General features: G+C 42.8%; 2 protein-coding genes and 1 long non-coding RNA gene across 4 annotated transcripts in view; 2 read left to right on the top strand and 1 right to left on the bottom strand.

The window, feature by feature from the left end:
- The first annotated feature begins 27,942 nt into the window (after window positions 1–27,942).
- Window positions 27,943–28,793, top strand: LOC139028147 (uncharacterized). The gene is made up of 2 exons (XR_011480339.1): window positions 27,943–28,031; window positions 28,410–28,793. It is a non-coding gene; the product is annotated as an uncharacterized lncRNA (long non-coding RNA).
- Window positions 28,794–30,148: 1,355 nt separating this feature from the next.
- LOC111960592 (3-oxo-5-alpha-steroid 4-dehydrogenase 2-like) lies at window positions 30,149–38,064 on the bottom strand. Its single transcript, XM_023982666.2, has 5 exons — window positions 37,686–38,064; window positions 32,423–32,586; window positions 31,687–31,788; window positions 30,468–30,618; window positions 30,149–30,269 (listed from the first exon to the last, which is right to left on the bottom strand). The coding sequence occupies exons 1-5, from the start codon at window positions 37,961–37,963 to the stop codon at window positions 30,203–30,205; spliced, it is 762 nt and encodes a 253-aa protein (XP_023838434.1). The 5' UTR covers window positions 37,964–38,064; the 3' UTR covers window positions 30,149–30,202.
- Window positions 38,065–52,178: 14,114 nt separating this feature from the next.
- LOC111960581 (presenilin-2) overlaps window positions 52,179–60,682 on the top strand; it is a 14,495-nt gene continuing 5,991 nt past the window's right edge. Inside the window, exons 1-8 of one of the 2 annotated variants that reach the window (XM_023982647.2) lie at window positions 52,179–52,269; window positions 52,619–52,785; window positions 53,208–53,428; window positions 54,265–54,406; window positions 54,625–54,692; window positions 59,050–59,270; window positions 59,875–59,973; window positions 60,606–60,674. In XM_023982647.2, the coding sequence (XP_023838415.1) occupies window positions 52,657–52,785; window positions 53,208–53,428; window positions 54,265–54,406; window positions 54,625–54,692; window positions 59,050–59,270; window positions 59,875–59,973; window positions 60,606–60,674 (949 nt within the window). In that variant the 5' untranslated portion in view covers window positions 52,179–52,269; window positions 52,619–52,656. Of the gene's footprint in view, window positions 52,270–52,608; window positions 52,786–53,207; window positions 53,429–54,264; window positions 54,407–54,624; window positions 54,693–59,049; window positions 59,271–59,874; window positions 59,974–60,605; window positions 60,675–60,682 lie in introns of both variants that reach the window. The other variant, XM_023982655.2, reaches the window with a different exon arrangement.

Genomic DNA, 60,682 nt, shown 5'->3' with positions numbered 1-60,682 from the left:
GGTGGTATAAAGTCTGATACACCACGACTGTCAGCCAATCAGCATTCAGGGCTCGAACCACCAAGTTTATAATTACAATTATACAAATGACACAAACTTTGTCATTGGGAGGAGAGGGATAGCCTACTTCTCATACAAAATGGAGTCTGACACTAGTGAGTCTTCAKGATTTTGAGATTATTTGGGGTATAAGCAGAGAATGTGGATGTTTATTCTTTTCGGGATTGCGGCCTCYCCTGTTTTTATTATTTTGGGATGCAAATCTTCAGAGTTCATCGTTCCCAACTCTCAAACTATGTCCCAAATGGCACGCTATTCCTTATATAGTGCACTGAAGTTTGTATTGCCTCTGTCTACTTAAGTAGTGCACTTTATAGGGAACAGGGTGCCGTTTGGGATGCACCCTCTCCACCACTCTGGTCTCTCAGCTGACACCCAGCCAACGAATGCAAATTCCTCTCTTCCTGGTTTCTCAGCCAGTGGGAGACTCAGCAAAATGTGCTTTTATTGCCCCTGTCTCACTTTAAAGGGGGTGAGATTTGTGGGTGGTTGGGTGTGTATGTGTGTCTTTGTTTATGCATATTTGTTTGTGTGTCTATTTATGCTGCTGGTGTATGTATGTATGAACGGAAGCTCTATCAAAACATTCATGACACACCCTACTACCCTGTCTTGTCCTCGGTCCCTATAGTCCTGTATAAAACCCGAGACAACCCAATTGATCCCATGTCTGATATTGACATTGGAAAACCCGTTTCATGGCTACTAGGTCATGAAATCAAAACCGCTCGGCTATAACCATTTCAAAGCCCCTTAAGAAAATCAAGCTAACATAGTTATGATCTGTAACATAGCACTCTGTGAACTTTCAACAAGGTATGTAGAAAGCGGATGTTTCCGGTTTTCAAAGACACAGATTTTCAACCTATGTGGGGACTCTGCTCAGGTGTCGTTTTATGCTTGCTACATTAGGTTACACCAGGTTTTTTTTGTTTTTTTTAACTGTGTAGAAATGATAATGGACCTACAGTTTCTTGTCTATGTCCAGCTCGCTAATAATCACCCAAATGAAAGCTAGACAGTCAGGTAGCATTGAAAATAAAAATTTATATGGATAGATTTTGACGAGGAAATATAACCAATTCTCAATGCGGCCCTCTGGACCTCACTGAAGACTGAATGCGTCCCCCAGGGCAAAATGAGACACCCCTGCATTTACCGAGGTAAAGTAGGTTTTATATCAGACATTCAACAGACATTCGCCRTTACCCTATTTAAACCAAATCAAATCATTTTATTTGTCACATGCGCCGAATACGAAAGGTGTAGACCTTACCGTGAAATGCTTACTTACAAGCCCTTAACCAACAATGCAGTTTTAAGAAAAATAAGAGTTAAGAAAATGTTTTTACTAAATAAACTTCAGTAAAAAATCAAAGAGCAACAATAAAATAACAATAACGAGGCTATATACAGGCGGTACCAGTACCGAGTCAATGTGCGGGGGTACAGGTTAGTCGAGAGAATTGGGGTAATATGTACATGTAGGTAGRGGTAAAGTGACTATGCATAGATAATAGATAATAAACTGCGAGTAGCAGCAGCTTAAAAAAAGTGGAGGTGGGGGGGCGTCAATGCAAATAGTCCGGGTAGCCATTTGATTAGCTGTTCAGCAGTCTTATGGCTTGGGGGTAGAAGCTGTTAAGAAGCCTTTTGGACCTAGACTTGGCGCTCCGGTACCGCTTGCCGTGCGGTACTAGAGAGAACAGTATATGACTAGAGTGGCTGGAGTCTTTGATCATTTTTAGGGCCTTCCTCCGACACTGCCTGGTATAGAGGTCCTGGATGGCAGGAAGCTTGGCCCCAGTGATGTACTGGGCCGTACGCRTTACCCTCTGTAGCGCCTTGCGTCGGAGGCCGAGCAGTTGCCATACCATGCGGTGATGCAACCAGTCAGGATACTCTCGATGGTGCAGCTTTATAACATTTTGAGGATCTGAGGACCCATGCCAAATCTTTTCAGTCTCCTGATGGGGAATAAGCATTGTCGTGCCCTCTTCACGACTGTCTTGGTGTGTTTGGACCATGATAATTTGCTGGTGATGTGGATACCAAGAAATTTGAAGCTCTCAAGCTGCTCTACCACAGCCCCGTCGATGAGAATGGGGGCGTGCTTGGCCCTCCTTTTCCTGTAGTCCACGATCATCTCCTTTGTCTTGATCACATTGAGGGAGAGGTTGTTTTCCTGGCACCACACTTATAGGCTGTCTCATCGTTGTCGGTGAACAGGCCTACCACCGTTGTGTCGTCAGCAAACTTAATGATGGTGTTAGAGTAGCGCTTGGCCACGCAGTCATGGGTGAGAGAGTACAGAGAGTACATGGGTGAGAGAGTACAGAGAGTACAGGAGGGGACTAAGCACACACCCCTGAGGGGCCCCCGTGTTGATGATCAGCAAGGCAGATGTGTTATTGCCTACTCTTTCCACCTGGGGGCGGCCCGTCAAAAAGTCCAGGATCCAGTTGCAGAGGGAGGTGTTTAGTCCCAGGGTCCTTAGCTTAGTGATGGACTTTGAAGGCAGTATGGTGTTGAACGCTGAGCTTTAGTCAATGAACAACATACTCACGTAGGTGTTCCTTTTGTCCAGGTAGGAAAGGGCATTGTTGAGTGCAATAGAGATTGTGTCATCTATGGCTCTGTAAAGGCAGTATGCAAATTGGAGGGGCTCTAGGGTTTCTGGGATGATGGTGCTACTGTGAGCCATGACCAGCCTTTCAAAGCACTTCATGGCTACAGACGTGAGTGCTACGAGTTGGTAGTCATTTAGGCAGGTTACCTTGGTGTTCTTGGGCACAGAGACTATGGTGGTCTGTTTGAAACATGTAGGTATTACAGACTCGGCCAGGGACAGGTTGAAAATGTCAGTGGAGACACTTACCAGTTGGTCAGCGCATGCTCAGAGTACAAGTCCTGGTAATCTGTCTGGCCCTGCGGCCTTGTGAATATTGACCTGTTTAAAGGTCTTACATTGGCTACGGCGAGCGTGATCACACAGTCGTCCTGAACAGCTGGTGCTCTCATGCATGCTTCAGTGTTGCTTGCCTCGAAACGTGCATAGAAGTCATTTAGCTTGTCTGGTAGGCTTGTGTCACTGGGCAGCACGTAGATGGGCTTCCCTTTGTAGTCCGTAGTAGTTTGCAAACCCTGCCACATCCGACGAGCATCAGAGCCGGTGTAGTAGGATTCAATCTTAGTCCTGTATTTACGCTTTGCCTGTTTGATGGTTCGTCAGAGGGCATAGCGGGCTTTCTTATAAGCATCTGGGTTAGAGTCCCGCTCCTTGAAAGTGGCAGCTCTAACCTTTAGCTTAGTGCGGATGTTGCCTGTAATCCATGGCTTCTGGTTGGGGTATGTACGTACGGTCACTGTGGGGACCACGTCATCGATGCACTTATTGATGAAGCCGGCAACTGATGTGGTATACTCCTCAATGTCATCGGATGAGTCCCGGAACATATTCCAGTCTGTGCTAGCAAAACAGTTATTTAGCTTAGCATCTGCATCATCTGACCACTTCCGTATTGAGCAAGTCACTGGTACTTCCTGCTTAAATTGTTGCTTGTAAGCAGGAATCAGGAGGATAGAATTATGGTCAGATTTGCCAAATGGAGGGCGAGGGAGAGCTTTGTACCCATCTCTGTGTGTGGAGTAAAGGTGGTCTAGAGTTTTTCCCCCCTCTTGTTGCACATGTAACATGCTGGTAGAAATGAGGTAAAATGTATTTACGTTTTGTGCCCCGCCTCCGGATAAGCATTTTCTTGTTTGCTTATGGCTTTATTCTGCTCATTGAGTGCGGTCTAAGTGCCAGCATCAGTTTGTGGTGGTAAATAGACAGCTACGAAAAATATAGATGAAAACTCTGTTGGTAAATAGTGTGGTCTCCAGTTTATCGTGAGATGAATGTCTCAGTAGGTAGGTTTCCATTAAATTGGCAACACATTTTCATGCAAACATTCTAAAATCTGCATAAAGAAAATTTGCAAATTTTGTGTTTCCACCAAACGGACTAGTTGCATATAAAAATCAGTGCGTGATCACGTAGTGCACACAAAATGTACTTTATCGCTTAGGYTTTCATGTACCAAATAAAAATCTAAAGTTCAATGTGTTTCCATCGCATTTTCAACTCTACGGATATTTTTGTAACGAAAACTGTTGCGTTAAATAGCAAATGTGCCTACTCTGGGCTTGGTACGTGCGCTCTAGGCAACAGTTTACAGATACAGGTAGTCTACATGATAAGATTATTATGGATTAGAGCGATACTTTTTTGGGGGGTCAAAAGTTGGTCAAGCATCGATCATCAAGTCAAGAGAAATGAGCATCAAGATCACCATGCACTTTCACTTTTGTAGCCTAGAAAAACTGCATGGTTTCCCGAGTCATAGTGGGAGGACCACACAACATATCATTGTGTGACTCCAACTTTACTTCTATATGATGGTTATTATGTCAATATTTGCTCATAAAGGTGTTTCCAGACACAAAAAGATTCCACCATGTCGAGCGAAGGAATTATCTGTCGGCATTTATAAAATTGTACCGAAACTTCTTGTTTCCATCACAGCTGTTAGATTTTTTTTTTAAATGGTATGTATAAAAACTGTGGATGGAAATGTGGTTAGTGATGTGGTTAATATATATATTTTTTTTTATTAATCTTTTAACTGCAATAACTTTCTTATTGATTGTTACAAAAACCTCAAATAAAATTTCAATGATAAGCAAAAAGCCTGGCCTACTTTTACAACCTACTCGCATAAAAACTGTGGATGGAAATGTGGTTAGTGATGTGGTTAATTATTTTTTAGTTTTTATTAATCTTTTAACTGCAATAACTTTCTTATTGATTGTTACAAAAACCTCAAATAAAATGTCAATGATAAGAAAAGCCGGGCCTACTTTTACAACCTTTGATTTGCATAAACAGTTAAGTGTTGATTTGATAGAAATAATGAAATCATATCAAATACATTTAGTGCAAATTTTGTAGAAATGGCCGGCCTACTTTTACAACCTTTGATTTGCATAAAAGTTTCATTTTTATTTGAGAAATGCATTTAAATCTCTTGTTTGCAAAAAAAAAGCATAAATTGTCATAGAAACATCAAAACAAGTGATTTGATGGAAATAATCAMATCATATAAAATTGCATTCAAATCTCTAATCTGCAATAACTTTTTCATGGATTGTCATAGAAACATCAAAGTAAATCCAAATTATTCAAACCCTCAATGGAACTGACGCACGTAATCATCCGCCTCAAAGGCCCTTATAGCAATTGCACTTTCACGCCAGTGAACTAAAACATTGGCTTGTGAAAGATCCATTGTAGTAATCAGAGGAATGGAAATTGTTGTCAACGTTTAAATAGGCTAATGGTGAAAGTCAGCTGAATGTCTGGTCTGTTTTACCTCGGTGGGTTACCGTTTGTGCGAAGCAAAATGCTGTTGTGGCTGTATTACCAACCTGGTCTCAGAGCATTTCGTATTATTCTGTATGTAAATCCGAGACCCTCCATTTAGTATGATAGTTTACATTTTGTATTTTATGTAATCATTTGTGGATGTCCATCACCCATTTCATATGATATGTAACAAATTTGTATTATATGTTACGAAATTGCAAAACGTACAATATGTCACGAATTTTCAAACATACTATATGTAATGATTTTGCAAAACGTATGATGTATTACGAATTCTAGCTAGGTGGCTAGATGGATAACGTTAGCTAGATGGCTAAGGTTAGCTAGGTAAAAGGGTTAMGGTTCGGGTAAGGGTTAGCTAAAAGGGTTAAGGTTAGGGGAAGGGTTAGCTAAAAGGGTTAAGGTTAGGAGAAGGGTTAGCTGAAAGGGTTAAGGATAAGGATGGTTAGCTAACATGTTCATTGGAAAAAAGTAGTAAGTAGTTGAAAAGTTGCTAATTAGCTGAAATGCTAAAGTTGTCCTTGATGAGATTTGAACTCACAACCTTTGAGTTATATGCTTAACCCTCAACCCCGACCAATCTCCCTACTTTAGTTTTTTGTCTTATGTAACTGTAACGGATGTGAAATGGCTAGCTAGTTAGCGGGTACGCGCTAATAGCGTTTCAATCAGTTACGTCACTTGCTCTGAAACCTAGAAGTAGTGTTTCCCCTTGCTCTGCAAGGCTTTTGTGGAGCGATGGGTAACGATGCTTCGTGGGCGACCGTTGTTGATGTGTGCAGAGGGTCCCTGGTTCGCGCCCGGGTCGGGGCGAGGGGACGGTCTAAAGTTATACTGTTACATAACCATCTGTCTTATGTAACCATACCTTACTAATTTAAGAGTTCCGGATTTGCTTTTACTATGTTATGTATAGTCTATGAGACCAGGCTGATATTACAATACTTTAATTGTCACAGAAACCTGATTCTGGTATACTCAGTTACAAGAGCAAAGATGTTAAGATGCTCGACATGGCTGGCTTGATGATAAATGAGCTCCTTACATTTTGATAAGGACATCAAACTAAGTCACTTCTTCTTAGCAATGCTTTGGCTGAGAAAAGAGTGGGTTTGAAGTTGTTGAAGGAAAATGCCTACTCAGAAAGATACACACACACACACAAACCGCGCCCCTCATAGAGCAGTCTGTGTTATGAAAACACAGTTGTGTGCATCGATTCATGTACCCAAGTATGTGTGCGCGCTTGTGCGTGTGTGGCAGTACACACTGTATGACTCAATCTGGGACAGATTGTGTGGGAACTGCAGGAGTCGGATAGAGGAGAGACTCATGATGTCAACTCTCCCTCAGGCTGGAACTCACCCARAAAGAGAGGGAAGGAGAAAGAGAGGAGAGAGAAAGAGAGGGAGGGAGTCATAAACAGCCGACAATGACCATCCTCGGTGCCAACAACTGTTTTCAAAGCTTCTGTCTTCCACTTAGCATTTTAAACCGTGATTTCACATGGTTTCACAAACACGCCCCATATATTTTTGTAAGCGAGCATCTCTTTTCTTTGTTGGATGAATGAAGCTTGGATGTTGTGGTGTTATGTTATGGTTTTGTTATGGTAAAATGTAATGTTATGATGGCTTGACTGACCTACATTTCGAAGTGTGGTATTACTGGACTGTATCTCACAGTGAGGTATAAATATTTCTGAAATTGATTACTGAAATGTAATTAAAGCTCACTAAACAAATCAGTAGTAACAATTTCAAACCTGCAAAGGTATCCAAAACAATATCAAAACAAAGGGCATGTCTGCAAAACACCACTTGAATATTGCCCCACAGTGTTGTTGAATGGTAATAAGTATTGTAATTAAGATAAATACTTAATTATAAACTGAGTGGTTCGAGCCCTGAATGCTGATTGGCTGACAGCTGTGGAATATCAGACCATATATCACGGGTATGAAAAAACATTTATTTTTAATGATCTAATTACATTGGTAACCAGTTTATAATAGCAATAAGTCACATCAGGGGTTTGTGATATATGGCCAATATACCACGGCTAAGGGCTGTGTCCTGGCACTCCATGTCGCGTCGTGTCGTGCACAAGAAAAGCCATTAGACGTGGTATATTGGCCATATACCACACCACCTCGGGCCTTATTGCTTAAATATACTTATTTTCATGTAGTGAATTAGACCATTTTAATATGATTCAGTTGTATGATTCAGATTATAAAACCTGTTCTAAAAGTTTCATTTTCTACTGGATGTGAAATCAAAGGACATTTAGAAAAACTATAAAAAAATATATGTCATCACCGTAGAAAGTATTACAGCTAAATCAACAGAAAGAAAGGGAAAATACATCAGGCAGTCATGGCTCATAAGGTCTCTTTCAGGTGAAAATGAGAGCTTTGGTTACGGAGATGAGAACCTACACGCAACATCAAAGCTATAGACTTCTGAGAAAATCTTCAATATTTGTTTTTAACGTAGGGGGCCAGTGAATCTAGAGGGCCAGTGAATCTACAGTATACAGACTCAGATTAAGTTCAGTCCTGGACTTTCAGAGGAGAATCTCCACTGCTTTTAAGACCAGTATTTGTCTTAATCTGTGTCCATGAAACCAGCAGATATTGCAATGAGCAAGATGCAAGACTTCGCTCCCACACAGTCACACACAGTATCTGCACATGTGCACAGGTTCTCTTCTCGCTTTTAAAACATGGTAGCCACACGGGCAGTGGTGGGGGAAAAAATCCCGAAATTAAAGATAACTTAATAGAAAATGACTGAAGTAAAATATAAATAAATAAAATAGTGAAGTACAGATACCCCAAAAAATCTAGTTAAAGATGCACTCCGCAACTTTTGTGTAATTTCAGCCAGTAGTTTTGAAAGCGGTGTTCACGAACCAAAACGGGTCCCCATTTTTCGTGAACTATGTCATCCAATTGTGTACTACATCATCCATTTCGTGTGATATGTTACGAATTTTGCAATTTGTATGATATAATATGAATTTTCCAATAAGTGTGATATAGCATACGAATTTTGCAATTAGTGTGATATGTTACAAATCCAATTTGTGTGAATTTGTTGTGCTTAAGATCCCGGATTGCATCTTTAAGTAGTACTTTAAAGTATTTTTACTGAATTACTTTACACCACGGGACCAAAACAGCAGAGTAGTTGAGCCTCGCGCTTTAACGCTCCTAGTTGTTGCGGAAATTGACCCACTATGCTGTTACCTTCTGCATTTACGTCATATCGCTGACTCTACCTTTAAATGTGCTTGACATTTAAATGTGCTTGACACTCTGCATCATTCAACTAGCCTGTACCCCCGCACACTGACTCGGTACCCGCGCCCCCTGTATATAGCCTCGTTATTGTTATTCTTACTGTGTTACTTTTTTATTTTAGTCTACTTGGTACATTTTTTATTCTTCTTGAACTGCACTGTTGGTTAAGGGCTTGTAAGTAAACATTTCACAGTAAAGTCTACACTTGTTGTATTCGTCTCGTGTGACAAATAAAGTTTGATTTGATTTGTTTAGGAGAAAATTCTCTGTCGTCAGTTATATGGAATAGTGATACTATTGTATTGTAATTTAGTATGATCATATTTATTTTACAGTTATAAGGTGAAATCTTATAGTAAATTGTTTATCATTTTATTGTTGCTATATTTAGTGTCATGCCCTGACCATAGAGAGCTTTTTATTCTCTATGTTGGTTAGTTCGGGGTGTGACTAGGGTGGGTCATCTAGGTGATTGTATTTCTATGTTGGCCTGGTATGTTTCCCAATCAGAGGCAGCTGTTTATCGTTGTCTCTGATTGGGGATCATATTTAGGCAGCCATTTCCCCTTTGTGCTTTGTGGGATCTGTTTTTGTGTAGTGCCTGTGAGCAAGCCATTTATTCACGTTTCGTTTGTTTCTTTATTGTTTTCTGGGAGTTTCATTTTAATAAACATGTGGGAACTCTACGCACGCTGCGCCTTGGTCCAATCATTCTAACGATCGTGACAGAAGATCCCACCACAACTGGACCAAGCAGCGTGCCCGGGAGGAGATGCATCCTGGTCTTTGGAGGAGGTTGAAGAGAGAAATCCTGGACTTGGGAGGAAGTTTTGAAGAGATACGAAGGCCTGCCGTGGAAGCAGATGGAAGCAGCGAAGGAGCAACAAAAACGAAACCAGGGTTCGCGGCCACGACGGAAGCCCGAGAGGCAGCCCAAAAAAAAATGGGGGGGGGGGGGAGTGGTTGGCAGAGCCAGGTTGTGAACCAGAGCCAACTCCCCGTGTGACCGGTCAGGCACCATGTTTTGCGGTGATACGCACTGTGTCTCTAGTGCGTATCCACAGCCCGGTGCGTTCTGTGCCAAGCTCCTTGCACTTGTCGTGCTAAAGTGGGTATCTGTCCAGGACTGGTTGTGCCGGCTCAGCGCTCCTGGTCTCAAGTACGCCTCCAGGGTCCAGTGCGTCCTGTGCCAGTCTTCGCACTTGCCGTGCAAAGGTGGTCATTTGTCCAGGACGCGTTGTGCCAGCTCTACGCTCCAGACCTCCAGTGCGCCTCCACAGTCCAGTACATCCTGTGCCTCCTCCCCCCACTCGTCCTGAGGTGCGTGTCACCAGCCCGGTGCACCTGTACCGGCCCCACACATCAGGCCTCCAGTGCGCCTCCACAGTCCAGTACGTCCTGTGCCTCCTCTCGCACTCGCCCTGAGGTGCGTGTCACCAGCCCGGTGCCACCTGTACCGGCCCCACGCATCAGGCCTCCAGTGTGCCTCCCCAGTCCAGAGCTTCCAGCGACAGTTCCCAGTCCAGAGCTTCCGGCGACAGTTCCCAGTCCAGAGCTTCCGGCGACGTTTCACAGTCCGGAACCTCTGGCGACGGTCCACAGTCCGGAACCTCCAACGACGGTCCACAGTCCGGAACCTCCTGTGACGGTCCACAGTCCGGAACCTCCTGAGATGTCCACTCCGGAACCTCCTGAGACGGTCCACGGTCCGCGAACCTCCTGAGACGGTCCACGGTCCGGAACCTCCTGAGACGGTCCACGGTCCGGAACCTCCTGAGACGGTCCACGGTCCGGAACCTCCTGAGACAGTCRGCAGTCCTGAGCCTCCAGCGACGGTCTGCGGTCCAGAGCCTCCAGCAACAGTCTGCGGTCCAGAGCCTCCAGCAGCAGTCTGCGGTCCAGAGCCTCCAGCRGGGGTTTTCCAGTCCAGAGCCTCCTGCGAGGTTTCCCAGTCCGGACCCTCCGGCGACGATCCACGGTCCGGTTCCTCCGGCGATGATCTTTTGTTGAATATAATTGTTTTTATTTTTTATTTTAATATATATATATAGTATGATTATTCATAATTTTTTAAATATTTCTACCATGTCCTCAAAAATGAGTACACCTCAGCAATGTATAACTATTTTTACCAGAAAGGTGAGTTCCTGACCTTTCTAAATCTATGTAACATTACCAGTTATTGTTTATGGCCATCTTATGAAAAAGTATTACATTTGAGTATGTCTATTCAAGTGGATATCTACATTTTGCCCTATCATTCAAGAGGTAACCTCTGACCTGCATGATGTCAATCCACTCCTTCTTTCACAGTCTCAATTCATCTTTTGGCAAGTCCTTGCATCTTATCTCCTCACCTCCTTCTCAACCATATTGGAGGAGAAGGTCCAAGGTCCCTCCCCTTGAACCTTCTCCTCCAATATGTTTTGAGAAGGAGTTGAGGACAGAGGATGTGACGCATTGAGGAAAGATTCATTGAGAGGAGACCTTACATTCAGTGCATTCAGAAAGTATTTATACCCCTTGACGTATTCCGCATTGTGTTGTTACAGCCTGAATTCAAAATTGATTWWAAAAAAAGTTCAAAAAGTACACACGATACCCCTTAATGACAAAGTGAAAACATGTTTTTAGAAATGTTTGCAAATGTATCAAAAATGAAATACAGAAGTATTCACACTCCTGAGTCAATACTTTGTAAAAGCACCTTTGGCAGCAATAACAGCTGTGAGTCTTTCTGGGTAAATCACTAAGAGCTTTCCACACCTGGATTGTGCAACACTTGCCCATTATTATTTTMAAAATTCTTCACGCTCTCTCAAATTGGTTGTTGATCATTGCTAGACAACCATTTTCAGGTCTTTACCATAGATTTTCAAGTAGATTTAAGTCAAAACTGTAACTCAGCCACAAGATTTGGTATTTTAGGTTATTGTCCTGCTGAAAGGTGAATCTCCCAGTGTCTGGTGGAAAGCAGACTGAACCAGGTTTTCCTCTCGGATTTTGCCTGTGCTTAGCTTGTGAAAGCTATGAGTATTTATAACGTCTTAAAACCGTGTTTATAAACCCGTCGACATTCCTGTAACACTTAACTTGAAAGGATAGTTGAACTAAAAACGCATCATCACAGTTTTTGCTCTGCAGTAAACATGCTCTATCTTGAAAACTTGACTGATGACATGCACACGTTGGAATAATGAACAAAATACTAAAATATTGTTTTTGAGTGAACTACCCTTTTAAAGCCTGTAGGTGAAATGTATTATGATGCGTTATAATGTAGAGTTATAATTGCCATGAAGATGTATGACCCCCTTATAAGGTCTGACAACCATCTCATAATTAAACTTCTTATTGTGTAAACATCCTGACACGGAACTTGGTGATGGAACACTTTTTCTCAAAACCCCTATCTAATGAAGGCTAACCACACAGGTTGCTAAGCCACAGGAAATCCTGGTACATACGTAGATTTTGAGACCGCACCCTATTCAAGGTTATAATTGACTGTACGTGCATGCAGGGTCATGCAGGAGGAAGACTCTAAGGAACGTTAGAGGAGTGTGTTAGCAACGTTAGCAATGCGTTGAATGAATGTAACCCCATAATGGGTGGAGGTATTTCAAATTAATCTAGGAGTAAGAAGACTACAACAGAAAGCAGGAATTATTCTGGGAATGGATTCTACAAGGTTTGGCGTTTAAACGTTGCCAATTGGTATCAAGGGACCTAACGTGTGCCAGGAAAACATTCCCCACACCATTACACCACCGCCACCAGCCTGTACCGTTGACACCAGGCAGGATGGGCCCAAGTCCTGACTCTGCCATCATCATGACGCAATAGGAACCGTGATTCGGACCAGGCAATGTTTTTCCACTCCTCAATTGTCTAGTGTTGGTATWCACGTGCCCAATGGAGCCGCTACTTCTTGTTTTTAGCTGATAGGAGTGGAACCCGGTGTGGTCGTCTGCTGCAATAGCCCATCCGTGACAAGGACTGATGTGTTGTGCGTTCCAAGATGCCGTTCTGCACACCACTGTTGCACTGCACCGTTGTTTGCCTGTTATCTTGCACGATTCTTGCCATTCTMCTTCGACCTCTCATCAAAGCGCTGTTCTCGCCCACAGGACTGCCTCTGACTGGATTTTTTTTTGTCGCAACATTCTCGGTAAACCCTAGACACTGTTGTGCATGAAAAGCCATGGAGGCTGGCCGTTTCTGAGATACTGGATCGGGCACGCCTGGCACCGACGATCATACCACGCTCAAAATCAGTTAGGTCACTCGTTTTGCCCATTCTAACGTTCAATCAAACAATAACTGAATGCCACGATGCCTGTCTGCCTGTTTTACAGTACATAGCAAGCCATGGCCACGTGACTCAGAGTCTGTGGGAGCGAACCATTTTCGTGAACGAGGTGGTGTACCTAATAACTGGCCACTGAGTCTATATTTTTTATTGTCAAATAAATCGAATCAAAAGCCTCTGAGAATCCTAAATAATGAATCATTCCCAAGTCATTCCGAGTCATTTTTTTCCGAGAACACTGCCCGTCAGGTGTGGCAGGATTCGGGATGTCATCATCTGCATCTATTACTTCCATTTAAGGAGCTACTGGGGCTTCACTGGAAGAAGATCACACACACACACTGACACACACTGACACACCCAACCACGTCTGCAGCCTCAGACACCCACCTACACACACCTTAGTTGGACACACACACACACAGACACAGACAACTAGACAAACATGCAAGTGCACGCACACATTTCGAGACATACACACACACACACCATTTCCCATGTATCCGTCATGGCACAGCTGTTAGTATAATGCTTTACCTGCCAGTACAAGTATATGGGTGTAACCTGTGTGAGCAGACAAAAGACTGGGAACCCATCTGAGTAACATTTCTCTGTTTGGTTGCTAGAAATATAAGACGCACAGAATAATTTAATAATGTAAGATTCATTTACTGTATCTAACCCCAACAGGTATAATTCACAATGATACAATCATAATGCATTATAAGACTTGTCATAAGCATGTATGAACAACTTTACAGTGTCTATATGAGTAGCGGATAGTGTAGCATATAACACTATGGACTGGTTTCCCAGACACAGATTAAGCCAACCAGAGAACCTGAGGTGGGCCGAAACTGTGGACATTCGAAAAGAGATCTTAAAACACACCTTTGTGGCTTTGCATATCCTTAGCATGCTTTTTAGTCATTCAGTTTTTATTCTTATTCTTTTMTTTTTTCTCTCTTTTGTTTGTTGTGTAGTAAATACTTCAGTGTTTATTTGCATTGCTTTTATTCGTTTTTTCCYGTGAAGCACATTGCGTTGCATTCCATGTCTGAAATGTGCTGTATAAAYAAAGCTTGATTTGATTTAGTCCCTGACTAAAAAAGGTGGCTCAATGGATAATCTCCAGTGAAAGTTGGGCTTGAACTGCAAATGTAAAGTCCCGACATTAACTGGAATCATGCATTGATGCCAGCAGGATATTTGCACGTACATTTAAGTAACAGTCCTTGTCTTTATCCCAACTTCCCAAGTCAAGATTCCACTCCTAACAACTACCATATGTCGCTCGCTGTACTCTGGTCCTGTCCAGTTGTGTGGTCCGTCACTCTAAAATGAAAGGACCAACCTTTTGCTAGCTGAGTCACCCAAACCAGGTTCATACAAGTTTGTGTGTGTGTGTGTGTGTGTGTGTGTGTGTGTGTGTGTGTGTGTGTGTGTGTGTGTGTGTGTGTGTGTGTGTGTGTGTGTGTGTGTGTGTGTGTGTGTGTGTGTGTGTGTGTGTGTGTGTGTGTGTGTGTGTGTGTGTGTGTGTGTGTGTGTGTGTGTGTGTGTTGTGGCTGTGCCAGCCTGCCTGCTAGGTGCTGCTGCTGAGTGAAACATCTCAAAACTATTGCTTTCTACTGCACTTTCTCTACTCTGGTAGAGTCTGGTTGTAGTAAACAGTATGGTGTGACACCAGCGGGCGCTTCTGTGGTTCGTCTGCCCAGGGCCTCAGGGCTAAACCTGGAGCTAAGTTCGCAGAATTCTGGGAAACGTAGTTGGCGTTGCACCAAGTCACTGCATGCATAATATAGCCCAGTCATCATACTATACTCATAAGCAGTGTTACGTTTAACTGCAATAAAAACATTGAAGCATGCTAAGAATTTGTGGTACTGAGTTTAGTCGTGGGAGGGATATGCTCAGTTTACATACTATAAGCTGCTTTTTGAGACTTGGATGCGTATGCTTTTCATTTTCTTTCGCAAAACAGCTGAAGGAGGGATTCTCCCAGGGAGCCATACAAGCTAGAACCACCACTGCATGGCATGGTATGACATGACATGGTTTGGTCTGAGGTATTGTGTGGTAAAGTATGGTCAGCTTTGCTGTCCTGAACACGATTGAAAAATAATTGAATAGGAGGTATACATTTCCCTTCTCTGACCACCCCAACAGCTATGCTAGATCCCCTTGCTACAGGGAATGATTACTTCTGGAAGTGGGGTGGAATGTGTGTGTCTGAGTGTGTGTGGGTTTTTGGGTAGGTGTGTGGTGTGTGTGTGTGTGTGTGGTGTGGTGTGTGTGTGTTGTGTGTGTGTGTGTGTGTGTGTGTGTGTGGTGTTTGTGTGTGTGTGGTGTTTGTGTGTGTGTGTGTGTGTGTGGTGTGTGGTGTGTGTGTGTGTGTGTGTGTGTGTGTGTGTGTGTTGTTGGTCCGGGTGGGTGGGTGCAAAGTAAACACTTGTGTGAGTGTGTTTCATTTTGTAACATGCTCTATCCAAAAGCTCCAGGTCGTGAGGCTGGGGCGAGCCCCAATGCTGGGCAGTGTGGAAATGAGTTAAATGACCTTGGGGACCATGGTAGAGGAGGGGGAGTAGGCTAAAGTGATTCAAAGCCAATACTTTTGACATTAGCAGCAGAAGCAGTATTGTCACGGTGAGTTGCTCTTTCCTCGATTTCCACGCTCCGCTCTCTCCCTCCCGCATTTTGAAATCTAAACCTCTGGCGGACCTGAAGAGCCTGTCGATATCGAATTATCCAAATTGGAAATGTGCTCGATTTTTACGGAACGTTAGTGTTCCAACTACGTGAGACTAATATCTTCATCTGATTTGAATTGAGAGAAAAAATTTGTTCGGTGTGTGTGTGTGTGGGGGGGGGGCGGGGGGTGCATACTTGAATGTCATTAGCTCGTTTTGTGTGTTTTGCTTTCTTTTCGACACAGAAATTAACCTCGCGTCAGTTCTGTTTTGTTGCACTGGGGATCAAGAGCTGTGTTTGCAATTGACATGCAGGGCTTTCGATATGAGCCTTATATAAAAAAAAAATGTAATGCAAATGTAAGAGGGCACTGAAATTCCTGGTACTTATGTACTTCTTAAGTTGTTTCATCACCTATTTCACGTTAGCTCTATAAACACTTACTCACTTTAATACTTTAACACTTGAACCCTTACATTCAACTCCGCAAACCTCTCTCTCTCTCTCTCTCTCTCTGTCTATTGTAAACCTATCGAGGACCGCTTGTTATTTTCCACCAGGGGTTACAGCCAAGGGAATGGCTTAAGCCTTCACAAGACTGCCAAGCCGGGAGTCAGCAGTGCCGCACCGCGCTGTGCTGAATACTGGGGCAACTCTGAAGGAAAAGCCGTCTCCCACGGATATTAGTGACCATTCATCCAGGAGCCTGGGAAAGTGGCTGCGAGTTGTGCCTCTATCAGGGACCAGCCGAGGGCCCTGGCAGGTGTTCCACTCCCCAGTCCCAAGCAGTGATCCCCCACCCCCGCCCCTCCCCCCCATTGGCACCTGGTGACTAGTCCCAAGCCTTAGGCGCTGGTCAGTCAGATGATCAATCCCTGCAAAGGACGGTTAGGTCAGGTGTTGCTATCTGGTCTTGCTAAAAAAGTATTTATTTTGCAAGGTAGTTGGCCAAGTAGCTCACCAGGGTTGTRTTCATTAGTTTGCACGGTAGCAAAACAGTTTGCAGTAAAAAACGTAACAAGATTTTCTTATTGGACAAATGTAGGTAGGTCCCTCCCTGTTTCAGCCATTTGCTTCCTTGAGTTTTTATTTCCGCTTTTGTCCTTTCAAACATGACTCTTTTCAAGCCATTTTGCCCGGTGGCCGGTGCTATACGTCACGGTGGGTGTAGATTTTCAGCATGCATATGGGTGCGCACAGTGTTGAGAACAAGCCAAGCACACAACCGCTAAACCATAGAATACAGGTTGGCTAAACCTAACTACTGTAATGGATGTTACTGTTTCATCAGGGAGCCACAAAGATGAAGTAAACAAATGTAATCGTTGAATTTCCATTATGTTTGCTATTTCATGCAGTCACAGAATAGAAAGAATTAGAAATAGAAAGATTTTGTATTCGAATTTCACATTGTGTAGAGTTCAGAGATATTATTCACGCAAAGTATTGAAACTGGGTGTGTAAGTATGCCTCCAGRATAATATGGTAAAGCTGGCCTCATTTATAGGCCCTCGACCAAATAAATAGAACCAAGGATACCCAAAATCGATCAGATTAACAGTTTTTAATGAAGCCTGCAACGTAATTCATTAATCTCACTGATTGACAGTATATAGGTATTATTGCATGTTGACTAACCAATCACATTAAAATTAGATTAAATCTAGTCATGATCAGTTTCATATATTTTATTCAGTTAAATTTAGTYGATTGGCTTGACGTTGTTGGTTGGGGAAACTGGTCCAGACAGTTTTAAGTTCAAATAAAGCAAAATGATGAACTAATGTGAAAGTGCAATTGTAAACTATAAAGTATAAACCCACCACTCATTCATGAATGTGGTCTCAGGCGGAGGGTTCGCAGGAGAACGTGGCAGTCCTTGCACTTTGAAACCCACGCCCATCGTGACGTAAAGCACCGCCCTCCGGGCAAAGTGAGAAGAGTGTGTCCCTTCAAGTATGGTTCGTGATTGCCAGTAAAGGACTCAGTGGATCAGCCTATCAGGCAAGGGGTGGGCGTAGCTCTCTGGTCAGGGCTGAAGTCAAGCCCGGACTTTCTGCCCATTTAATCATCTACCCTTACCGTCTCTCACCCTCACCCTYCTCACACTTTCTTATCCTCTTTCTCACTCTTGAACAGGGTTGAGTGAGATCTATTTCAACCCATTTAATGCAAGACATTAATACACTAATTGAAAATTGCCCATAACTTTAAGAATAAGATTTATGCTTACCAATAAGATGTWTTCCTCACAATAATATTTTTTAACAATAAGGTTTTATTTCTCAGTTCAAATATATTGAATTTCAATTAATTTGCTGTGTTGACTCAGTTCAAATGGAATTGACCGCAACTGAGCTCTTCAGGCCCTGAATAGTTCTGCTTCCCATATAGATAAGTCGCGATACTAATTGATGTGAGTGGAAACGTATGCATGTACTGCTGGTGCACTAAGGTCATTGAGCTTCTGCTCGCTTTTCTAAATCCATGGGAACTCTAAGTTTACATACCAGAGGAAAACCTTTACACAGTCTCGGGGAGTTTTAGGGAGTCAGTGGGTCCATCAGCTTGGATTGGACAGACACATCTCTGGCTTTCTGGTCAGTACTTTTTCTTTTTGGCCCTTTAGGGTATCAAATTGATATCCATGATATCAACACAAAGTCAGTCACCTCTAGCCTGAATTATGCTTTATGTACAAAATGTGCATATTGTACGGCATCCATATTAGGTAGTTGTCAGACAAAACTCTGACGACTGACAACTTCCTAATATGGATGCTGTAGTATTGTGTTTTCACCTTTCTCTATGGCCTAGCAGGATTTTCTCTGCTGATAAAATATGAATTCAAAGTATTGGATCCAGAGTGACTTCCTTGTGCAAAACATGCCTTAAAAGCAATTAAAATGCAACTCTGCTAAAGGGGACCTTGATCATTAATAATGTTAATAATGGTCTAGACTGCTACAGACAACTACTAATTGCATCATAGCCACTAAAGACACCAAATCATTAAGCATTTTTGCACATCCACTTTTGCACGGATCCCGAGTCGTCAATCTACAGGGGGAGAAAAAGAGTCCCTTCTCAATTTGCCATGTCATGTCGAATTAGCTACACAAATAGACAAATGAGGCTTTGGAGATATATACCATGGCAGAGACCATGTAATGGAACCCAAATCCTTGGAAATAACACATCTGGAATGGTGTGTGTGTGAGAGAGAGAGAGAGAGACAGACAGAGAGAGAGAGAGAGAGAGAGAGAGAGAGAGAGAGAGAGAGAGAGAGAGAGAGTCTGTTGGTATGTGTGTGTGGTTCGTGCCTGTCTGTGAGTTTTTTGTGTGTGTGTGTATGTTGCATGTGCTCGTGCATGTGAGCTGCCCGCTATACTATAATCACCAGCAGCAACCACACAGAGCTCAGTCTCCCTCTATGGAATTCATTCACTCCCATCACAGCGTTTAAACAAACAGTGTACACTTGTGAAAAAGACCAGTCAAAACATTGGCCCATACATCCGTGTGAGCCCGCAGGGTTCCCCTACCCATGTTGTAGATTGAGCTTCGTATTATAAGATTTAGCAAATTGTTACGACGTTCATAATGCCCGTGATATATTCAGGGCGGTTGTACAAAATGTGACGGGAAATAGCTAATGTAGCCTACGCATCAATGCTACAACTCTGAGGGAGGGGATTTAAACTCTTAACTCAACACACTATTTACTAACTTTAAACACAAAATGGCAACTGTAGCCTTCGGTCAAATCACATTGACATAACATGCATGCCGATCAGAATACACATAATACATAGCGATCGGACTAGGACACTTGTCGATTGTTGGAGGCACAGATTAAACCTAGTCTTAAGAATAATGCTCAAAGGGGATTTTCCATTGAACATGCCTTTTAGTCCAGGACTAGGCTCAATCTGTGTCTGGGAACACAAGTCCTAAGTGTTTGACTGAGTCATATCTTTTGCTGTCTGCCACTGTTGTCCGGTCTCTCTCTGTGTAATGYTATTMATGCCAACAGTAGACAAGAACTCAACACCAGCAAGCTGCCCCCAGACCATCAATAAAATGCTTTCACCATGTTTCCCTCCCTCCCTCCAAACTTTCTTTCTCAATCATCTCTTTTTGTCTCCCTTTTACATGTGTGTGCTTGCCCTCACGCACGCACGCACGCACGCACGCAACGCCCACCATACACACACACACACCCACACACAATCACACCACACACACATCACAACCACCAAACACGCGCCCACCCCACACACACACCCACCCCCACATTTCACACACACACACACACATCACACACAGTGTAATAGTTTCTTCAACCTCAGCTCTGCCCCTTGTTGATTTCATCACTGATAACAGGAAATGGGGCTTAAATGACAATCTCTGAAAAGGCACACACACACACACATTATAGCCTCAAGGCTGCTAAGTGGAACTGCCATGTGTCTCTACTGCGAGTCTGCAACAAAGTGGCTTTTTGATTGGATGGGAATTAAGTCTTGTGTCCTGTAATCTAAAAACAAAATGATGCTAATGACAATGGAACCTAGCTTCCTGTTCCTCTCTCTACTTATGAGTACTTATCACAATGGGGGTCRTGTTAAACGATGACCTAGACCTAGACTTACTAATGAGTCTCCAGCCAATYTTTTGGTCTGGTCTCCCGTTATCTCTTTCTTTGAATGGGTCGGTGCCAGACAGTGTTTCTCAACTCCAGACAGTCCTGGGGGCGTACAGACAGGACCGCGCAGTTTTTTCCCAGCTCTAATACAACTAGATGATTCAACTAGGTGATCATCCAGCCCTTGGCTAAATKATGTGTGTTAGTGYTGGACTGGAACAAAAATGATCCTGTCACCATGTGGATACCTGCACAGACATTACCTCTCTCTCGAAGCTGTCTATCGGTTGTCTGCTCTGTCTGAGCAAGCAACAGTTTTTGTGTATGCATGCTTTTTKGGGGGGATCAAATCCTGATAGTTAGGTCACCCAAATTCAGATTAATTCCAGAGTTAAAGTAAATTCCAGTTCAATTCCTGTCTGTGGATTTTGACATGGAATTTCTCCATAAGAATATGATGTACTTCAATTCACTGTATAACTGGAGTTATACAGTGACCCTGATTCAAACAATAGCCAGTCAATACTATTTRTTTGCTAAATAATGATAAAGGCAATGGAATTTATAAATGCAGAATGAACACACATATGAAACTCAACTTCAAAGTCTATCACATTCATAGATTTTCACTTTGGAGAAAATAGAAAACTTTCAAGCAGTTAGCGACTCTCCTCCCCCCATCCCGGTGATGGTATCTTCCTACCTAATTCCATTCAKATAACCAGCTGGTGTCTTTAGCCTATTCCCCTGGGGGTGGAACCTGAAGATGCTCCAGTTTACAGGGTTCCCACACTGTCAGACAATGAGGGGTGACCTGCCACGGGTTAGCGATGCGCACGACCCCCGCAGACAACAAAGACACACCACACAACACACCACACAGGGATAAGTGGCAAGGATAAGAGAGCGAGACGTAAATGATAGGAGCGRGATTATTTCCTACCGCTAAGCAGGCAGGGCTGTGATACTCTTCAATTACCACTTTGTATATAGTTTACGCACTCTTTCTCTGTCTCTATTCTCTCCTCTATTAATTTCACTTTTATCCTCTTTCTCTCCCTTTCTGTCTGTTTTGCTCTTTGAATCTCTCTGTTGCCTCCCCCCATGTCGCTCAATCCTCATCATCTTTATCGCACGACCTGTCCATCCATCTTCCATAGTTACACTATCTCTATGTCCCTCTCCTTTCCCAGTTACATATCTCAATATGATTTATTTTTTGGTAGCGTAAGCTAAAGCTAGTTGGCTGAACTGGCACCAGAACTCGTTTTTATTATGGCTCTTTCTTGTCTCTCTGCAGCAGGCATATAGGGAGAAATATGTTTGGAACACCAAGTCGCAAGAAAATCGCAGTATCGAATTTCAATACATAGAGAATCGTGAGAATTGCAATACATATCATATCAGCACCTAAGTATCGTGCGAATATTGTATCGTGATGTTCCTGGCAATTCCCAGCCCTACAAGAAACCCCTCCTCAAAACCAACAATTACGCTATTAAAAAGGCAAAAAGAAAGAAATTAAGAAAGGAGATGGGATCGGGTGATTTGTCTTCTCTTTCAAGGATGAATAGTTGCTGCCCACTCTCTGCAGACTTCTCACTGCAAAATATAATATTTCTGGGAAACTTTGCTTCACGAGTCTAGTAAAATGATAATAGCTGATTTTCTGATGATTCACCGATGGCAATGGCTTTCTTAGGTTTTTGTCTTTTCGAGAATAGGTGTAGCTGTGGCAAAATAACCTATTAGATTTAAGATTGATCTACTCTAAATTATGAGGGCATTTACATTGGAGGAAGACTTTCTTGGTGCGGCCAAGCCTTGTAGTTAACCCCTTGACATTTGGCTGGYTAGTGTGAATGATGATTGTATTTTAGACTGGAATCCACCGTGGGAACAAATGTGAGAGTAGACAGATTTTCCCAGAAAGACACTTGTCAAGACACTTTTACCAGGCTAAAGGCACAGATAAGACCACAGGAGGTTGGTGGCAACTTAACTGGGAAGGACGGGCTTGTGGTAATGGCTGGAGCGGAATTTGTGGAATGGTATCAAATACATACCATTCCATTTGCTCCATTCCAGACAWTTTTATGAGCCGTCCTCCGCTCAGCAGCCTCCACTGGTTAATACTAATCAAATGAATGAAATGTGCTTCCAAGTCTTCAAAACAACGAAAAGCCTAAATTCTACAATTTAGGGGAAGTTTGCACCAAGTTTGGCTAATTTGCCAACCTCCTGTAAACAAAGATGCAAAGAGAGCCCCTGAACAGTCTTGTCACATACCAATGAAAGGAACAGCGCCATCTTGTGGAGACCAAGTCACTCCTGTAAGACCATGCACACCCACACAGACCACTGTCTCGTCTTGAAACTTCTTACACACATTCGTTTTCATTAAGACAAGCCAGAACAAGGTCAAGCCCCTCTCCGAAAAGCCCCCAGATGCAATGTTGAGTAAGTGGTTTTATAAAAAATATTCCACTGGAATTGCATTTAAAAAATGAACTGTCTATGTAATACGATACGTAGCGAACCTTGTTAGACACAGAATTTCATGGGTGGGTCATGGATATAAGAGCTATTTGGCCATACGGCTGGGAGGTAAATCAACAAATTGATGCAGGGAAAATATTTTTATATGCCTCTCTTCTCTTGCTCGTTGGAATGAATGATGGTACAGTTAGTTCTATAGAACAGAGATACTTTTATTTTTATTTCTGGCCAATGACTGAACTTTTCAAGTATTTTCTCCAGACTTGTTCATATTGACATATATTAGCCTATATTCAGTGAAGATTCAGGAATAGTAGCTGTGGTTTCAGAATGTAGTTACAGCACATTACAAATGTATGTTACATTTCAAACCATGAATAGCCTAAGCAATTAATATATTAATTCTAATAAACAACTAATGACACTAATAGTATTTTCTCCATCTCCAATCACCATGCCCTGCGTTCTTGAAATGAATACTAATATTAGAACTGGAACGCAACGGGAATGTTGCTGAAATGCCTCCCTCCATTACTATGTGTAATGGGTGTGGGAGCGAAATAAGTGGCGAGTTTAAGAACCCGCATTGCTTCGCCTTTGGCCGGGATCCAGGTTGCGGGCCATGCTTGGAATATCTCCCTTTTATCGAATTACTCTCGGCAAGATTGCGGAGAGACCCATTTGCAAGCTAACCATAAACATCAGCACTGACTGACTGACTCCACGCTTCGCGCACAAACATTGCCATGCAATGGGTTGTTTTGTCATTTCTTGATATTGCACTGACATCCAAAACTGGTCCCAGATCTGTTTGTGCTGTCACACAACTCTGCATGTGACATTGACCATGGGAGTTGGCAAGACACAAACAGATCTGGGACCAGGCTAGGATCATCATGGGTCATGCACCTAACACTTTGATGGGGCTTGGATGGTTCAGTTTGAAACACCTAAAAACATTTTTGAACGATTAAAGGTGAGTGGTTAGTATTGGAGAACTCAGTGGCCCTTCAAACACCATTAGGCTTATAACGTCACATGGCCCTAAGTGAATGGTTATTTTCAGCCATCCCTCTTCCCTCTCTTTATATCCCTCAATCATACCAGGACATGATGAACCCAAGACATTCCTTGATTTCTGAGTCGGCTGTGTGTGTGTGTGTGTGTGTGTGTGTGTGTGTGTGTGTGTGTGTGTGTGTGTGTGTGTGTGTGTGTGTGGTGTGTGTGTGTTGTGTGTGAGAGAGAGAGAGAGAGAGAGAGAGAGAGAGAGAGAGAGAGAGAGAGAGAGAGAGAGAGAGAGAGAGAGAGAGGAGAGAGAGAGAGAGAGATGGGGGCTATTTGGGGAATTGGGGTGTGTCAAAGTGTGTACGTGTGTAGGGTGATAGTCGTCTCGTGACAAACGCATTGATGACCCAGAGGGGTGTAAGGCAGAGGAGGCTGGTGGGAGGAGCTATAGGAGGATGTGCTCATTGTAATGGCTGGAATGGAATTAATGGAACGGTAAACACATCAAAAATATGGAAACCACATGTTTGACTCCGTTCCATTGATTCCATTCCAGCCATTACAATGAGCACATCCTCCTATAGCTCCTCCCACCAGACTCCTCTGGTGTAAGGGCTGACATTGCACAGATGAAATTCCCCACTAAAGCCCCCCTTCTCTATCTCTTTCTTTCACTCACTCTCTCTCTCACACACACACTCACATGGATATTGGCCAGACTGATGTGACTGCTAGAGTCTGGCCAGTCCATAAAAGCCCCCCTTTTCCCTACACCCATAGGAACTCTTTGAGTAGCCACAGCTGCTTTGGGCAACATAGGTATTCCCTAAATGTCTGGGATTCGCTATATCAAGTTKAATCAGTCAGAACCTGGACGATCACAGCCTAGAACAAGACCAAACAGATGTAACTGGACCAAGACCCTGTACTTTCTACTATTTTATTTCTCTCTGCATTTTTGGGAAGGCCCTGTAAGTAAGCAGTTAGTCCACACCCGTTGTTTACGAAAATGTTTGATTTTATGCAGTTGTGGCTTTAAATGTTGTCATTGTTTGTTTAAACAAACAACATTCGTGCATGACAGTCCATTTATTGAGGCCAACTGAAGTGCATTGTCACAACTTTGATTTTCTTCACACCCTGAGGTTGCTTGCTATTCAGTAAAGTATATTTTCATGGCTTTAGAAAACTGTCGTCAGTTTGCCCCACAGGGCAGACAGATCTAGATAAGCTTCTTCATCAATAGAGAGAACACGTCAGTGTGTCCCACCCAAGACATCTGAAAAGGACCCGTTTGAAAGAAGCTCCCGTTTCTCACAGCCTTTAAAAAATGGGCCAACGTGGCTTTAGTTCCTGGTTCTCATAAGAAGTGATGTATACTGTGGTGCACAGGGAGTTGGGACTATTATGACTGATAGAGGCTCAGCTATCACTGGCCACTTAAAGCCAACTTCTTCATTGTACTGCTGCACCTTTTGTTCCCAACCACATTGTAACTAACCAGAATCCCACTTGATGCAGTGTCCCTAGGTGACATTTTTTCTGATTTATAAAAAACGTTTGCATTTAGCACATGTATGGGCAACTCCAGTCCTCAGGGGCCGGAGTGGTGTCACACTTTTTCCACAACCCTAATCAAAACAGCTGATGAAACTAATTGCATTCTAAACAAAAGATCATGATTTGTTGATTATTGGAGTCAGGTGTGTTAGCTGGAGCTGGAGTAAAAGTGTGACACCAATCAGGCCCCCAAGGACTGGAGTTGCCCATCTCCGATTTAGTACATACTTTGCTTTTTTCACATATTGTTAGCTTTAGTTCTAACTGAATAGGTTATTTGGTAACACTTAAAATAAGGCCAACAAATACTGTATAGGCTAACGCATTGTTATGAGATCATATATAATACTTTGAAGTCATAAGTTGTTGTGCTTGTACCCCCACGTTTCCAACTGTCCCAGTCAGAGAAATAATCAGAACAATTCTGTGAGTCTGCAATCTTGAAGCTGATCCAAAAAGAATGGGGGAGTCGTCAACTTCGAGTGACTCTTTCTCCTCTTCACTCATCCTCGACCAAGTTCAGGCCTCCTCATTCATTCCACACTAATCCTCTGTCAGTATCTGGTCTGCATCATCTGCGGTTCAAGCCACCACCAAACCTTATCTTTCTACCTCGTGTCACAAGAGTATTACTGTCCAACTGTTGTGCTGCACAGACAGGCCATGACGCTGCTCCTCATCACTTTCCAGGCCTTGAGCCTTCTACATTCCTGTTCAATGATGGCTGACCACAATGCAGCTCTATATACAGTATCTTCTGTATAGCTACACCTCTTTACACTACATTTTGTGTTCAGACTGGATAGTAGTAGACAGAAAAAAAATGGTTTTGGTTTCCATGCAGTGTGTGGTCTGTTGACATTGTTGAGTAGGCCAATTAACCATGTTAGCTTATTTTACATGCATGCCTCCACAAACAAATTTTTTCTTCCATGCCTCCACAAACAAATGTTTTCTTCTTCCTGGAATCTGGGTCGAGAGACAGAAAGAGACAGAAAGAGAAAGACAGAGACAGAGACAGAGACAGAGATCCAGGACAGAGAGAGAGACAGGACAGAGACCAGAGACAGAGACAGAGACAGAGAGAGAGAGAGAGAGAGAGAGAGAGAGAGAGAGAGAGAGAGAGAGAGAGAGAGAGAGAGAAATCCATCTGGTAAGAATTTAAGAATTACACAGTCAGACAGCTCCCTCTGCTGGTCCAAACCTCTAATACATTTTAGAGAGCTTCAGAGATAACTGTTTATTAATGTAACAACGATGAATTGTCAACATTTAACCAGCCAAATGAACATAGCTTTTGCTTACCACTTCAACATGACATTGTGAAAACGCATGAACACAGTTTCTCGTCCTGGCAAAGTCGCAAACAAATGTTGTTTACATTAAAATTGTAGTCATTTAGTAGACGCTCTTATCCAGAGCGACTTACAGGAGCAAATACGGTAAAGTGCCTTGCTCAAGGGCATTGCCATTAAGACTAACTCCATTTTGAAGTAGTCTATTTTCTTCTTCACGATTGGCTGATCCCTCCTGATGACCCAGGTGCACATGACTCCAACAAGGTCACCAGGAGGTATCAGCCAATGAAGTTGGAAGTCCCACACAGTTGACCTCATTAAAATGATGGCAGCCCTCAGTGTTATTGCCCATGCAAAAACGGTATTTTGGCCACTAGAGGCCTCTATCATTCTCTATGGGCCCAACGCTCTTAACTACTAGGTGGCTGAAATATTGCCTGCATAATTATTAGGTAGTTTTTAAAAACGTTTGTTTCAAATATTGAGTGGAAAATTCGTTTTCAGTGAAATATCTAATTTTCTAATATGTATATAAGAGAGGTTGATTCTCTTTGCTGATATTAACCACATTGCACAATTAGCTCATGTTCAGGCATCTTCATGTCGACAATATTGCGAGGACCCAGAAATGGTGGGCGTACGAGAAAGAGCTGATTCTGAAGGCGAGAACTAGCTATTTAGCTAACTAAACCAAGCCACTTGTTAACAAACTTTCAGTTAGCCTGCCAGCTTTTACATTTGGTGAAATACGACATTACTGAAGGTCACAACATGAAAAATGTGTGTCATTCTATGTATGAAGCATTATGAATTAAGGATATCTGAATGTATCATAAAGTCAGCTGTTTCACTAGCAAAAGCTGTACATAACTTAGCTAGCTAGCTAAGTTAGCTGTGCTCTGGCAGAGAATAGCCTTGTGCTTACATGACTCAAATGGCAAGTCTAACCCAAGCAAAACAGCTATTCGTGCTATATTGCAATTTGATGACTGACCGGTTGAACAATTGAGAAAATTGATCCATGGGACCTGACACCCTTTCAAAAAAAAAAAAGTCTACAGTTTGACTGAATAGCAGGTTATAATGCATTAACAAACCAATGCTTCTTGACATACATGTTTTCCTTAGTTGAGCCAAGTGCCTTTCAATCATGGGATTGCGGACTACCGGGAATAATTACAAAGTCTTGATTGTTATGGGCACGAGCCTTGGACTCATACACTGGGGTTGGTACAATGTCAAGTCGCACCCTGCGCTACACAAGAATAAACAGGACTATGTTTCCGAACCAGGCATTGTGGCATATGTTTCGCCACCTCAAGCCCCTGCCAAGGCAAAGTAGCTGGTGAAGGAGAGTGAGGAAAGCATGCTGGAGCTCTTTATTATTGTTATGTCATGAATCATGATTGTCCTCCTATCAATCTTGATGTAGTATGTGACAATTTCTCTCGGTACTCTAATCCAAGGCATGTCAAGGTCTTGTCGTCGCCTAAACGTATTTAAAGTGACACATCCTTCAGTTGTGTAGATCACCTTCTGTCTGAGTTGACATGGTAGGGAACCACGAGTATCTTGTATCTTCATTTTTCTCTCTTTTGTTCCAGTGACGTACACATCCTTCAGAAAGGGGAACACCTACTAGGCTATATAGTGGACTGAGACTATGAAGCCCCAGAGCTGGTTGAAGAAGAACTGGCTGTGGGTGGTTTCGGGGGGTCCTTTCTTGGCATCCATTTAACCACCTGGCTCATGCAGAGGGCTATGAGAAGGGTCGCTCGCTCTGAGATGGCACTGAAAGAGAAGGATTCCCAGGAGTGACTGGTGGTGAGGCGTTTTGCCAGTGGACTACTATCTATTTAACGACTCACGTGTGGAGTAAATGGAATTGAGTTCTGAACTCAAGATAATGATGTAATTTCCTGTGCTTGATTAGCTGTAAATGTTATTCCTCTGTTAGAGATCAAATTAAACAATGAATTTCACAATAAGTCAAACTGCAGAGTAACTTGCTAACAGGTGTGCGGAGTATGAACATATTTCACCTAGGGAAGACCAGGGCTGCGTTTCAAGACACTTTACAGACATCACATAATCGATTACATTTAAAATGTCAGTCATGAAAGCAAACATTTGATTCTTTCCATTGCAACAAAACTTGAGATTATATTAAATTAGACCAAGGAGTGGGCTTAAGTACCATCGCAATTGAGTGCAATATTTTTTATTTAACCTTTAACTAAGCAAGTCAATATTGGGACCTCCATTCTTAACATGTTCCATCTTAAACATCTCGAAAGCCTTTTTCACTTTATCATGCTGACCCAAACTGTACTGGTTCAGGGATTTTATTTTCACATGCTCCTTTCCAGCACGGTTCCAGAAACGATGGTGCATGCGTAACCAGGCCAGCGCAATACAGCTCGGCTGGCTCAGTAAGGTGGAAAGAGTTTCATCTTTCCATCATCAGCACTGCTCTTTCTCCAGATCAGTGCCAATGAAGGAAATTAGAAAGCCACCTTGGATTGAAATATTGATGTGACCAATGTCTGCTTTTAGTGGACTATCATGTTGCACTCTCTAAAACATGATACCCGCATGAAAAAGCTTATACTACCCTCTAGGGGTAGAATAGGAGGATTACAACTACAGTCATAACACGTACTGTTAAGCTTGTCTGTCAAGAACCTCAGTGATGCACTAGCTCAACTAGTTCCAGAGGGTGGCATCTCTCTGGAACTTGATTGATGAATGTCACTGCGTAGCCAGATATTCAAGTTACATGATTTCCAGTAAGCTGAGCCTTTGTCCCACGTAATGAAGGATGACATTGCCTTTGGACTTATCTAAACAACCAAGMAAGTATGAAATTAAAAAGTGTAATAACATATGCAGCAGTTATTAATCACATAATATTTGTGATTAATAAGCAGAGATTTAACGAGCCTTTCCAAAAGTGAAGTAGTTCATTTGTCCAAGAGATACATTTTTTTGCACAAAGAAGAATAGGCAGTCAGTCATCCCTTTCGACATAAAATGTTATTCTCTCAAGACCTGCCCACCCACTCACTCCCCGTTCTCTTCACCCTGAATTCTTTATCCTTCATTGAGCTTTGACCATGATGAATGCTGCCACATAATTCATTCCTCCAAGCATTTCGGAGTATGGCATTACAGATATGTTGCTGCAAGTGTGGAATATGATAGCTCTGAGTACAATGACATGATAGGTTCAATATGTCTAGCTAATGAAAGCTAAAGCCTGGTCAAATGGGCTCCACAGAAAAGAGCAATATAGGACAAGCATTTCATTTCAGAGTTCAGTAAATGCCAATATCATGACTAATAATTTTAGCTAGGTCAGTCCATTTATTAAGGCTTCTCTGGTTTGCTGTTCTTCTTATAATATGAAAGGTATCACAGCTTTCCTCGACCGAGGGTAGTCTTCAAACTTYTCTTGGTAGTACCTGAAAGAGAAGAGAGTGTCAGATTGAAGGAATCCTACTACCATGCTTTTCCATTGTAAAATGCCAACAAGACAGTACGTGCTTATTGCTTTGCTGAAAGATTTATAGTTGTATCAATACCAGTGAACATGAGTGTATCAGTGTGAGTGTGAGCATGAAGAGATTACAGAAGGCTCTTGAGGTTGGAACTGTTAGTACCTGTGGTGGTGGTAGGCCCGCGGTCCAATCGAGCACACAGTGAAAAGGGCAAAGGAGAACGTCGCCAGGGACCACGTTGCTAGGGCATACCCGCACCACTCCAGAATCTCTCCAAAGAAGTTTGCTCCGGAGACATACTCAAACATTCCCCCTGGAATATAAAGTGTCCGACAGTTAATTCAGTACAGTACTAATGAAGTAGTACACTCAGGTACACTCATACCTTAAAAGTAGTTCACAACATTTCAATCCCTGACCTTTCAGACCCTACTTCATATCTGCTACATTTCTTTTGATCCAGCACCCCATGTCAAGGGACCCATGTTTGAATATACTACTTGGATATTTAATTCAACCCGAAGGTGAATGAAAACAGATCTGCTGTGGTCTTCATTTCTGTTTCATTTTTCGCGTGGTTCTGATAATAGTTGCAAGATGTTCCTTTTGAACCTGTCCGTGAAGTAATGGCCCAGAAAGCTGGAATGTTTGCTTCCTGTGTCTGAAGTTTCTTGGCCAAACTTTGAATGCCTTGTGTACGTTGCTCACAATCTTCTACGACCCATTAGCAATTAAAGGCCCAATGCAGAAGTTCTTATATCAATATCAAATCATTTCTGGGTAACAATTAAGTACCTTACTGTAATAGATTTCTATTCAAATGGGCAAAAAACGCTTTTTAGCAACAACAAAAAATCTTTCTCAATCTAGAATTTTGCCAGGACTGTGAGTGGGGAGGGGGAAACTGAAAACTAGCTGTTATTGGCAGAGAGGTTTGGAACTCTTATTGGTCTAGTAACCAATTTACCACATTGTGATGTCATCATGGAAAGCCAAAACCAGCAATTATCAGGAAATAGTTTTTTTCACACTTTTACAGTGTTAGTGTCATTAGCTGTTGTACAGTATGATAAAAAAAAAACAGGAAAAATGCATTTTGACTGCACCGGGCCTTTAAAAACATTTTGATCAGCACAGGCATAGCCCTTACAAAGCAAAAGGAAGTAGAGATAAATGCAAAAGGTCACATTGACACCAGAATGTTCTGAATATGCTCTGCTTGTTCTGTTTATCATCACATGGTTGTGCGGACAGTGACTAAGTAAAGAGTACAGAACATGGTTATTTGCCTAGAGATCCACGTTTTTGCTATTGTTTCACAAGACTGGAACATATGCCGAAACACTGCTGGACATCTGTTATCCAGAATTCCATCTGGTACCTTTTGGAATCTTGTAAACAACCTCTCCGGGTTTTCTCAAATTTAGAAGAATGTGGTCGCTGTGAATGTTGATGGCCATTCCCAGGAAAAACATCAGCAAACCTGAAAAAAACAATACAGGTGCTTATTGCAAACCACATTCTAGTTCTATAGAAAAACGAAAATGTATGAGCTGTTAAAAGCCTTCATGCTGGCAGAAGCTTGTACAATGCGACCCCAAACTCAGACTTTGTCAACAAATCATTATTTCTTTTCTTGTGGAAGAATATTGTCAAAATAGTCGTCCCATATCCTGCTGGGACCAAAAGATGCATGTTTTGAAGAATCTAGCCTCATTAACTGACCAATAAACACAGAACATTGGCAAGGATGAAGCAAATGCCAACTTGTTTCGTCACAGTTCCAGGCTGAAAGCCTGAAAGTTCTGACCAGATTAGAGTCTCCCAGACTGCACGGCTGGTTTTCCTGTTGTGTGTTTTCCTAACCAATTACATTTTTTWAAATGATCTCAGACTTAATCTACAGTAGCTCTAGCAGTTATCAAATGTTACCCTTTAAAAAGGTTGAAATTACATTACTTTGTAAATAAATTTATAGCATTTATTTCGGGCTTCGACATAGGATACCAAATGACTGCCAAATGTCTGTGAACATCATCCAGGCACTGTAATATTCCGAATAATGGCTGAGAAAAGACTGCTAAACCATTTCCGCTTGGATCTCAGATCTCACTTACCGGTGCCTAGACGAATGTCGGTCTGCCACGCGTCATCGTACGTGGCACAGTGGAGCATGTAGTGGCCTTGGAGAAAACCGTTGACGGAACAGAAGACTACCGCAGAGAAGACAATGTAGAGAGGGGAAGGGCGGCCTTTGGTCAGCAAGGAGTAGATGAACGTTCTTGAAAAAATAGAAAAATATTGATTAAAGAAATCAAGTCAAAGATGGGTCAATATAGCACTGCTGTGTACAAACTGTGAGTACCTGGAAGCCATGCAGGGCCGTGTTTCTTAATGTAGATAGAAATAGATTATGTAGAACAAACATTCCCCTGTAACAAGTAGAATAAGGGATCACGTCATCACAACCGGCCTGTTGTCCGGGCCTCTGGCAGTCTCTATGGGGATGCCACAGGGTTCAATTCTTGGGCCGACTCTCTTCTCTGTATACATCAATGATGTCGCTCTTGCTGCTGGTGAGTCTCTGATCCACCTCTACGCAGACGACACCATTCTGYATACTTCTGGCCCTTCTTTGGACACTGTTAACAACCCTCCAGACAAGCTTCAATGCCATACAACTCTCCTTCCGTGGCCTCCAACTGCTCTTAAATACAAGTAAAACGAAATGCATGCTCTTCAACCGATCGCTGCCTGCACCTGCCCGCCCGTCCAGCATCACTACTCTGGACGGTTCTGAGTTAGAATACGTGGACAACTACAAATACCTAGGTGTCTGGTTAGACTGTAAACTCTCCTTCCAGACTCGCATCAAACATCTCCAATCCAAAGTTAAATCTAGAATTGGCTTCTTATTTCGCAATAAAGCATCCTTCACTCATGCTGCCAAACATACCCTCGTAAAACTGACCATCCTACCGATCCTCGACTTCGGTGATGTCATTTACAAAATAGCCTCCAATACCTTACTCAATAAATTGTATGCAGTCTATCACAGTGCAATCCGTTTTGTCACCAAAGCGCCATATACTACCCACCACTGCGACCTGTACGCTCTCGTTGGCTGGCCCTCGCTTCATACTCGTCGCCAAAGCCACTGGCTCCAGGTCATCTACAAGAGCCTGCTAGGTAAAGTCCCCCCTTATCTCAGCTTGCTGGTCACCATAGCAGCACCCACCTGTAGCACGCGCTCCAGCAGGTATATCTCTCTGGTCATCCCCAAACCCAATTCCTCCTTTGGCCGCCTCTCCTTCCAGTTATCTGCTGCCAATGACTAGAACGAACTACAAAAATCTCTGAAACTGGAAACACTTATCTCCCTCACTAACTTTAAGCACCAGCTGTCAGAGCAGCTCACAGATTACTGCACCTGTACATAGCCCATCTATAATTTAGCCCAAACAACTACCTCTTCCTATACTGTATTTATTTATTTATTTTGCTCCTTTGCACCCCATTATTTCTATTTCTACTTTACACATTCTTCCACTGCAAATCTACCATTCCAGTGTTTTACTTGCTATATTGTATATACTTTGCAACCATGGCCTTTTTTTGCCTTTTACCTCCCTTATCTCACCTCATTTGCTCACGTTCTCTGAAGACTTATTTTTCTACTGTATTATTGACTGTATGTTTGTTTTACTCCATGTGTAACTGTGTTGTTGTATGTGTTGAACTGCTTTGCTTTATCTTGGCCAGGTCGCAATTGTAAATGAGAACTTGTTCTCAACTTGCCTACCTGGTTAAAAAAAATAAGATTTTTTTACTTTTTTCTCTTCATTACATTTCTATCTGCAACGTTCGACAATCTGCAACAACAAAGTTGTGCCCCACTGATCGAGTGGGTACTGTTTAACAAAGCCCAGGGTCATGTTCAGTGGGGAACACAATATTGCAACATAACTAAAAAATATTGTTTCTTATTGGACAAGTTCAGGTATTACCTCCCCGTTTCGAAACATTTTTCCATACTGGACATGACCCTGTTGAGTAAAAGTTTGATATGGCAGAAGATATGGTGACGAGAAGAAATGCGGTGACTAACATACATTCATGGAAGTGTGCTGACCTGGTTTAAGGGCAGTTGTGAGTTTGACGCACGTTCAATTCCCTACCATGTAAATATGTTCACACCCGGGTCTCCTTTGAGAGTTCTCCACAGGTTTTGACTATGTAAGAGATGAGACAACAGTAGGATTGTCAAATGTTTGCCTGCCGACAGAGCTTAACACCTCTGATCAGTGTTGGCAGTCAATCTCTTTTGTGCTCATACAGCAAAGACCTTGAAGTTGTCAGCCACTCAGCCTTGTTAGAATACTGCAAACCAGAAGGTGGCAGGTGCAATGTTTGGCAAGGCATGTCCGTGTGTGTTGCTTTATGGTCGAGTCAATGTTAGCTAGCTGCGCTATTGTTGCTATTGTTGTGGAAAGCCCTTGCTGATACTAAATAGACGGCCACAGCTATGTAACTAACTAGCAAGATGACAAAGAAACCATTTGATTGACACTCCATAATCGCATACAGCCCTTAGATACATTTTAGCTAGCTGGAAGTACTCCTCAACGCCATCGGAAGAATCCCAGGAACATGTTCCAGTCTGTGATAGCAAAACAATCCTGTAGTTTAGCATCTGCTTCATCTGACCACTTTTTTATAGACCGAGTCACTGGTGCTTCCTGCTTTAATTTTTGCTTGTAAGCAGGAATCAGGAGGATAGAGTTGTGGTCAGATTTACCAAATGGAGGGCGAGGGAGAGCTTTGTACGCGTCTCTGTGTGCGGAGTACAGGTGATCTAGATCAACATTTAACATGTTGATGGAAATTTGGTAGAACTGATTTAAGTTTCCCTGCATTAAAGTCTGCTGCCACCCCTGTTCTTCACGGTTGGGATGGTGTTCTTCAGCTTGCAAGCCTCCTCCTTTTTCCTCCAAACATAACGATGGTCATTATGGCCAAAAAGTTATATTTTTGTTTCATCAGACCAGAGGACATTTCTCCAAAATGTACGATCTTTGTCCCCATGTGCAGTTCCAAACTGTAGTCTGGCTTTTTTATGGCAGTTTTGGAGCAGTGGCTTCTTCCTTGCTGAGCGGCCTTTCAGGTTATGTCGATATAGGACTCGTTTTACTGTGGATTTAGATACTTTTGTACCCGTTTCCTCCAGCATCTTCACAAGGTCCTTTGCTGTTGTTCTGGGATTGATTTGCACTTTTCTCTAGTAGACAGAATGCGTCTCCTTCCTGAGTGGAATGACAGCTGTGTGGTCCTATGGTGTTAATACTTACGTACTATTGTTTGTACAGATGAATGGGGTACCTTCAGACGTTTGGAAATTGCTCCCAGGGATGAACCAGACTTGTGGATGTCTACAATTTTTTTTCTGAGGTCTTGGCTGATTTCTTCAGATTTTCCCATGATGTCAAGCAAAGAGCCACTGAGATTGAAGGTAGGCATATACATCCACAGGTACACCTCCAATTGACTCAAATGATGTCAATTAGCATATCAGAAGCTTCTAAAGCCATGACATCATTTTCTGGAATTTTCCAAAATGTTTAAAGGCACAGTCAACTTAGTGTATGTAAACTTCTGACTAGAGGTCGGCCGATTATGATTTTTCAACGCCGATACCGATTATTGGAGGCCCAAAAAAAGCCGATACCGATTAATTGGCCGATTTTTTAAAATGTATTTGTAATAATGACAATTACAACAATACTGAATGAACACTTATTTTAACTTAATCAAATACATCAATAAAATCAATTTAGCCTCAAATAAATAATGAAACAGGTTCAATTTGGTTTAAATAATGCAAAAACAAAGTGTTGGAGAAGAAAGTAAAAGTGCAATATGTGCCATGTAAGAAAGCTAACGTTTAAGTTCCTTGCTCAGAACATGAGAACATATGAAAGCTGGTGGTTCCTTTTAACATGAGTCTTCAATATTCTATACCATTTGTATTTCATTAACCTTTGACTGTTGGATGTTCTTATAGGCACTTTAGTATTGCCAGTGTAACAGTATAGCTTCCGTCCCTCTCCTCGCTCCTCCCTGGGCTCGAACCAGGAACACATCGACAACAGCCACCCTCGAAGCAGCGTTACCCATGCAGAGCAAGGGAAACAACCACCTCAAGGCTCAGAGCGAGTGACGTTTGAAACGCTATTAGCGCRCGCTAACTAGCCAGCCATTTCACTTCGGTTACACCAGCCTCATCTCGGGAGTTGATAGACAGCGCAATGCTTGACGCACAACGAGGAGCTGCTGGCAAAACGCACGAAAGTGCTGTTTGAATGAATGTTTACGCGCCTGCTTCTGCCTACCACCGCTCAGTCAGATACTTGTATGCTTGTTTGCTCAGTCAAATTATACKCAACGCAGGACACGCTAGATAATATCTAGTAATATCATCAACCATGTGTAGTTAACTAGTGATTATGATTGATTGATTGTTTTTTATAAGATACGTTTAATGCTAGCGAGCAATTTACCTTGGCTTACTGCATTCGCGTAACAGGCAGTCTCCTTGTGGAGTGCAAGGAGAGGCAGGTCGTTATTGCGTTTGGACTAGTTAACTGTAAGGTTGCAAGATTGGATCCCCCGAGCTGAGTTAACCCACAGTTAACGGTGGGTTAACTGCCTCGCTCAGGGGCAGAACGACAGATTTTCACCTTGTCAGCTCGGGGGATCCAATCTTGCAACCTTACAGTTAACTAGGCCGTCATTGAAAATAAGAATGTGTTCTTAACTGACTTGTCTAGTTAAATAAAGATTAAATAAAGGTGTAAAAAAAAAAAATCTGCAAAATACCGATTTCCGATTGTTATGAAAACTTGAAATTGGCCCTAATTAATCGGCCATTCCAATTAATCGGCCGACCTCTACTTCTGACCCACTGGAATTGTAATACAGTGAACTATAAGTGAAATAGTCTGTCTGTAAACAATTGTTGGAAAAATTATTTGTGTCATGAACAAAGTAGATGTCCTAACCGACTTGCCAAAACTATAGTTTGTTAACAAGAAATTTGTGGAGTGGTTGAAAAATGAGTTTTAATGACACCAACCTAAGTGTATGTAAACTTCCAACTTCAACTGTATGTTCAACACCTTTTAAGTGAAATATATCTGCTGTTGCCCAAAAAAATKTGTCCATATGTTTCAGCTGATTTATGAGTTAAAAGATCCAAAACTCCATTGAAAGTTGGTATGTGGACATAGTCTGGTCCCACCATCACATATCTAATTCTGCTGTCTAGCCACGTGGCCTAGACAATACTTACAGATCGGGGACCAATCTAATGTGTACACATACCTTTGGAAGTAGTGCAGACAGAAGGTCCAGAGAAGCAGGTCTTTTCCCAGGCTGGGCTGTGTGTCGGTGGAGAGCAGAAGGAGCATGGGAACCAGGAAAGAAGGCAGTTCCTGGAGGAACCAGGCCAGCTTGGCAGGGCAGGTCCTCCCTGGGGTCCCATCCGAGGTCACGTAGCGTCCGTACGGGGTCTGGGTCCTGGTCTGCTGAAGGAGATACGCCACCGCACCGACGATGAACCCCCAGCTGAGGTAGTGGATCACATTCTCCTTGCACTCCATTATTATCCTTCTCTCCGTTCTTCTCCTTCTCTTCCTTCAGGTCCTTGTGTCCAGCAAAGCTTCCACGGTCCCCACTCTGTCAAGACCGAGTAGCCTCCATCTGTGTATGCTGGTCTGAGACGTGTGTGAATGGGAGAGGCACACATACTACTCCCAACTCCTCCCCTTTTAAAACAACCGGAGTCTCTCATGTTTCAGTCACTGTTGAAATCTGAGAAGGATCATGATCTTGCTGGTTAAGTAAGTGTGCTTTATGTAAGTAGTTTGTATGTAACTTCTCTGCACCACTATAATTTGAGTGTGAAACATCACCAAGATTTWTTWTWATTWTTTTTTTAAACCTAAGGAGTGTTTACATGATATACATATTTTTTTGTAATTGTTTTTTAAAGTAAAGGATAACTTACATGTACAATTGCAAAATGAATAGACCTAGACAAAATCATTAACAACATTGCCCTCCAGTCTTTGCCTACCACATATACCACTATACTGATGTTTTTCTAATCATGTGAAAATGATGAGTGATCAGAGTTGGCCCTTGGCCATTCAATCTCCTCAAGAATGTATAAAATTTTCCACGAGGCACTCTGTCTGGAAAGGGGTAAATTGTTTTCCAAAAGGAGCTCGGTAGTCTTCCAATGTCAGTGACATTGTACTGTGAGAGAAGAGCAGGTTTTGGTACTAACGCATAACAGGGATTACATAATCAGATTACAAAAATGAAGTAACTGTAATCGGACCAAATTACGTTAAATAAAATGTTTAATCGGATAACAGTTACATTCTTAAAAACAGCTGATTACATTTTAGATTATTACTTCATATAATATTGTTACGGATACAGGTATCCTGTGTGTGTGTATCCTGTATTTTTTTTCTCTCCTTCTCCCCTCACAGGTGAAAATCATCATTCCCCAATCAGTCACCAATCAGTCGCTAATCAGAAGACACCTCCTCCTGTTTCCATTACCCTATCACAACCCCTTTCCCTTGCTTTAAAAACCCTGTCAGTTGTTCTCTCTAGAGCTCAATCTATCTGTCAATGCCAGCTGTCTGTAGATCTCTTGTTTGGTTTTTGCAACTACATGTCACTTTGTCCCCAYCTGTGAGTGTTGGTTTTGTTATGGTGTTTGTTTGACGGTGGGAAAAGGGGGTAACCAGACAGGTCGCCCATGGGCATACACTGCCCGTAGGTAAACTTTGTCTAAATACACTATTTAGAACTGGGTGGACCACCCTCTGTATTTTTGGCTAGTTAGTTAGCTGTTGTTGAAGTAGGCTAGTCTAGCTTAGGGGTGTTTTGGGATATTTGTTTCTTTCCTTGGGTCCAGCTCAGCCCCTTTTCCTGCCCCCCCCCCCGCCCCCCTTACCGTGTTGTTTACAATAAACCCGTGAGAGTTTGACGGTGATTTAAGTTGTTCGTGGTTATTTGTTCTCACTGTTACATTTCACTACTATAATTTGCATGAGGTATGTTACGGGTCTCGTTACCACCCCCCCTAGACTGTTGGGCCAAAGGGATTCGTAACAAATATCAAGATGTAAGTGTTTGCCTCAAACACACTAAAATGGCAGGTTTTCTGAAAGCTGTGCTGAGCCACACAGCCTGGGAATTTGATGTTTTCTAATCTATTTGAATTCTCAAAAATGGCCAAATTTGCTTTCCACAGAAACTATTTTTAAACCAAAAACGTCAGATCCCCACTTATGGAGAACTGAATCGTCCCACCTTTCATCAGGATCTTTGTGTCAAATGGACAGTAGTCAACACAGCTCCATCCAGTTCACTTCTCATGCACTGGGATGACGCACGACAAATAAAATCAAATTGTATTTGTCACATGCGCAAAACACAACAGGTGTAGACCTTACCGTGAAATGCTTACTTACAAGCCCTTAACCAACAATGCAGTTCAAGAAAGAGTTAAGAAAATATTTACTAAATAAACTAAAGTAAAAAATAACAATAACGAGGCTATATACGGGGGGTACTGATACCGAGTCAGTGTGTGTTTAGACCATGGTAGTTCGTTGGTGATGTGGACACCAAGGACCTTGAAATTCGATTTAGCTTACTCAGCTAAATCTTTATTTTCCTTGAAAATGTGTACACTAAAATCTACGTGTCTGTTTTTGCAGAGAGATATACACTACCGTTCAAAAGTTTGGGGTCACTTAGAAATGTCCTTGTTTTTGAAAGAAAAGCACATTTTTTGTCCATTAAAATAACATCAAATTGATCAGAAATACAGTGTAGACATTGATGTTGTAAATGACTATTGTAGCTGGAAACGGCAGATTTTTTTAAATGGAATATCTACATAGGCGTACAGAGGCCCATTATCAGCAACCATCACTCCTGTGTTCCAATGGCACGTTGTGTTAGCTAATTGATCATTAGAAAAGTTTTTGCAATTATGTTAGCACAGCTGAAAACTGGCCTTCTTTAGACTAGTTGAGTATCTGGAGCATCAGCATTTGTGGGTTCAATTACAGGCTCAAAATGGCCAGAAACAAAACTTTCTTCTGAAACTCATCAGTCTATTCTTGTTCTGAGAAATGAAGGCTATTCCATGAAAGAAATTGCTAAGAAACTGAAGATCTTGTACAACGCTGTGTACTACTCCCTTCACAGAACAGCGCAAAATGGCTCTAACCAGAATAGAAAGAGGAGTGGGAGGCCTCGGTGCACAACTGAGCAAGAGGACAAGTACATTAGAGTGTCTAGTTTGAGAAACACACGCCTCACAATTCATCAACTGGCAGTTTCATTAAATAGTACCCGCAAAACACCAGTCTCAACGTCAAAAGTGAAGAGGCGACTGTGGGATGCTGGCCTTCTAGGCATAGTTGCAAAGAAAAAGCCATAGCTCAGACTGGCCATTAAATAAAAGATTAACATGGGCAAAAGGACAGACACTGGACAGAGGAAGATTGGAAGTTTGAGGTGTTCAGATCACAAAGAAGAACATTCGKGAGACGCAGAAAAGATGCTGGAGGTGTGCTTGACACCATCTGTCAAGCATGGTGGAGACAATGTGATGGTCTGGGGGTGCTTTTGTGGTGGTAAAGGGGGAGATTTGTACAGGGTAAAAGGGATCTTGAAGAAGGAAGGCTATCCCTCTATACCCTGTGGACGGTGCTTAATTGGAGCCAATTTCCTCCTACAACTGGACCCAAAGCACAGCTCTGGACCCAATGACCCAAAGCACAGCTCCAAACTATGCAATAACTATTTAGGGAAGAAGCAGTCAGCTGGTATTGTGTCTATAATGGAGTGGCCAGCACAGTCACCGGATCTCAACCCTGTTGAGCTGTTGTGGGTGCAGCTTGACAGTATGGTACCCATCAAGCCAATCCAACTTGTGGGAGGTGCTTCAGGACTCATGGGGTGAAATCTCTTCAGATTACCTCAACAAATTGACAACTAGAATGCCAAAGGTCTGCAAGGCTGTAATTGCTGCAAATKGAGGATTCTTTGACAAAAGCAAAGTTTGAAGGACACAATTATTATTTCAAYTAAAGATCATTATTTATAACCTTGTCAATCTCTTGACTATATTTCCTATTCATTTTGCAACTCATTTCATGTATGTTTTCATGGAAAACAAGGACATTTCTAAGTGACCCCAAACTTTTGAACGGTAGTGTATGTGTTTTTGCAATTGTATTGATCATCCAAATCATGAAATAATCTCTTGGATTCGTTTCATCTTTTGTTATTGAAGTCTTTATCATACCAGACAGTTATGTTAGGGTGAGTCAGACATTCAAATGACCATTTCCTCTTTTACTGGCCAGCTCGGTGTAGTAGGCCTATTATTGCACAATCAAATAATGAGGGTTGGTAATAGGGTTACACATTTTGGGGAAGATTCAGAGGTGGAAACATTCTGTGGGAATTAACGGTAATATATGGGAAATAATGGAAATATTTGCAAATTGATATTAATACCATTTAAATGTAGATGTTTTTTGCATTGGATATATTTACCATATCATATGGAGACAGAAACAATCCTTTTACCTTATCATAAGTAGACATAATTGGGAATTTAAAAAAATATATATTTAGTTACGAATTGAACTTTAATGAAATTATTTCACTGAACAACAAAAGAAAGGGAATATTGAATGATCCCCAATGATCCATCGCATCTCCCAAAAACGTTTTCAACATACATCTGTAAAATGATAGTCTAGAAACTAAAGCTTTGGTTGTCTTCCTCTCAGGCTTCCATGTCTTCTCCCTGGACCTCCTCAATGTCCACCTCTTGAACATCAGACTCCGAGGCTTCATCTTCACTGTCACTTTCCAACCTTGTTGAGGATGGCTCGTTGTCAGGCTCAAAAAGCCTCAAATTTGCCCGGTTGGCCACCAATTTCTTAACCCTTGTATTGGTCAGCCTGTTGCGTGCTTTGGTGTGTGTGTTCCCAAACAAGGACCAGTTGCCCTCTCAGGCAGCTGATGTTGGTGGGATTTGGAGGATGATAGAGGCAACAGGGGAAAGAGCCTCGGATGCAGAAAGTCCCTTCCACCAGGTGGCTGATGAGATATGTTGGCACGACTGCCATATTGCATCTCCATYCCAAAGCCTTTGCTTGGAAGTGTACTTCCCCAGACTGCCAAGAACCTTGCCCTCATCCAGGCCAAGGTGACGAAACACAGTAGTGATGACACCATAGACCTTGTTGATCTCTGCACCAGACAGGATACTCCTGCCAGCATACTTGGGGTCTACTCATCTGCATCCAGAAAATGAGTAGATAAAACGTGTCTGGTTGGAGGGGTGTATGCTGGGTGAAGAACATTCAGAAATATCTTCCAATACACATTGCCTGTGAGCATCAGAGGTGAACCAGTTGCATACACAGCTCGAGCAAGACAATCATCAGAATTTCTCTGACTTTGTTCCTCCATTGAGTAAAAGAAAACTTCTGATTCCAGGATGACCATGAGCTGTTGCTATCGATAAGGTGTCCGATTCATCATTTCCCCGTCGAATAGAAGTAAAGGTACTTTTGTCGGAGGTTGCTTGTTGTGAGCGCTGAGGGAACTTTATGCACTTGGCCAGATGATTCTGCATCTTTGTTGCATTCTTCACATATGATTTGGCACAGTATTTGCAAATGTACACAGCTTTTCTTTCTACATTAGCTGCAGTGAAATGTCTCCACACATCAGATAGTGCCCGTGGCATTTTCCTGTAAAGATTAGAAGAAAAAAAATTGTACTAAAAAAAATATATACAATTCCATGTACAGATAAATAGTTAAGCGGTTAGATTAAACAACTCCTTTGTAAGATACTTTTTTWWAAATTAAACATGTATGGAAACAGGTGAATTAACAYTCCTCAGTTAGCAGGCTCAAGCAAGCAAAAACAAGTTAGAAATGATTTAAACACACTTTGCTGTATGCTATTATAAACTATTATAAATAATGTATGTCATATAAAATATATTCACCCCACCCAGTATTGTAATCAAAATTTACCAGAAAGCATGTAGTCCTTGGCTCAGACAGTGTAATAGTGTGGGCTCAATAGCATCTCATTAGTGTGTAAGATCTTGAGAATCAGCTGTGCATGTGATGGAAGAATGCACTGTGCATGCAGAGGGTTGCAATTCCATTAAATTGGGGAATTGCCTTGTGTATTCCACAAAAAAAGGTTTACTGTTATAAGCTAACATTTTTGATGAATGTAAGCAAAATTCTCCAAATTCCCAGTCTTAACTTCCCATGGAAGATTTCTGACCCTTTGCAACCCTAGTTGGGAATGCTTTCCCTGGAACTTGACAGTGAAGCTGACCTTTTAGCCATAATGCTATTTAATCAAGAAGATGCAACAGACAGTTAAGCCAGCACTTGCCCGAAGATGCTGTGGAGTTGGGAGAGCAGTTAGAGAGGAAACTGATCGGTCTGCAGCATAAACTGAGGAGGCAGGTGCTGTCTAACCTGTGAAGTAATCCACGTAATCCACTAAATTGTTCCACATTTCTTAACTGTTTTGAATGATTTAATGTTTCAAAGACATACAGTGCCTAAAGAAAGTCTCTTGAACTTTCACATTTTGTGTCAGTGCCCCAGAGTTTCATTCATCCCCCCCACACTTATCTACACACCATACTCCACACTTTTAAGGAKAATTTGTTTTTATTATGAAAAAAATACAAAACTGAAATATCATAATTGGATAAGTCTCCACCCCCCTGAGTTAATACTTGGTCTGTTGGGATAGGTCCCTCCCAACTTTTCACACGTAGAGTTGGCAATATTCGTCCATTCTTCCTAACAAAACTGTTCAAGCTCTGTCAAGTTCCTTGGGAAGCGTTGATTGGATTTAGGTGGGGACTCTGACTGGGACATTTGCCTTTTTATTCCTTAGCCACACCACTGTAGCTTTGGCTGTGTGCTTCAGGTCATTGTCATGCTGATAGRTGAACTTTCACCCCAGTATCAGCTTTCTTGCAGAGGGCAGCAGGTTTTCCTCAAAGACTTTTCTGTGCATTGCTCCATTTATTTTCCCTTCTATCCTGGGGTCTTATTTATAAATGTTGTGTCCATTTTAAAGTAATTAAATATCAATTTCTTTAAAGACTGCACGCACAAAAACATTGATTTATAAACTGTCCGCACATCATACATATACATGTTTCAGACCTGTCGTAAAACTGTGCTCGCATGAATAAACATTATGACTCCGCCTGAATAATGATCACCATTCACCTTTTATGGTGAAAATATCACCCTTATTTGCTGTATACTTTGTAAGTATTGTAATTAGGCCAACACAGGATCTAAAGTAAATAGCAATTGCGAACTTGATCAGATGTCTTTCGAGGTTGTAATGATGTGCGCTGAGAGTCGGGAAGCAAGTTCAGGGAGTGAGTGTTTTAATAAATAAACGCAACATAATACAAAACAAGAAACTCGAACAGCACACAGACATGAAACTGAAAAAAACAACGCATGGGGAAGGAACCAAAGGGAGTGACATATATGGAAGGTAATCAGGGAGGTGATGGAGTCCAGGTGAGTCTTATGACGCACAGGTGCGCGTAACGATGGTGACAGGTGTGCACCATAAAGAGCAGCCTGGTGACCTAGAGGCCGGAGAGGGAGAACAGGTGACAGAGGTGCTGAAAGATTATTTTCTAATGCAGTGACATTTGCTGTATCTGAAAGACCAAAACGATTGCAAATTGTTGTGGACCTGTAAACCTATCGTTTGAATTCAATAATGTTCTGCATGAACTTTTTCCCGAACGTAAATATGCTGCAATACCCTTGAATTCTGAAACATTGCCTGCTAATTTTTTTCTTCTATACATTAGGCCTACTTACAGTGGTAGCCTGTGCACTTCCATGCAAAATATCAACTGTCTGTTCACCTGGTAAATTATACTGTATGTTATAAAGCTACTTTTGCCTTCCTGCAATGCTATACTACACTAGAAACTGTGCGTAGCCTACGTCAAGTTCAGTTTTTATTAATGCCAACTTTTGCGTGAACTGGCGCACGCATGTTTTGGGGCATATTTTGTGCTTACGCAACGTTTATAAATGAGGCCCCTGATGAGTGCCACAGTCCCTGACGATGAGAATCATCCCCATAACAGGGTGGGGTGGTATTGTTTGGGTGATGTGCCATGTTGGATTTGGGCCAAAGTTACGCTTTGCATTTAGGCCAAAAAGTTTAGTTGGGATATCATGAATAATGGCTTCTTTCTTGCCACCCTATCATACATGCCAGATTTGTGGAGCAGAGGAGGATGAGCTATAGGAGGACATGCTCATTGTAATGTCTGGAATGGAATAAATGGAAACTGAGTCAAACATGGTTTCCATATGTTTGATGGTACCACATGTTTGATACYGTTACATTTATTCATTTCCAGCCATTACAATGAGCCTGTCCTCCTTTATCTCGTCCCACCAGCCTCCACTGTTGTTGGAGTGCTTGGGATATTGTTGTCACATGCACACTTTGACCAGTCTTGGCGACAAAAAGCCTGTAGCTCTTTCAAAGTTGCCATTGGACTCATGGTAGCCTCTGATCAGTCTCCTACTTGCTCGGTCTTACAGTTTTGAGGGATAGCCTGATCTATGCAGGATCTTGCCATACACCATTCACTTCTTTTAATATTCGTTTTGACCTTGCTCCAAGGGATATTCAAGGCCTTTGAAAATCTTTTAATACCCATCCCCTGATCTGTGTCTTTCCACAACTTTGTCACAGAGTTCTTTTGAAAGCTCCCTGTGTAACTTAGACGATGGGAGTCGAGAAGCAGGTGCAGATGGTAAGTTTAATAGAAACAAAGAACGATACAGCGTCTTGACATGAAACACAGAAACAATACTGTCTGGGGAATGAACATAAAGGGAGTGCCAGATAAAGGTGAGGTAATGGAGTCCAGGTGTGCCTCATGATGCACAGGTGCGTGTAATAATGGTTGCCAGGACCGGCAAGGTCGAACGCCAGAGGGGAAGAGCGGGAATAGGCGTGACAGTAACCCCCCCCCCCGACAACGCCCGCCAAGGACGAGAAGCGGGCCTGTCCGGGTAGTGAAGATGGATATCACGGATGATGTTGGGATCCAGAATGTCCTCCACCGGAACCCAACACCGCTCCTCTGGGCCATACTGGAGCCGACCCCCACAACGTCGGGAGTCCAGTAGGGATCTGACGACATAGGGGACGGAGGGGTGTCGTGGGGGACAGCATCAGCCAGGGGACCAGGAACCACCGGCCTGAGAATGGAGACATGAAAAGAAGGTGAGATACGGTAGTCACTGGGAAGCTGTAACCTATACGTCCGGAGAACCTTGAACAGCCCCACAAATCGGGGGCTCAACTTCTTGCAGGGCAGGCAGAGTTGGAGGTTCCTGGTAGAGAGCCAGACACGATCCCCAGGATGGAACACGGGAGTCTCACTGCGGTGGCGGTCTGCCTGCTACTTCTGACGGTGGACGGTGCGCCGGAGTCTCATGTGAGCGTCGCTCCACACTTCTTCTGCGCGCCTGAACCACTCATCCACCGCAGGAGCTTCKGTCTTTTCCGGGGTCCATGGAGACAGGGCTGGCTGAAAACCCAGAACACACTGGAAGGGAGTCAGCCCAGTGGAAAAGTGACGTAACGAATTATGGGCGTACTCCACCCATGGATGGAATCGGGCCCACTCTCCCTGCCGGTCCTGGCGGTGACTCCTCAGGAACCTACCCAGTTCCTGGTTCATCCTCTCCACCTGCCCGTTAGACTGAGGCCTATACCCGGAAGTGAGGCCGACCATGACCCCGAGCTTCTCCATAAAGGCTCTCCATACCCGTGATGTGAATTTAGATAAAACTAAATATATTCACGTCACCAAATAAATAATTGATGAAAACTGAGCACAACCTTGAATGTTGTGAAAATTCTGTGCAACTTCCAGCGTGCGTTTACTGTGAACACTTAGGCTGTACCCACTTTAAGTTACAGTTTCAGATGGTGGTTAAGTAGGCTACTGTGGCTATTTGATCATTATGTAGACCTACCAGAGCGGCGTCCCATAATTTTTTTGTTGAAAATGCATCCCATAATATTTTAACATGGAAACAGCTGTTCTATCCTTCAGCCTACAGTAGCAACCAATGTGTGGTGTTCAATGTAGGCCTATATTCTATGAAACTTTTGAAAAAGACATGCAGGGCTTGAAATTAACCTGTGTATCAACTTTTTCTTCAAACTAGGAGGTGACTGAAAATGTTGTTTGATGCAAGAAAGCACTTTACTAAATAAACTGCATTATTATTCCTATGCCATTATTACAGAGAATCAGACAAATTATGGATTTGAACAAATGTGCACGTGGCTACATGCAGCTCTCACTTTGATCTGAAAACAAGCTAATCTACTCACGACCACTCATGCTGTAAACACAGTCCAGTTCAAAGTGAATGGCACAGATCCATATATGGCAATGGTCTATTTGCATATAGGCCCACTGCAGCCCTGATTGGTTATGTCGCACTAGTCTGTAGAGTAGGGGCTGAGTCATGTGTGTCAATAGAATCCTACTCTGATGCATTCTGCCTACAAGAAAATCTCTTTCAAAATTAGATTTGCATACAAAGTCTTGAATAGTTTGTTGTGTTTCGGTATGTTGCATTGAAAGTAGCTAATATTACGTTGATTCAATCACAATTCCCACAGTAAAGGGAAACGTTGATAGAAAGTTGAGTGAACTTGTGCTTAACTGCGCATGGCTGATATTTGGTATATTGACTTCAATACAAAACCTAGGAGGCTCATGGTTCTCACCCCCTTCCATATACTTAAAAAGTAATTATGACAACTTACGGAGGATGTCCTCCAACCTATCAGAGCTCTTGCAGCATGAACTGACATGTTGTTCACCCAATCAAAGAATGAATCTAGTAGTGAAAGCATAAGCTACAGATAGCTAGCACTGCAGTGTATAACATGTGGTGAGTAGTTGACTCTAAGAGAAAGACAATAGTTAAAATTAATTTCTTAAACAAAGGAGAAGCAAGAGAGAGAGCTTACTGTATATTTTTCAGTTCCACTTATATAGCCAATGAATGCAGCTAACTAAACTCCACAAAAAAAGAAATGTCCCTTTTTCAGGACCCTGTCTTTCAAAGATAATTCATAAAAATCTAAATAACTTCACAGATCTTCATTGTAAAGGGTTTTAACACTGTTTCCCATGCTTGTTCAATGAACCATAAACAATGAATTAACATGCGCCTGTGGAACGGTCGTTAAGACACTAACAGCTTACAGACGGTAGGCAATTAAGGTCACGGTTATGAAAACTTAAGACACTAAAGAGGCCTTTCTACTGACTGAAAAAGCACCAGAAGAAAGATGCCCAGGGTCCCTGCTCATCTGCGTGAACGTGAAAGCTCATCACTAAGCTAAGGACCCTGGGACTAAACACCTGTCTCTGCAACTGGATCCTGGACTTCCTGACGGACCGCCCCCAGGTGGTAAGGTTAGGCAACAACACATCTGCCACGCTGATCCTCAACACTGGGGCTCATCAGGGGTCCATGCTTAGTCCCCTCCTGTACTCGCAGTTCACCCACGACTGCGTGGCCAAACACGACTCCAACGCCATCATTAAGTTTGCTGACGACACAAAAGTGGTAGGCCTGATCACTGACAACAATGAGACAGCCTGTAGGGAGGTGGTCAGAGACCTGGCAGTGTGGTGCAAGGACAACACCCTTTCCCTCAATGTGATCAAGACAAAGGAGCTGATCGTGGACTACAGGAAAAGGCGGGCCGAACAGGCCCACATTAACATCAACGGGGCTGTGGTGGAGGGGGTCGAGAGTTTCAAGTTCCTTGAAACTGTCATGGTCCAAACGCACCAAGACAGCCGTGATGAGGGCACGACAACACCCCCCCCCCCCCTCAGGGGACTGAAAGGATTTGGCATGGGTCCCCAGATCCTCAAAAAGTTCTACAGCTGTACCATCGAGAGCATCCTGACCGGTTGCATCACCGCTTGGTATGGCAACTGCTTGGCATCTGACTGTAAGGCTCTACAGAGGGTAGTGCGAATGGCCCAGTACATCACTGGGGTCAAGCTTCCTCTCATCCAGGACCTCTGTACTAAGCAGAGTCAGAGGAAGGCCCCAAAAAATTGTCAAAGACTCCAGTCACCCAAGTCATAGACTGTTCTCTCTGCTACATCTCAGCAAGCGGTACCGGAGCGCCAATTCTAGGAGCAAAAGGCTCCTTAACAGCTCCTACCCCCAAGCCATAAGACTGCTGAACAATTAATAAAATGGCCACCCAGATTTTTTAAATTGACACACCCATCCTTTTGTTTTTACACTGCTGCTACTCGCTGTTCATTATCGATGCATAGTCAATTTACCCTTACCTACACGTACAAAATAACTCAACTAACCTGTACCCCCTGTATACAGTATAGCCTCATTTGTGTGTTACTTTGTCTTTCTTGAACTGCGTTGTTGGTTAAGGGCTTGTAAGTAAGCATTTCACAGTAAGGTCTACACCGGTTCTATTCAGAACATGTGACAAATACCATTTGATTTGATGATTACACCCGAGATCAGGTAGATGCAGGCAAGTGTGCAAGGCGATATTGATTGCGTCACAGTCACCTTGATAACTAAAACATTTCATTCGTAGGCTTGGTTGTAGCAACCTCATGATGGGCATAGGGAAAATTTGAAAATTTAGTATTTTATTAGCAGTGGTGGGAAAAGTACACAATTGTCATACTTGAGTAAAAGTAAAAATACTTTTGTAATGAACACAATGGGAGACAGAGAGCTGGTTTCAAGCGCAGGGCGCAGCAGGTGTTAGTTTGTAAAGGACCACAGGAGGAGGCAGGTAGCTGGATCCAGGGGCAGGCAGAAGGTTGTACACAGGGGGTCCAACAAGGCAACAGTACAGGCAGGGAAAAGGCTAGTAACGTTGTCTGGGAGATCAGGCAATAAGTGGATAACAGGAAATCCAATAGGCTAAAGTACAGGCAGGGAATAGGCTTCGTTAGTGAGGCAGGCAAAAACTATCATACACTGGAGGATTAAATAACAGGAAACCCACTGCTCCAACTAGAAGTATGTCACAAAACAAACAATACCTCACAACTATGGGGTGCAAGGAACTGAACTAAATAGTGTGTGATAATGACATACAGGTGTGTGAACAGGTGATCAGAATTCAAGTGATTGGGATCTGGAGAGTGAGCTGCGTTCAGGGGATCTATGTGTTTGAGAGTGTGAGCTGGAAAGTGGGCTGGAAAGGGACAATGAAAGACACAATACAGAACATTCATAGACAATATCAGCTCAAGGTCAGAACTACATAGCCAGCAGCATACCACCCTGCATACCACTGCTGGCCTGCTTCTGAAGCTAAGCAGGGTTGGTCCTGGTCAGTCCCTGGATGGGAGACCAGATGCTGCTGGAAGTGGTGTTGGAGGGCCAGTAGGAGGCACTCTTTCCTCTGGTCTAAAAAAAAATATCCCAATGCCCCAGGGCAGTGATTGGGGACACTGCCCTGTGTCGGGTGCTGTCTTTCGGATGGGACGTTAAACGGGTGTCCTGACTCTCTGAGGTCATTAAAGATCCCATGGCACTTATTGTAAGAGTAGGGGTGTTAACCCTGGTGTCCTGGCTAAATTCCCAATCTGGCCCTCAAACCATCACGGTCACCTAATAATCCCCAGTTTACAATTGGCTCATTCATCCTGTAACTATTCCCCAGGTTGTTGCTGCAAATGAGAATGTGTTCTCAGTCAACTTACCTGGTAAAATAAACATAAATTTAAAAATGGCATACGAAGCCCACATATCAATACATACAAACAAAATATCTAGGCCAAATAGGGGAGTTGCTTTGTCTGTTTTTTTAACCATATTTGCTGTTCATTTGGGAAATATGAGATGGAAGGGAGTTCCATATAATGTCTCTGTTTAATACTGTACGCTTTCTTGAATTTTTTTCTGGATTTGGGGACTGTGAAAAGACCCCTGGTGGCATGGCTGGTGGGGTAAGCGTGTGTGTCAGTGCTGTGTTGACTATGTAAACAAATTTACATTTTCAGCACATTAATGTTTCTTTTGAAAATAAGAGTTGCAGTCAGTCTCTCCTCAACTCTTAGCCAAGAGAGACTGGCATGCATAGTATTTATATTAGCCCTCCGATTACAATAAAAAGCAAGACGTGCCCTTGTTCTGGGCCAGCTGCAGCTTAACTATGTCTTTCTTTGCAGCACTTGAGCCTGCAGGAGTTGCTTTTTTTAGTGTGGTGTCAAAAAAGCAGAGCATCTCTTTACTATGGACAGACCTCTCCCTATCTTTACAACCATTGAATCTACATGTTTTGACCATGACAGTTTACAATCTAAGGTAAAAACACCAAGTCATTGAATCTTCTCAACTTGTTCAACGGCTACATTTTAATGCAGGCTTTAAGGCAACAACACATTTGAAAGGGGGTGTAGAATTTCTATAGGCACTGTAAGATGAGTGGCTGGTATTTGCAAGTTTGATAAACATATTTTTTATATATATTTTTACTTTTAACGTTATTTTTTTGTTGTATTTTTACAAAGCAAAAGTATTTGAAGTCACAAGTTTTCTAGTGACTTTACAGAAGCACGGATCACGTGGTCCACCAGGCATCAGCTGATGACTTCCTTGTTGCCGTTCTGTTTGTCGTCAGATAAGAGCAATTGCAGAAGCGCTTCCTTTCATCCAAGAACGGACGCGCTGGTCTTGGTCTTGTTTATGTCAAATTGTGGATTAAGAAGGTACTTTGACACGTTTAATAACTCACTTTAATATAGAACGTACAGCTTTTTAATTATACTAATGCTCTTGCTAGCTAGCCATCAAGCTAACTTTAATCTAAATACCAGACTGTAGTGCCATTGCGGTAAACCTCCTTTTAGCTAGCTACAGTAACGTTAGAGTATCCTGAAATTATGTATGTAGTTTTAGGCTACGTTTTTCGATATCAACGTAGTCGATAATCCAGTCAGTCCCTGCGGAACTATAATGATTGGGCGTCAGTAAAGTTGCAGTTTCTCTTCCCCCCCCCACCCCCCCAAATAACATCGCAAATTAATTTTGTCTTGACTAATTTGTAGAATTTTGCAGCTGTGTCCCACTCCTCTGCCGTCGCTAACATTCCATCCATGAGTACCTCAGACAGTGAAGAGGACTCCTACAATGAGAGGACAGCTCTGGTTGCATCCGAGATACCTTCTGTGCCATCTTACCAACAAGACCCTGACCAACCCCAGCCTGCAGACATGGAGCCCAGGGTAGGTGTCCTCTGCACTGTTGGGAAAATGCCCTTCCCAGAGCAGGGACACCGTAGAGCCATTGAATTGATCCATCTTAATTGTTCTTTGTGATTCCTTGTATCCTATCTCCTCTCCTCCTTTGCAAATGTATTGGAGGAGATGGTCCAAGGTCCCTCCCTGCACCCTCCCCAACGCATTTTGAGAAGTCGGCAAGGGGAGAGGATGCAAGGAATTTAGGATGACTTGAGAATGAGYCTTTGAATCAAGTGTCCGCAACTCTTGGATAGTGGTGATTGTGATGAATATATACTGTGGGTATCACAGCCACTACTTGCTATTTTCTGTTTAAACCTTCATAGTGCAATAATAACACTATTATTCACACCATGTACTATTTCTATGTAATAAGCAATGCTAGAAAGTGCTCCATTACCTTGCAGCGCCGCCTGGTGGCCCCAGAGCCTGCAGCTGAACCCCCCAGCCTGGACAGGAGTGCCGTGGAGCGGGAGCCCGTAGACCTGGAGGAAGAGGAGGAGCACACCCTCAAGTACGGCGCCAAGCATGTCATCATGCTGTTCGTCCCCGTCACCCTTTGCATGGTGGTCGTCGTAGCCACCATCAAGTCGGTCAGCTTCTACACTGAGAAGAACGGACAGCAGCTGTAAGTGTTTTTTTCCGTTTAGTAGCCTAGCTTAGGTTATGTTCTGAGGTATAAAACGGACAGAAGTGGGGAGGGGCTGCTACCTGTACCTATTCCAATAAGAATTGCACATTTTTGTGTTCCATTTCAAAACGTTTTCTGTTGTGTGCCCTAATGAACACGACCCAGTGTAATATGAGAAGAGATGCTTCTTTGCGTGATAATATGAGATGAGATGCTTCTATGCAGGACATTATGAGAAGCGGTGGTTCTCGCATATCTTTATGACAGAACCTTAAGGGAACTTTTCCTGTGATTTGACACTGACATGCTTAGAACTTAGTAGACACTAAAGTCTTTATAACTTGAGTATGTTACACGACAGGTTTTCCCACGATTTAGTAGAAGCTAAATTCATATCTATCTCACTGGAACTAAGGCTAAATTAGGGTTGGTCAACCCTCCCTCTGGTCATAGGGAGCTACTGGGTGTGCAGGCTTTTGCTCCAGCCCTACTATAACAGCCTAAAATCCAGAACCTGATTTTGTAGAATAAGGTGTGTTTGAGTATGGCTGCAGCAAAATCCTGCAGGAGGGTAGCTAGCTAGTAATCTGAGAAGGAGGGTTGGCCACTCATGAGATAAATATTAGGTGTAGATAATATTAGGTTTAGAGTGAAGTTGCACCTAGATGCTGATCCAAGGTCAGTTCTGCATTTCCCCCACTAAAAGTTAAGGTTAGGATTGGGGGAGGTGAAGCTGATCCTAGATCTGTACCTAGGGAGAAACTACACCACGGAAGATAGCATTTGCGTCAGGCCGATTTTCATGATTGTTGATTTGACTCTGGCCCTGTTAGGATCTATACGCCGTTCACAGAGGACACAGACACAGTGGGTGAGCGGCTGCTCAACTCTGTGCTCAACACCATCATCATGATCAGCGTCATCGTGGTCATGACCATCTTCTTGGTCGTGCTCTACAAGTACCGCTGCTACAAGGTGAGACAGACCAAGGGTATATTCAGTAATGTGAAACATTCTGAACATTGCAGATAGAATACCAGGGAATTGTGTCCACTCTATTCATTCTGTCTGACAGGTAATCATATCTGTTGTTTTACACCCTACATTTCTATCTAAACATTCTGTAATGTTACATCCTCCTGAACAGGCCCCAAGCTTGGAGTGCTATATTCTAATGCTCTGTGTCGTCCTAGTTCATTCATGGATGGCTCATCCTGTCCTCGCTGATGATGCTCTTCTGGTTCAGCTTCATGTACCTGGGGTGAGTGTACATCCCTGGAATTGTTTGTAGTCAGCCGTATGGTATTATGTTGCCTGGCTGTTGTGGTTGTTTCAAGGAGAGAGTGGGACAGGAAGGCTGTCTCATATATAGGCTCTTTATATGGGCTTGGTTCATGGCTCTGGTCAAAGGTAGTGCACTATATAGGGAATAGGATGTCACTTGTTTTACACCCCAACGCACCAAATACATTTGGGACAGTAAACTGGAAGTGCTTCTCTGCACTATGGTTATTCTGGGCTAGTTAAATTGTGTGTGTGTGTGTGGCCACACAATGCTTGCGTTAGCCGGGCGTTATTGATACACACAGCAAGGGGAACTGATACAGCTGCTTCGTTGGAAGCAGAACTTGTTAATTAGAACCTAACAATACATATTTTCAGAGTTAAAAACTTGACGGACCCTATGAAAGCTCAAACCAAGTATATTCTTCCCAGAGGGTCAATACAGCTGCATCAGACAAAGACATGTTTAGAATAATTGTGGTTATGTGTACCCCACTTTGGCTAAACTTAGTTTCCTGCCTAGCAATAAAGGTACAAAGTGATACTGGTAATACACTTTTCTTTCTCCCTTAATGTGACATGACCTGACCTCGACCCCCTTCATCACTAATCCATGGCTCTCTCCCCTTGTCAATGCTGCCACGTGATCGTTTCCCCTGCACTCAGCACATTCCAAGCTTAATTGCACACGCAAATACCTTCCTCCTACAGATAACCATTAACTTCTGGTGTAGACCCTCTAAATCTAAGCACTCAAAATTTCAATAGGATACCTGATAATTAACCCTATCCCAAGTTTGAGTTAGTACCCAGAATCCATCAGTATTTTGATGCTACTTTTCTCTGTGGTTATTGACAATTTTCCCAAAAATATTGCCTTAAAGCAATTTCCACCACACTAGTGTATTAAGTAACTTTGTTGGCTCAAACTTCTCCCCATTCTGCTTTTGTTATTTAAAGAACTGTCTGACCGATCTGAAAGATCACCTTAGTCCCTGGGCCAGAGATTTAACTTCAACAGAACGCCACTGTCTTCGCTTATAGTACCAGTCAAACGTTTGGAAACACCTACTCATTCCAGGGTTTTTCTTTATTTTTACTATTTCTACATTTTAGAATAATAGTGAAGACATCAAAACTATGAAATAACACATATACAGTCATGTAGTAACCAGAAAAGTGTAAAACAAATCAAAATATGTTATATTTCAGATTCTTCAAAGTAGCCACCCTTTGCCTTGATGACAGCTTTGCACACTCTTGGCATTCTCTCAACCAGCTTCATGAGGTAGTCACCTGGAATGCATTTAAATTAATTAGGTGTGCTTTAAGTTAATTTGTGGATTTTTTCCCTCCTTGATGCATTTGAGCCATTTAGATGTGTTGTGACAAGATAGGGGTGGCATACAGAAGATAGCCCTATTTGGTAAAATATCAAGTCCATATTATGGCAAGAACAGCTCAAATAAGCAAAGAGAAACGACAGTCCATCATTACTTTAAGACATGAAGGTCAGTCAAACCGGAAAATTTCAAGAACTTTGAACATTTCTTCAAGTGCAGTCGCAAAAACCATCAAGTGCTATGATGAAACTGGCTCTCATGAGAACCACCACAGGTAAGGAAGACCCAGAGTTACCTCTGCTGAAGAGGATAAGTTCATTGGAGTTACCAGCATCAAATTGCAGCCCAAATAAATGCTTCACAGAGTTCAAGTAACAGACACATCTCAACATCAACTGTTCAGAGGAGATTGCGTGAATCAGGCCTTCATGGTCAAATTGCTTCAAAGAAACCACTACTAAAGGACACTAATAAGAAGAAGTGACTTGCTTGGGCCAAGAAACATGAGCAATGGACATTAGACCGGTGGAAATCTGTCCTTTGTTGTTGTAAGTCCAAATTTGAGATTTTTGGTTCCAACTGCTGTGTCTTTGTGAGACGCAGAGTAGGTGAATGGATGATCTCTGCATGTGTGGTTCCCACCGTGAAGCATGGAAGAAGTGTGGGGGTGATTTGCTGGTGACACTGTCTGTGATTTATTTAGAATTCAAGGCACTGTCACGGCTGTTGGAAGGAGAGGACCAAGGTGCAGCGTGGTGTACATTTTCTTTAATAAATCAAAATGACGTCGAACAAAACAATAAACATTACAAAAACAAACCGTGAAGCTCAAAGGCTATGTGCCCTAAACAAAGTCAACTTCCCACAATGACAGGTGGAAAAGGGGCTACATAAGTATGGTTCCCAATCAGAGACAACGATAGACAGCTGTCCCTGATTGAGAACCATACCCGGCCAAAACATAGAAAATCATAGAAAAACAAAACATAGAATGCCCACCCCAAATCATCACACCCTGATCAAACCAAAAAGAGACATAAAAAGGATCTCTAAGGTCAGGGCGTGACAGTACCCCCCCCTGGCCGCTAAACCTATAGGGGAGGGTCTGGGTGGGCATCTGTCCGCGGCGGCGGCTCAGGTGCGGGACGCAGACCCCACTCCACCGCTGGCTCACCCCACTTTGGTGGCACCTCTGGTGCGGGGACCCTTGCTGCCGACCCCGGACTGGGGACCCTCGTAGCGGGCCCCGGGCTGGAGGCCATCTCTGGGGGCTCCGGGCTGGGCGCAGGCACACAGGAGACCTGGCTCTGGGAGCAGGCACAGGACTCACCAGGCTGGGGAGACATACAGGAGGCCTCTTCCTTGGCCGAGGCACCGGATACACTGGGCCGTGGAGGCGCACTGGCAGTCTCGAGCGTAGAGCTGGCACCACCCGTTCTGGATGGATGCCCACTTCCACCCGGCAAATGCGGGACGCTGGCACCGAGCACACCGGCCTGTGAATGCTCGGCCGAGACACAGTGCGCATCACCCCATAGCACGGGGCCTGACCAGTCACATGCTCGCCACGGTAAACATGGGGAGTTGGCTCAGGTCTCCAACCTGACTCTGCCAAACTCCCCGTGTGGGCTGCCTCTCGGGCTTCCTTGCCAGCCGTGTTCCCTCATAACGTTGCCGCTCCGCCTTAGCTGCCTCCAGTTCCTCCCGTGGACGGCGATACTCCCCAGCCTGCCTCCAGGGTCCCTTACCATCCAGGATCTCCTCCCATGTCCAGTAGTCCTCTTTACCACGCTGCCTGGTCCTTTGGTGGTGGGAAGTTCTGTCACTGCTGTTGAAGGATGAGGACCAAGGTGCAGCGTGGTGAGCATGAATTTTACTTTATTTAAGAATGACGCTGACAAAAAACAATAAACCATACAAAACAAACTGTGAAGCTAAAGGCAATAGTGCCAACAAACAAAGACAACTTCCCACAATGACAGGTGGAAAAACGGCTACCTAAGTATGGTTCCCAATCAGAGACAACGATAGACAGCTGTTCCTGATTGAGAACCATACCCGGCCAAAACATAGAAATAGAACATCATAGAAAAACAAAACATAGAATGCCCACCCCAAATCACACCCTGACCAAACCAAAAAGAGACATAAAAATGATCTCTAAGGTCAGGGCGTGACAGGCACACTTAACCAGCATGGCTACGACCGCATTCTGCAGAGATATGCCATCTCATCTGGTTTGGGATTAGTGGGACTATCATTTTGTTTTTCAACAGGACAATGACCCAACACACCTCCAGGCTGTGTAAGGGCTATTTGACCAAGAAGGAGAGTGATGGAGTGCAGCATCAGATGACCTGGCCTCCACAATCACCCAACCTCAACCCAATTGAGATGGTTTGGGATGAGTTGGATCGCAGAGTGATGGAAAAGCAGCCAACAAGTGCTCAGCATATGTGCGAACTCCTTCAAGACTGTTGGAAAAGCATTCCTCATGAAGTTGGTTGAGAGAATGCCAAGAGTGTGTAAAGGGTGGCTACTTTGAAGAATCTAAAACACAAAATATATATTTTGATTTGTTTAACACTTTTTTTGGTTACTACTTGATTCCATATGTTATTTCATAGTTTTGATGTATTCACGATTATTCTACAATGTAGAAAATAGTAAAAATAAAGATAAACCTTTGAGTAGGTGTGTCTAAACTTTTGACTGGTACTGTACATCAACGCAGCATTCTAATTACTCAGTTCACACGCTGGATGGGAGCATCTCAACAGTTTAATGTGAATTCCTCATCCTAAAAGATAGGACAGATGAAAGGAAGGGTATACATCTGTCCTACTCAGATCACTATGGATGAAGGATAGGAGGTGAGGAAAGGAAGCCACTAGTGATCATTGAGATACATCCCTTGTCTGTAAAGCGGTTTGAGGTTTGAATGCACTTTAAATTAAGTTCGATTTGACATGTCTCTCTCCTCCTATCCAGGGAGGTATTTAAAACCTACAACTTGGCCATGGATTACCCCACAGTAGCCATGATCATCTGGAACTTTGGGGCGGTAGGAATGATCTGTATACACTGGAAGGGGCCTCTGCAGCTGCAGCAGGCCTACCTCATCGCCATCTCGGCCCTCATGGCCCTAGTGTTCATCAAGTACCTGCCCGAGTGGTCCGCCTGGGTCATCCTGGGAGCCATCTCCGTCTACGGTGAGTAGGAGGGCTCAGAGTACATATTGCTGTTGGTTTATACTATCTGGCATCGTCCGGAAACAACCCCTAGCAATTTAGTCTCTAGTCTAGACACTGAGATGATTTGAAACGATTGGATAGATATAAGGGCCTTGAATAGATAATAATTTCCACTTAGCATATCCCTAGACAAGGTGGAGGTTCCATCTTTTGTCTAGAAATGTAGAAGATTTGAAAGTATTGGTGGTGCAAGGTCCTTGGATGGGTATAAATTCCAACTAGCCTATCCCAGTGTGAATGTACTATCCTATTCCGTATACCTATCTAATCCTTTTCAGATCTTTGTGAATAGCCAAGAGGGGTAGAGACTACAGGTTGTTTCTGGACTGACCCTTTGATTTAATGGCATAGGTGTTAAATTGATGCGTCTTTTTAACTGTGATGGTAGACCAGTTATCATGCTGCTGTACAGACCTCGACTATTAGCTGAGCACCATCTATCAAAAAAGTGTGCTATTTCATCATGTATAAATGTTGCAATCATTCTTCCAGTAGTTCAGTACCTTTTTTTTTTTTGCTCATTCAGAAATTCCTGTGTCATGCTTCTGTCCTTTGTTTGCAGATTTGGTTGCGGTCTTGTGCCCTAAAGGTCCTCTCAGGATGCTTGTAGAGACCGCACAGGAGCGTAACGAGCCCATCTTCCCTGCTCTCATATATTCATGTAAGTACAAGGTTTTGTACATTGGGGCACACCGTAGCAAACTGTTTTGCAACAGAAAGTGTATCTTGTTAAACAAGTTCAGGGGGTGTATTCTCTTCAAACCAAACGGAACAAAGAGACCTACCTGAATTTGTCCAATAAATTAATTTCATTTTTTGTTGCAAAAATGTTTTGCTACCATACGAGCGTTTTCTTCATTTTTACAATTCTATGACATTTTTTAAAATGTTGGTTGCTTATATTTGTCCTTTTTGATGTTTAAAAAAAAAATCTCCCTATTCCCCCTGAGACACTCTCGAGAGTGTGGTCACGGCCACAGTCTGCCATTATCATCTGGAGTAATTTAGGGTTACGTGCTTTGCTTAAGTGCACATAATGAACAAGACCCAACTCTGAGGGAATAGGCATCATGCAAAGTAGCGGCTCCTTGTCTTGGTGCACGGGGGCCCTTTATGAGTGTTTGTTTTAGTTCAATTTAGATTTGACCAAAATGTCTGTTTTGGTTTCTTTGAGTTGGTTCTCGAGCCTTTGGTATGGTTCGTAATTTCCTTCAATAAGAATGCCTTTCGACCAAAATTATGAGTCTTGCAGAATTGCACCAGTTTACTAATAGGACTTTCAATTGTTTTTAGCTGCCATGATATGGATGGTTGGGATGGCCAACCCAGCAAGAAATGCAGAGCCCACAAATCAAGATACAGGTATGTTT

The sequence above is a fragment of the Salvelinus sp. IW2-2015 genome, linkage group LG1 (assembly GCF_002910315.2).
Source record: "Salvelinus sp. IW2-2015 linkage group LG1, ASM291031v2, whole genome shotgun sequence".
Lineage (NCBI taxonomy): Eukaryota > Metazoa > Chordata > Actinopteri > Salmoniformes > Salmonidae > Salvelinus > Salvelinus sp. IW2-2015.
Note: the sequence above shows the minus strand (reverse complement) of the source record. Positions and strands in the feature narration are given on the sequence as shown.